Raw genomic sequence first — 72,089 nt, forward strand, 5'->3', positions numbered from 1 at the left:
GTTAATGCCCTTTCCCTTACAAGGAAACAAACTTTTAAGCAAGACTTAATTATACTTTTATTTATCAATGACCATGGAAACAGCCATTTAGAGAAACCAGGAAAACATGGTGAGTGAAGTTTTTGTGGAAGTATATGGTGATTACATGGTGATCTCCTGTGCCATCATAAATTTGACTGGATGAAAAAAGTAATGTTATTCACATTAGAATAAATGTAGAATAAATACAATATAAATATATATATGTATATGTATATATTTATAAGGAAAATATTATCTGAATAGCTTTACTTACAAGGTGTTGTTCAGATATGCAGAAACTGATGTAATACAATTCTATTTCCTACTTTCTAAGTTTCTGTGATTCTGTGCTGCTCTTTCAGTTTTAACTAATTAGAGTGGGAATTCTCATTTGTCAGGATTTATTTTTGTTTTTGTAGAAATTTGATTTGGGTTTTAATTAAACCAAATCCAGTAGTTTTCAGCATTTCACTGAGCTGAAATTTTCAGGAAATTCTTATTTCTTGGGAAAAATTATTATTTGTTTGAAAATGTGAAATAAGATCTCTTCTCTGGGAAATAACATAGTTTTGCTGGAAAGTTTTTATGGGGTTTCATTTCCTTGCTAATTCTTTGCAGTCTGGACCTTGTAGACTTTAATTTGCTGGTTGAATGCATGCATAGTTAACCTGGAAGTTTTAAGGAATTGAATAAGGAAATATGAATCTTCTGAAAACTGAAGATGCTAAACACAGGTGCTAGCTGGATTACTTGGAACAGAAAGTTTAGTGGAGAGACTAAAACATAGATTTTTCCAGCACTATTCTTAAACATCTTTCAAATCTGCTCTAGTGTGCTTCAGTCTGAATGCAGTTTCTGAGGTCGTAGATAACCTTGAAGAGATTATGACTCAGTTCTTGAGTTACCCCATCACTGAACTCAGGATAGTCACTGAAACTCAGTACTGGCTGGCATCAGCTTGTTTTAGCCCCTAATTGGGATAGACCAAACTGCCTGCTTCTTTTAAATGCAAATATTTCCTCTCTGTGACTCACGTCTCCCACTGCAGGTTTAGTCCTCTCTTTTCATCTGTTTTAAATGGTTTGTCTTGAAAGTTCTGTAGGGGAAAAATATTACTCCCACCTGGAATCATGATAGGTACTGTCTGTAGGTGTGCTTAGTCTGGTGTCCAATGTGTTTCTTCAGAACACATTCAAAACTGTTTTCAGAACAATAGAACAAACAGAAAAAACATATTTCAAAACAGCAAATTCCTTTAATGAGAAATTTCTGGGAGTACTTTTCTCAGACCCACTAGGACCAGCCTGAGGCTCCCTTTCTCAGTGAATGCCATCTTGGGGCTAACTGTGTCTTTTTTAAACAAAATAACTTCCATTAAAAATATCTCTGGATGACATTAGGTTCTGTTTCATAACAGTCAATAAGTACCATCAGTGAAGTCTATGTGGATTATGATTGTTATTATACCAGCTCCAGGGGAGCATAGGTGGCCCTGCTGTGACTAGCCCAGATGCTTCTGAACCACAGAACTCTCTTTGAGACTACACCTGTACTTTTGAATAAAACAGAAGCAAGATCTGCTATTTGGCCCTGGGCCACATGGTGTAATCTGGACCTTTCAAAACACATGATGCTTATTTCTGGATCTTTCATAAGGCATTTGTAACAAATTAATTACATATTAATACCTGAAAGCTCCCTTTCTCTCATGCACATGTACACACACTGACACATCATCATGGAGAATGCTATTTAGTGATGGAGTGAGACAGGCAAGTGGCAGAGCTGTGGTGGAGCTTGCCTGGTTAATTAATCAGTATGGGCACAGACACACTGGTCACTCTGCAAAGGCAGCAGATATTGCAGTCCAGACTTCAGACAGAACTGGTGGCATCGGGATTTTGGTGTTCCCTTCTGTGGGGAGTTAATGGCACTTTGTTCCCCAGCCCCTGGGGCTGCTGCTGTGATTTAAAGAGATGGAAGAATAAGGGCAGCATGGCTGAGCACTGTGTCCAAATCAGGAGCCCTTTGCCAGGAAAGGGGCTCCTGTGTACTCAGAGGTGAATGGGTGCCTGCTCTGAAGGTGACCAGTCAAGGTGCTTCCCTGAGAGGCAGGAACCCTCAGATCTGCTCGGTCTGTACCAAGTCCTGGCCAGCAGTTCATTGATCTCAAAATATATTAAATTAAACATTTCAGGCTCTCTGAATCAGCAAATTCAGCTTTAATTGTATTTTGTTTAATTAAATCCTGTAAACAAATGCATTCTTTCTGCAATATATTACGATTGCAGTACATTTTAGATATTAATTGCTGTAACTACAGTACTGAGACAACTGTAATAATTCACAAACCTATGCTAGTTTAATAGAGATCTTTATTTTTAGGAGATTTTTCTAGTCTAGTTTGTGGTTGTTTGTGGGTTTTTAGTTTGACTTTGATTTTGTTTGTGGTTCAGGTTTTTCATAATTTTGGTTGTTTTTTTGGAGGAGGACCATATATGCTTTTTATTAGCAAAGAGCTCCTGTTTGTACATTTCCATTTCATCCAGAGGTTGGATAAGTGTCAACAGCAGTGTCTGCTTTTTCAAACCCTGCCAGTGTATATTTTTACACTTAGTATTAATCCCTTTGAAATGAACTGCTTCACTGAGACAATATATATATATATATGACTATCTGTAGGACAGTGACTATTAAAAAGTTTTGCCACCTTTTTGGAAAGTGGCAGAGTGTTTTCTTTCACTGACAGTTTTGGTCAATTTGGCAGTTTTGTTTTTTTAGTGTTGTTTTGTTTGTTTGTTTGTTTGTTTGTTTGGGGATTTGGGGGGTTTTATTTGTTTTTTGTTTTGTTTAGGTTTTGTTTGTTTTGTGTTCAAGCATTCTAAGATATTTAGATGCAAGGCAGAGATGGTCAAAGTATCCATGTCCACCACTTCAAAAGCAGCCTTCTGTGACTTTCTTGGCCTATTAATGGCTGGCAGGGAGACTGGGGCTGTGTAATGAGCTGTGTGAAGGGCAGGTAGCCCCTGGAATTACAGAAGAGAATTGTGACAGAATAAAGGCAAAGATGATGAAATTCCTGTGACCTCTTCTTATGAAGAAAAAGGCTGTGACACTTTCTCATTGTAGTCTACATTGAATAGATTGGATCTTGACCTTAATTTTAGTTTTCTTCAGTTTGAAGAAAAAAAAAAAAAGAAGAAAGAAAGAAAAGGTATTTTGGCTATGTTTAAATAGGAGAACAATGTTATTTCCAGGGATTCAATAAATGGGAATGTTCTTCATCAGCAGAAAAAAGGTTTTACCTGGGGTTGGCTCTGCAGTAACCCCTTTGTTGTCTGAAGTCACATTTATTCTCTTTCAAAAGGATGTAAAACTTTCATATTCAGAGTTTCAACACAGAAAAATGATGGGCAAAGTAGATAATACTAAGTGAAAATGCACCATAGGACACATATAAAGTGCAGGAAGGATCAAAATCTAATGGTCTAAGGAGGTCTCTAGATACTCTAGGAAAAAAAGTCATTAATCCCAATCCCTCTCCTTCTGCAAACCAGATTTTTTTCGCATGGTTAAGATAATCTGTGATAAAAAAGTGATCTTCTAATGTGTGATCTGTGACAAAAAGTGATCTTAATGTGTTTAGGTGCTGGAAGACTTTTATAGTATTGTCACAGCATGGAGAATGGTTGGGTTCTGTTTTTTTTCATCTTGCCACTGCCTTTTTTTCAATTAGATGTGTAAACACCTAATTTATTGCCAATCAAATCAGAGTAGGATAATGAGAAATAAAGCCAAATCTTAAAAATCTTTCCTTACTCTCTTGGGTCCCTTCTCTGCAGGCTGAACTGCACTCTCAATTTTCTCTCCCTCTTCCCTGCACAGTGCTGGAGGGGCATCAGAAATGGGGGCTCCTTCCAGTTCACCTCGTTGCCTCTGCTGCTCCTTCCTCCTCAGAGGCAGGACTCCTCACACTCTTCCCCTGCTCCAGAGAGGGTCTCTCCCACAGCAGACAGACCTCCACCAACTTCTCCAATGCAGGTCCTTTCCATGGGCTGCAGTTCTTCATGAACTGCTCCAGTGTGGGTCCCTTGTGATGTCCCAAGTCCTGCCAGAAATACTGCTCAAGCATGGGCTTCTCTTTCCATGGTGCCACAGGTCCTGCCAGGATCCTGTTCCAGCATGGGGTTCTTCACAGGCTGCTGGTGGATCTCTGCTCCTCTGTGCATCTCTGTGGGCTGCAGAGGCACAGCTGCCTCTCCATGGTTTGCACGACAGGCTGCAGGGAAATCTCTGCTCCAGCACCTGGAGCACCTCCTCCCCCTCTCTCTTCACTGACCTTGGTGTCTGCAGGGCTCTTTTTGTCGTGTTTTCTTCACTCCTGTCTCTGACTGCAGTTGCTGTTGCACAGGGCTTTTTCCCCCTTCTTTAATATATTATCCTAGAGGTGCTGCCACTGTCACTGATGTGCTTGGACTCGGGCAGTGGTGGATCTGTCTTGGAGCCATCTGACACTGGCTCTGTTCAACATGAGAGAAGCTTCTGTCAGCTTCTCAGAGAAGTCCTCCCCATACCAAGAGCCTTGACATGCAAACTCAATAGAGTTTGCTCTGAATGCTCAGTAGCATTCACAATTAATGCTACAAACAAATGCTTCACAGATAAATGAAATAGGCTTCAGGTCTTGTATCACATACATTACTTTTATATGCTAAGCATTTCTTGACATGGACTTTGAATCCTAGCAGCATTGACTTCCAGTTATGGGCTGTCCTTGAGGATCAGCTCTCTTTTAAGGCCAATTAGTATTTAAATAGTTAATAGTTAATAGTAAATAGTTGATGCTTTAAAACAACAGGGATCTCTCCAAATCTGAGAGAACACAACAGGAGTTTTGGGACCACCTTTTCTCTTCAAATTAGTCTTCTCCCTGTTGATTCAAGCATGCTATATCCTGTGATGGAAGGAGAGGTGAGAGCTGAATCCAGTTTTCTGCTACTTTGGCAAACATTTTGAGCAAGCCTTATGTTTCTTTCTCTTTTTGTTCCATATTAAAATTAAAAAAAGCTTTCACTGAAATTCAGAGGATAAAGGGAAGAGGCATTTCATTCACCCAAGAACTTCTGCAGGATTCCTTATGAATGCACTTCCTCTATTACCTACCTACAGCCCAACATTCATTTCCAAGACTACTCGTCATATCTGGCTCTGGGTTGTGCAAGGGCAATAGATTCTTCTTTCCTTCCAGTTGGAACTGAGTGATTTCATATAAAAGAGATTCTTTGAAATATACTGGAAAAGAGCAGCCATCTGTGTTCAGAGAAAAAATGGAAGGTTTTTTATTCTAGGAAGAGGTTTTGTACTCTTTTGCACGCTCACAGAATTCTTTTGCTTTAACTTTCCCAAGTATACTCTAGGTGCAGAAGCAGTATAAGGATAACATTTTCTACAATCTATGTAGTCAGGAAACTAAAATATTAATATTGAACATTTAACTCTCTTCATCCATGTTGTGAGATAATTCAAGTATCTAATCAGGTATTGTAAATTCTAATGTGAAGGTGTTCTTATGTATTACTGCACACAGAGCCCTTCTTAGATTATTCTGAAATTCACGGAGATGGCGAACAAGCTGTGGCAACACCTATAGTGTCTCATTTATGGTTTATGAAAATCTGTGTCACATATTGTTTAATATCCAAATAACGTACTGTTAACATCAGTGAACTATCTCAAGTCCTGTAAAAGACAACCAAATAATTAAGTTGAGGAGTAAGGTGGGTTTGAGAGCAGTATTCTTGGGTCCAACAGCAGAGAGCCTTTCCTCAGTATTTTTAGTTCCTCTGAGTCTTATCTCATGGGTTGTGTCGTGAGCTCACAGGGTGACTTGTATCAGCTCTCCTTCTAAACATCATGCAGAACACAACTGAATATTTTAGGTGCATTTGTAGAATGTTGCTGCTACTCTGATCATTGGATGATTTATCCAAAATCTAGAAAGGACCACTCAGTATGCTCAGTCACAGAATGTCAACCAAGATTCTCAAACATCTGATGTGCATCAAAATTCTGTGTGTACATAACCAGAAACCTCTTATCATTAAAAAATAAAAAAATAAAAACCAAATCCCTTTCTGAGGAGATCAGATACATTGTGTTAAGGAATCTGTATGAAAGACTGAGCTGCTTGATAGCACTTTGTGTATAATAATAGTCTCTTGGGAGTGGACTACCAGCAGTTCCAAAGCATAGAGCTCCTCCCTTAACCTGCATGGAACCTCCCCTCCAGACGACTCTGGTTTAGAATTGGGTTATTTCTTGTCAGCCAAATGTCTTCTTACTGGAGCCATTACAACCAGAAGCATCACCAGTTTTCCTCATTGGCATGGAAGCCTAAGTAGGTGAACATTTAAGTTAAAACAGACAAAATTGTTGCAAGGTTGATGTGGATTTCTGCACTTGGAGAAAACAGCTGGCAGCATTTTTAGAAAAGTATCTTCAGTTTATTTTATATTAATTCTATAAAATTACAGTTAGCAGTTTTGTAGTATCTTTTTCACTTAAGTTTTCATATGTTTGCATTTAGAAAGAAATGGAAGCATTTCAATATTTGAAACATAGTAGAAAGAAAGATGCTGTTAATTTGCCCAGATGAAAATAATAAACTAAATGCTTGCCACTAACACATTCAGCAAATCACTTTTCCAAACCCATTTAGACAATATATATTGAAAAAGCAGCGTAGTTCAATCATATAATTGATTATAATGGTATTTAGTTTATTTCCAGATACTCTGTCCAACTCTTGTTTTCCATTCATGTTTATATTTCACTGAGGATGATAAATATTTATAAATACAAGCTGTCTCTGTTAAAGAACTATCAATAAACAATTTTCAAGTGATCCTTTTGTTCATTCTGTCACTTATCATATTCAAGACATAAAATATTTTTAGATACAAGCTGTCTCTGTCAGAAATTACTTTCATCTGATGCTCTCACTGTTGCATTCATCAGGGAATCAGAGAAGTGGAGAATGCTTAGAAGAGGTTTAAATAATAAAGAGCTGTGCATTGCAGCAAAGAGACTTATTTTTTCCTACCCCAAGCCTTGGAACTGTTATCTGATCAGGATGTTCCTTTTAAATTTCTTGGATTTACATTTCCACAATGGAGATTTGAACCTATTATGCCACATTAACACACAAAGTCTCCACACAGTAAATAAATCTTCTTTCTGTCTGTAAGCTATTTATTATTCCTGGAGAGGGATTCCTGCAAAGGAATATTAGTGAGCAGTGCTCCACCCTGCCCTGCTTCCAGAGACTACAATCCTTTTAATTTACCCAGGCTAGAGGTCAAATGGATTAATACTGATCCACTCATGATCCGGAGTTGGGAGCATTTTCCAGCCACAGTGGAACCTGTAATGAGATCTTGTCCTTCCTTTCTCTCTGTGTAGCTCTGACACTGGCCTACACTCTAAAAGAACAAAAACTTAATTATGATTATGTGATTCTTTCTAATGATGAAAATTAAGACTAATCATGAAGGATGACACATTACAACTTTAATACAATTACCAATGTAATTCTGACTGGAATCTCTCTGCAGCGCAGTTTGACACACAAATGTACTAGAATAAAAAGATTCTCAATCACAATTTCTACTATAAAGGGTATCTACTCTGGGTTTTGAGCATGTTTCATATCCAGTTTGATTTCTATCAGTAGCAGAGAAGCGAAGAAGAAAGAAGAGTTCTGACACCATAGCAAAGGCTTACAAGCATGCGAAAGAGTATTGCAATGAAATGTATTTCTAAATAGTGACTAGTTAGGAGCATGAAAAAACACCTTCAAAAGAGTATCACAGGTGAAATAAAGACAAGTAAATTGAGAATTAAATCACTAATTTATTAAATACTTATATATTATTTTTTCTTGCTGCTATCTGTGCTGCTACCACATACCAAGTGATACAATATGAAAAATAAATATTTTTCTGATATTGCTGATCTTTATATGCCCCCAGATTTTCTCAAAAGGCATTGAGCATGTCAGAATAAGAAGAGAAGACTTTGGCAAGATTAGTAATTACAGAATTAAAGGATGGATGAGGCTGGAGAGCACCTCTCCTGTTCCAGCCTCTCTGGTCAAACAGGGCTATCTGGATCCTGCTACCCAGGGTCAAGTCCACATGACTTTTGAATGTCTCAAAGGATGGAGACTTCACAACTTCTCTCTGTAACCTGCTAGAGGTATAGACCCAGCTCTCGTCCTGGAAGCAAGATCCTTGAGAGTATATTAAAATGCACAGGTCAGTAGGATTTATTTTCAGAATTTTTCCTCAAGGAACATGAATTAAAATCTCGGGGGGGGGGGCCAGAAAAAGGAGGAGAAGGGATAGAAATTGACATAAAAATAAATCAATAAGTATGTCTATAAAAATAAAATATCCATTGGGTGCAATTTTAAATTATCTAGCTGGGTCGACCCATATCTAGCTGGGACCAGTGTATTCCCTACTATGCATGCAGACACGCGCACACGCACACACACACACACACGTATACATACATATGTATGTCTCTGCATATTACACAAGGTTTGTTAAAGGAATTCACCTGGCTATTTCTCCCTGGCATTCCACAGGCATTTGTGAATGCATTGTAACCATCTGCAGAGCTGAAAAAACAGCGACGACTGTAACAGTATCCAGAGGGTCTTGGGCATAAAGACAAATCACACTCAGAAGCAGGGGGATCAAATCCTGTCAGAAGTTGCAACATCTGGAGCTATGAATAACTTTATATATATATATATATATATATATATATATATATATATATATATATATATATATATATAAAATTTAGCATTGAATTGATTTTATGACATATATGTTTCTAAAACTGTCATTTTTTGTTAGTGCCATAAAAAATAAAGTCCACAGTCAGTTTTCAGATTATGCTGGATTTTACATTGTATTATGCTGCTTAGGGTTTTATAGTATTCGACTACCTCTTTTCAGGTTCCAAGCTCTCATGGGATTTTATTATAGTTCTTTCCAGACTGACAATTGGAAATATATATTCATATAATATATGTTCATGCATATGTGTGTGTAATTCTTAAATTCTTATGTTGCTTGAAGGCTGCTCTTGTCTAGGGGAGAACTCTGCAGAGTAGCCAACATGTAAACATCTCATTTATCTGGCAGAGACTTCCTCATATTCATCAAAACAAAATGCTGGAGAGTGCTTTATAAACTCTTCAGTTTAATGCTGAGTTACCAAAGCTGTTCTTTTCTTCAGTCTTTTGCATTTCATTGGATGCATCTAAGATATGAGAGTCCTCATTTCAGGTTTCTTCTGCTTATTAAATTCAAAATCACATAATCTGCCTTTTAATAGTTACTTTAACTAAAACAGCATCTATTTATATGATGTATGTAAGGAGTTACCACATTAAAAATGCAGTTCTGTAGGTGTTGGTCTGATATTTGCCCCATGCTGCTTATGCAATTTTTGCCTGCTAATGTTATATATTTATGTAGTAAAGGGATTGGTGGTGTGTTTACACTGTAAATGTTCACACCATATCAAGTGCTTCTGGAACATAAGGGCCTAGGGAGTGACCTAAAATATAGATGCTGCTAAACTTAAAGATCCACATTTTTCATTTAAGTCTTGTTTTTACATTTGGAAACTTGCTGCTAGGATCTGAGATCTCAGTGATTCAAGTGCTCACAGGCTTCTAATTTCTTCATTACAATATAATAGTTAAAAGGAAACTTGGAGAATCACATCTTGGATTTAGGAAAATGCAGGATTTCTCTGTCACTTTTAATCTGGTATTTTATATATTAGTGCTTCAGAGTTGAATGACAGCTATTCAAGGTAGCTCCTCAGACTTTAAATGTAACTGTTTAGTTTTAATTAACCTATAGAAGTTGGAGATTCTCTATGGACTGAGCAGTGGAAATTGCCCACCTGGATTTCTCCAAGGATTTCAGTACAATACTACAAGACTTTCAGGATTTACATGGCCTGATATAGAGAAACTGATGTGTGATAGTATAGACAAGTGGTCTATGCATTGGCTGGAGAATTGGGATCCACCCATCTGGGGAGCAGCCCAGTTGTAAGGGTGCTGCAGCTCCCAGTGGACAAGTTCAGTGTTAGTGAACAGGGTTCTTCTGCAACAACAAAAAAAAGCCAACAGGGTACTGCATTTTATTTGCAGTTGTGGTAAGGGTGAGGGATACCTTAGTATGGCATTTAGGTGCTTTAGTCACATTTTGGTAGTGCCTAAACTGTCATTCCTATTATAACTCAATCATGGAAGAGAAGAGGTACTGAAATGGGAACAAATGTCCTCCTCAACTGGTACTACCATCAAAAGCAGATGCATAGAAAAGACTATAATAACAGGGGAAACAAGATTAGTACCTCCTTTGAATAATCTGTGAGCCTGCAAGCATTTGTGGTTAAATAAATCCCAGAACTTCCCTTAAACTTCTCATGTACCTCACCGTTTTGTGGGAGAGATTGTACATCTTTTTCATCTACTTTACCATCAAATCTCTAAGGCCTTGGATAAAAATTATCTGCTTCTGGTCTCTCATTACTGTCTTTATTTTTTTTTTTTTGAGACTTCCCCTAGGGGAGCTCAAGTTGAAACACATCTTCTGAAATCTTTTCCCAATTAAAAAAAAAAAAAAAGAAAAGAAAAAGGAAAAAAAGAGTGGGTGGGTGTTCTGGTGGGAAAATTTGTACATGTTCTTCAACAGTGAACACAGTCACAAAGTGTCTCTTCAGCTTTCTTCTGTGACTTGATTTTTCCTGAAGGCTCCTTTTATAGCTCCATAATCTGTGGGATTTGAAGTCTCTCAGAGTTCTTCCTCCTGAAGTGTTTGAAGAAAGATTTATTAATTTTTATGAATTTTGCTTGTTCTACCTCAAGCTCTTCTTTCACCCAGGTTTATGGAGTTTTTTAACTTTCCAGATATTACTTTTCTTCTATTTTCTTCATTTCAACATGATTCCAGTTCTTTGAAGACTGCTTTCAAAAAACCCTCCTTTCCTCTGCCTTTTAACCAGTCTTGCTTCTTTTCTCAGGACTTTTATGAGTAGTATAGATTTGTTCTGTGCTTCTAATACAGATTCCCTAAGAAGTCTCCAAGATACATGTAACATTCTAAGGCTTTAATTCCCTTAACAGCACTTTTAAATCCTTTTTTTTCTTTTTTTTCCTTTTTTTTTTTTTTGTTATAACAGCCTTTCAGATTCCTAAGATTACATGGAATTAACTTACGGAGGCACAGAAGCAGAACTTGGTTTTTTTTAAGAATTCCTGTGTTTTAAGTGAGAATTTATTTCTTTTCCTTATCTCTTAGGATTTGATCTTGTTAAGGGTAAATGTTACATTGTTATTACTAAATTTTAGCGATGCTAGGGAAGGAGGATGCTCCCAGTTTCTGCTAGGGCTGTTGCTTCCCCTGGCAGCTTACCAGGACCAGTTATGGTGCATTTACTAGTCAGCCGTGACTGACAGTGTACCTGCAGCGGTTCTTGGTGTACAAAAGATGATGACTGTCAGTGTCTCTGTGAGCTGTCTATCTGCTCAACTTTCAAAACACAACGTGTGCTTTTTAATGCTTTGCTTCAAAATTGGATTGTGGATGGTGGATTTTTTTTTTCAAAAGATTTAAACATCTTTAGTGAAATGTTCAGGAGGAATCCTAATACTAAGAATGTTTCCAAATGACACAAGTTTTGTTTCCAAAGTTCATTTTTCATAAAGTAGCACTGAAATTCATTAAACTTCTTATTTCTAACGTGTCTTTGGCTCAAATAACTGTTTCCTAATTTTCTTTCTGAATTACTCACATGTGGCAAAATGGTAGGGTTTTTTTTTTCCTGAGTTTCTCTAATTATGACATCAGCAATGTTTTCCTTGGTAGCAATTGGTGATGGAAGTAGGACTTTCTCCTATAATGCTGGCCTAAGAAAAAGATTCAAGGTCCATGTGGTGATTGGGAATTTAGAATTATTATGGTTTTAGTCCCTGTGTTTTAAAGACTTTTTTTTTTTCACTTTCTGTTTTCTTCACAGACAGGCATAACACTGGGGGAGCCTTAGGGCAGTTTCTGTAAAATGATTATTCAAAAATACCAAAATAAATGTAAATAATTTCACATTAAAAGAATTCCTCCTCCTTTCCACAACTGTTAAACGTTTCAACATCCTTGACTCAAAACTGGATGAATATGGACTTGGTAGGTTGACATCTGGGTGGACAAAGAACCAGCTGGTTTGTCACACACAAAGAACTGTGATCAGCAGCTCAATATCCAAGTGGAGATCAGTGATGAGTGGTGCTCCTTGGGAGTCAGTATTGGGGCCAGCATTGCTTAAAATGTTTGTTGGTGACATTAACAGTGGGATTCAGTGCACCCTCAGCAAGTTTGACATGGCACCATGATGTGCTGTGCAATTTACACTCTGGAGGAAAGGGAAGCCATCCAGACAGACCTCAACAAGTTTGAAAAGTGAGTCTGTGCGAACTTCATGAAGTTCAACAAGGCCAAGTGTACTGTGCTGCAGCTGTACTTGCTTTAAAAATCCTTTTATTTATCTTGGGTCTGCTGGCATTATTTCAAGGCTCGGGTTTTTTACTCTAAAAATAGTATGCTATTGAATTCTCCAGACTCTTGCCACCAGCAAAACCTTCAGGAATTATTTGAAAAAGTTAAATAACTGGTGGGTGAAACTAACGTTTCTTACTACCTTTAACTCTTTTACCTTTAATTTTCATTCAGATATGTTAACCTCAATAATCTTAATAGGGCTTAATTTTCAGAAAAAATATTATAATCTAGTCCATTCTAGAACAGTTCACATTGAAAAGCTCTGGAAAATTGGAAAAAAAAATCATCGGACTTTCTGTCTAGTCTTGGATAACTAAATATGTTGACATTTGATCCCACTCATTCTTGAAGTTTTTTTATAGTTATATCAATAAGTAAAATAAACTTATCTTGATAAAACCATGAACGTCTAATTAAAATCTTGCTCTTGTTCAGGGACAGGTCAATAATCTATATTGACCTTTGGCCAAGACACTACTTAAACATAGTTATCAGCAGCTGATGACAGAGTTTGTCACAGGTAATCAAGTAGTTTTCTATTAGTAGATCTCATTGATGATTAATGAGAGATTTATTCATTTATTCAACAAATGCACTGAAGGAAAAAATAAGGATCTGAATACTATTCCAAAGGTCTTGCTTCAGTTTCAGAACTAACAGCTTCACTGCAGTTCCTTGCCTGGCACAAGGCAACAGGGTTCAGTTATTATGTTCTCAGTATTTTACTTACATGTAAGAGAGTACATTAAACCATATAATCAAATTTTGCCATACTTTTAATACAAAGGAAATAGCATGTTCCCTATCAGAACTAGGCTAAATAGTTATTTGACATTTTAATCATGGTATATTTTCTATTACTTCTTATGCTTGAATCTTAGATATTTTTGTCAAAAGTGTTTCAGTGTGTCCTTCTGAATGACATCTCTTCTATTATGCTTAAACTGTCTTAATTCATCCTTACACTGCAATACTCTAATACTGTTTTATGGTGGTAATTTCATGAGCCATGTCTCTTGTTTCCTTAGAAATTTTTACTAAAAAGCATTAATAAAGTTAATAAGCAATAATATTTAGTTTTAACTATGAATTAATTTCAAAAGTACTGAAGAACCAAATGTTTGTTTGTTTGTGTTTTTTAACACAGAGCTAAGTAAAGAAAATAATTTCCAAATTTTTATGAAAACCACTGAGAGCCTTGTTTTCTTCTCTCGCGCATCTTTTGTATTCTCAGTCAGTCAGCTTTCTGAAGAATTTCTAACGTATTGCAGAGAAACAACTGTCAGCTTTATTGCTTTGTACTATTCTGGATCAAACAGAAGAAAACTGAGTCTAGGTGAATGAAAAATATTATTTAACCAATTAAATCAAGCTCTTTCATAAACAGAAGTCATCACACGTGAAGCGCTATACAGCTGTATGCAATGTACTTTAGAACAATAAACTTGTTCTTTTCAAAAGTGTTGACAGAATGAAAGGGCTCCAGAACTCAGCAAAACAGTTATAATAACTTCCACACATTGAATAATTTCATCCTTTTTAAGAAAATATTAAACTTTGAAGTGGAAAGCTGGTGGTCAGTATGCCATATTGTATTTAGAGGGCATTTACTAAAACACTTTCAAAAGTCTTCCGTGAATGTCTGCAGCATTTTAAACTACTTAAATTTCTTTTAACATTTTGAGGACTTTTTTTTTTTCATCAGACCCTTACTTTCTCAGAACCAAAGCTGTTCTATTTTAACAGCTTTATCCTTTAAAAAAATTTTCCTCTTCTTGATATGACCATAACTCATACAATATTTTAATATGATGAAAATTGTAACATTTTAATGCATTTAAAACTACAAACATAACTATAAATATTTTGTTTTGGATATTTAACTTTTTTTTTTGTGCTCTCCTATAAAAATACAAAAAGCACCCATATGCTTTGTGACTCACTGAGAATGCTAAATAATGCTTTCTCTAACGTAGTGGCTTGTTTATCCAACTAAACATCCTGATGCAGGTGAATTTGCATACAGTATAAAGAAAAGTTTTAGAAGAAAGTATGAAAAGTATTGTTGAACATTAGTGAGTATTGTACTAAAAACCTATTACCATTTTAGTTATTGAATCAAATAAACTATGCCTGCCAACACTCCAAGCTTCATTTTAATATTCTATATAAACTCATAGGACCATTTGTCATTCTAAAAGATGAGGTTACCTTGCAATAAATTTAAATGTAGTCTGTGAATTATTTATGTATAAGGCAGCATATCTGGATAATTCTATTTTTCTCTGAAGGATTTTCTCACTTTAATGGAAGTTTATAGATATATGAACTATCTTTCCGTGCCTAGGATTCCAGACGTGTTTTGGTCATATGTGTGATGAGAATCAAATCAAGTAATGTGGTGATATGGTCAATACGCAGTAATATGTGTGATGTGGTCAAAACGCAGCAATTCCAATTTGGCTGTTCACTAAAATCTGGATTTAAAAAAATAATATTTAAAAAAACCACCGCACCCCAAAAAATCCAAATCCAAAATGAAAACAAAAAAAACCACAAAAAAACCCCCACAAACCAAAAAACAACAACAAAATCCAAACAAACAAATAAAAACACCAAACCCACAAAACCAAACAAACACACCAACCGCAACAAAACAAACAGAAAAAGCCAAAACCAACAAAACTACAAGAACAACACAAAAAATATTCTCAGTAAATCCATATGTGAGTGATTCATGATTACTTCCCATAGGCCCATTTCTGGGAGCTCACTGAATTACTATTACAAAGAATCCTTTATTACTGACCTTTCATTCTGATGGGATGTTTCCTTTTATACAGATTCCACACAACAGCAGAGTTTGTGTGAAAGAAGAGATGTGGGAAAATTTTCATTATTATATTTCCTGCAGACTTGGGACAGACTTTTATTTGGCTTTTAGGAAAGTGTGGCTACTAACAAGCCAGTATTGGCTTTCTCAAGTCTATGAATGGGCAAAGTAGCTCGTGACTCTTAAAGCACTTGGTCTGTCTTCCAATAATTCTCACTGTCAAATAAAGCTGCTAGAGCAGAACAATCAGGTACAGAGTTATTATGTGGAACTTGAGAACTTATTATGTCTGACACAGTCTCTAATAATCTGCATGCTTGTTCTTTAACATCCATACACCTAGGGCTCCCCCTCCTCCTCACAGTACTAGCAATGATTATCATTTCCAGTATCAAAACATGCCTTTGGCAAGTTATACCCTTTGTTATAATCACGGACAATGTTGATTGCAAATTAATTTGTTTCTAATAATCAAAGGTGTAGATATTACAGCCTGACATTATTATTAAAAGATAGAGCTAATAATATTGTTTCTACAAGTGGCTTGGTACTTAAAGGGCTAATCCATTTTTATCATACATCAAAGCACAGTTGTTCTGTTTGTTATCACTTTTTCCCCTCCTCTTTGTCCTTTTAAAAATTATTTTATTAAATTCATAATTGCTCTTTTTGTTTGAATTTTGATCCCTTATTTGCATATAATTTGTCTCAATTTGAAATCCAATTTCCTAGTGTATGTTATCATGAATTTTTCATCTCTGTGCCTTATTATGCATAAAAGAAAATGACAGTGAACATTAAGTACGTTTCAAAGTATTAATGATTTATTTAATACTGGGTCCTTGAGAAAACATGTTAAGGAAAAAAAAACCCAAGTATTTTAAAATAGGAGAAAGGGGAGTGCAAATTTAAATCTACATAAATATCATTATAATTTCTATTGGATTATGACTGTTTCAAAGTGTTACAGTATCAAACTGTATAAAACAACATCTTGAAAAAAACCCACTGCTGTTTCTTTGTAGCCTTTTTCTTAAATGTATTTCTGCATGCATGTAGGGGGCATAAGTGTACGTATGGGCAGTTTATGCCCAAATAATATATTATTATTTCACAAGTTCATAAATATTTTACATAAGGATGTACATTTTTATTCTAGGAAATCATACAAGTGAAATAGTAATTGTTGTTTATTTTATCATTGTATATAGCAATAGAGAATATTTCATAAAACAGAGTTTGAAATCCAGCTGAGCTACTCTATTCTTTGGCTACAGGCTGAGTACCCTAGTCTTTGAAATCTAGGAGAGATTACATCTCCTCAGGCATGCTGCTGCAGTGTTTTCCATTCATATAATTAGAAAGCTTTTCTCAGCCTTCACTGTAAGATTTGTTGTAATGAAGACTGCTGGTAACGCCTTGTTGTCATTGGTGGACTCAGGAAAATAATGTAAAAATGGTACTTTTACCACAACACTTAACATATCATACTGTTACCCTTCTATCCCAGTCTCTTTTGCTCTAGATAAACCTCTTGCCCAAATAATATTGCTTTTGAGATGGTTTAAAACTGTCTTCCTCCTGAACCCCAAATTTATTAATTTGGTCTTGATTTATATTCACAGTGAGTAGAAGTATTATTTCCTGTGTTTTCCATCTGACAGTCTTACTAGCATAACCCAAAAGACCGTTTTTCTCATTTATAGGACATAAGGTGGTTTACTTCTATGAAGCTTGCAAGCATCTGCCAGATATTCCTTATTTTATGTTTGTTCTCTTTAACGAGTGGAACTATGCACTTGTTTTTATTGGATATAATCTTGTTGATCTCAGAACTTCTCCCACTCTATCAAAACTATTTTCATCCTCTCCAGAAGAGTGTTTGCTCTTCTACCTATCTGTTTACCATCTGTAAATGGTCTAAGTGTGGTTTTTTGTTCATCAATCTGCCTGCTAACAAAAATGTTTCCAAGGATTGAGCTAGAGGCCCTCTCAGAATATAAAATATAGCATCTCTTTCTGTAGAAATGTTTTAACCTATAACATATATTCTTTCATTAATGAATGTGCATAGGGGGTTGTTATTAACATTTCTGTGGAAGGATGGCATGTCAAAAGTTTTATGTGGCATTTTCACTTTTGCTGCTTGTGGTCTTAAAATACTACTTTAGCTACCCTATGAAAGGAGTAAATTGGATTTTACTAGATTTTTTTGGTTTGGTTTCTCTTGCATTTTCTTTCACATTGCTTTTAAATCTTCCTTAATATTCCCTCAACTCTTTTAAATGTATATTTGATGTGTAGCTCCCATTTTCTATCTCATTACATGCTAAGAGTAACCGCTTTATAATGCCTTGCTATTTTGCTGCCCTTACATCTTTTGAAAGACACTTTATAGCCTTCCCTTTCCTGGATCTTAGAGACTGAAACTAGAGCCACTTGATAGAAAAATATTATTTTCTCTACCTTTTGATTTCACCTCAGATGGAATCACTTTGCTCAACAGATGGTGTCAGAGTTGCTACTTTTTCATTGAATATCTCTGTCTTCCTCAAATATACCAATCAGAGTATTTATCCTAAAACACTTACAGGTCAGTTAAAAGCATTTTCTTGCACTGCTCCATGAAAAGTTAAATATCCATTGATTTATTCTTTATATCATACAACACACCAATTTATGCTTTTTAACCATACAAAGACAACAGTTTATCCACTATTAAAACCCTTTCTACCTAAATAAATATCTTCCAAGAATTTCTAAATAGTTAACTTGTCTAGTGTCTGTCAGAACATTTTCATGAACTCCTGTTAGAGCTCTACCAACTAGGCAGCTGTCTTGTCTTGGTTTTATTAACACTAGACTGTTTACAGATAATAAACCGACAGGTAGAGGTGCAAACAATCCTCATGACAGCATAATTACATGGCAAAATTATTCTGCAACTTCAGATTCAGCAATATTACTTCTCTGCTTCAAATGGTATCATTAAGGCAAAGACTTTTCAGTACCTTGTCAAGGATTACCTTAACAGACCAGCAGCAGTGCAAGGATTTACGGCCTTTATATTCTGAGTTTTCTTCTTCCATTAAAACTAGAAACTTACTCAAATCAACAGAGTCAGTGTATTTTTATATCTGGAGATCTAATGTTGCGGGTGCTGTGGGAATCTCAATTTTAAAAACAGTAAATCCACAGAAATCTATAGAAATAGAATTAGAAACAGGCAAAAGAATGACAGGAAGATGGTTTCATTCAGAAAGTATTATGACAATATCTACAGTGGTTTTTATACTTTTAAAAACTTACTGTATTGTTTAATGTTTAGCATTGAGGACATGAACCTCTGTCTCTTTTTATCAACTTAGGTCTTATCCTGTGTTGACGGTAGATTGGAAGCTCTATTTGAATAAATCATGACTATGACAGGAAGAAAGTTTTAATGATTTATTGTATAATTTTTTTATCATTATTTTACAGACTAACTATGCTAGCTAAAAGTTGGTGAGGTTTTTCAGAGTTTTCTAAAGTCATTATGCAACTACTTAAAGTTGTTCCTTTCCACTCATCCCTTTTTGGGAGGCATTATTTGCCATCAGTATTTAAAAAGTTATCAAATGCAAGTTTTTAATAATGCTGGATTTATAACCTCTATATTTCAGCTGAAAACCTTCCTTCCTACTTGAGAATACAGCACACTTTGTTCAGTAACAATGTTTAGACTATTAACAAAGTAAAGGATCAATCACTCTTTAAATTCCTCTCAGTAACTGTCATGGATATCCATTACTGATTCCAGCAGCATTAAAAATTATGCTCATCAGACAGGTTGATCTATATATAGCAGAAAAAATCTTTCTTTTTTAACACAGAATCTCAGAATAGATCAGGTTGGAAGGGACCACAGTGGGTAATCCAGTCCAACCTCTCTGCTCAAGCAGGGTCATCCTAGAGCACATGGCACAGGATTGTGTCCAGACAATTCTTGAATATCCCCAAGTAAGGGATTCTCTTTGGACAACCTGTTCCGGTTCATGGTCACCTGAACAGTAAAGAAATTCTTCCTCGCATTTGGGTAGAACTTCCTGTGCATCCAAGTCTGCCTGTTGCCTCTTGTCCTACTGCTTGGCACCACCAAGAAGGGCCTGGCTCCATCCCCCTGACATCCTCCCTTCAGATTCTTACAGACATTGAGTCCCCAAGAGTCCCCTTGCTGTGTTTCTTCTGGAGGCTGAACAGGGCGGGTTCCCTCAGCCTGTCCTTATCAGAGGGATGCTCCAGTCCATTGATAAACTCAGTAGCTCTCTGCTGGAGCTGCTCCAGGAGCTCCATGTCTCTCATGCACTGTATCCCACAACTGTACACAGCACCCCAGATGTGGCCTCACCAAGGTTAAGTAGAGGGGAAGGATCACGTCCCTCAACTCATTGGCAGGGTTTTTCCCAAAGAACTCCAGGATACCATTGGCCCTTGGCCATAAGGCACCACTGGCTCATGGATAGCCTGTTGTCCCCCGTGATGCTCAGTTTTTTCTCTGCTGCTTTCTTCTGTTTTTCTACGACTATTATCTTTATTTAAATTATCCTTCTGGGGTCTAAAAATTGACTTCAAATTACAGAAATATTATAAATGTATATTCCTATTATTTGTCTTCTTCAAATTAGGTCTTAAGTGAAAGCATAGCCAGAGCTGGATAAGCCAGTTTCAGAAATATATCCCTGGGTTTTTCATTCTCTTAATATTTCTGCAGTATTTTCAAGTTAGTCTACAGATAGATCTTCTCTAATGTGCAATTGAAACAGTAGGAGAACAATGCAATTAGTTGTACTTCCCCTACAACTGTGCAGAATTGAGAAAAAGGTTCATTCCTAGCTTTAGAAACTGTACATTGCTAATCAACACAGGAAAATTAAGGAAACACAGGTATGCTTTTGGGAGTTATATGAGACGTGCTGAGAAGTCAACCCTGAGGAAGAGAAAAACTGTAAACACTATAAACTAATTTCACAGATATATTAATGAAAAAATTCATTAATCCCCAATTGGCTTAAGGTGTGAACACCTGTGGAAGGACAAGCAAGGTAGTGTTAATGAAAACATTAAAAATAAATCATACTGATGTCTTTTGCTCACCGTCCTGTGATAGAATAATATATCCATTTCATTGACAAGGTTTTTTCATCTCCAGTATTTTTAGAATCAATTGGCCGAATTCCTGTGGACTTCAATCTGTACCATCTTTGCAAAACTTTAGAAAAAAAGAATAAAATAAAAAAATAAAGCTATAAAGCTACTATAAAAATAAAGCTATAAAGCTACTACATCTAGAGAAAGCAGACTTTAGGCTGCTCAAAGTACTAGTTAGTAAATTTCCATGGAAATCTGAGTTTTGAGTGAAATGGAGTGCACACATGTTAGTCAGTTTTTAAGAAACATCTTTTAAGAGTGCAGGAGTAGGCAATCCCAATGCATTGAAAGTCAAGCAGGAGAGGCAGTAGGCTGGCTTGTCTGAACAGTGATATCCTTTAGAACCTAGGCAGGAAAAGAAGGTATATGGATTCTGGAAGCAAGATCAGGCTATACGATAGGACTGTAGATATGCTGTTAACCACTATAGGAAGAGAATTCATATTCTAAGCTCAGTAGGAGTTAAAGCTGGCCAATATATTGGTGGACAACAAATGGAGGTTTTAGGTAGCAAAAGGAAGTCTAAAGAAACATTGATTTGTTACTTGATGGGGTTGATCACTTTAGGAATATGGGTGAAGATAAATCACAAATATTTATTACCTTCCTCATTTCTGTCTTTAACACCAGTCATGGGCCTTGGGGCTCTGGGAGCCCTGAGATGGAACACCATGATTGACCACAAATGATAAGCTCTCAGATGACTTTGAATTGGTACAGTTTCCTGCTGTAACTGAGTGCAAATAAGTCTGTGGGACCTGGTTGGATTTACCCCAGGGTAATGAAATAGTGTAATGATGTTATTGCAAGACCTACTGTAGTTATATATCAACAGTCTTGGGAGTCCAGAGGAGTTCCAGGTGATTGGAAGAAGGCAAACATTTTTCCAGTTTTCAAAAAAGGAAACGAAGTAGACCCTGCTAATTATAGGCCTGACAATCTTGTTTTTGGGTTTGTAGAATTATAAAAAAGATTATCCTGGGAGGTAATGGCAAACCCTTGAAAGATCATGCAATGATTGGTCAAAGCCAACATGGATTTATGAAGCGAAAACTTATTAACTTATTACAAGGATATTTCTCTAGTGAATGAAGAGAAGGCAGTGGGCATTTTTTTTTTATTTTAGCAAATGTTTGATGCCGTTTCTCACAACATATTTATGGAAAAGGTGTCCAGCATATAGCTGAAGTTGCCCACTATTATGGAAGGTGAACAGCTGGCTGAAAGGAAGGGCTCAAAGTGATGCAGTAATGGAGGCAGCATCTAAATGGCAGGCAGCCACAAGTGGTGTTCCCTCGGGGCTCAATTTGAGAGAAAATTCTCTTCAATATTTTTGCTAATGACCTGGACACAGGAGATAGGTCACACAGAGTTTGCTGAAGATAACAAATTAGGAGGAGTCACTGAATCCCTTGAGAGCAGAGAGGTCTTAGAGAATGATATTGATAATTAAAATAATGGGTAAATACCTATCACATGAAACTGAGGAACAACCAATACTGAATTCTATACTTGGGACAGTATAATGCTTTGTGCCTGGGTGCATGTATAGACTGGGGGACAAGAGGCTGAAATGAAGCTCTGTAGAAAGGGATCTGAGAGGTTTGTTTCCTGTGAAGTTCAATATGAACTAATGATGTCCCTGGCAGCCAAGAGGACCAAAAGTATCCTGAGGTGCTTTAAGCAAAGCACAGCTGACTGGTCAAAAGGATTGGCTGTCCCACTCTATCTCAGCATTGATGCTGCCTCACCTCAAGTTCTGAGCATGGTGTTGGGCTGTGTCAGACACCACAGTCTGATTAAGAGGTAAAACTGAAGAACAGTGAACAAATTTCCTAAATATTTATGCTACAGGAGCTCAGTTTGACTCCCGCTTCTGATATTTATCCATTAAATTGCCTATAAGGAAGTACAAGCTGCATACATCTGACAGACATTTTGAATTAGTTGCAAAGGTATCTGAACTAGCAGCTGTCTTCTGGAGGAATTAGTATGTAAACTTAATGACATACTGCTGTGCTCTGAGCTGTGGTTCAGGGTGTTTCAATGTGCCAAGAAAAGAAATATAGCTAAGGGGAAAAGAGGGTCATTGTTTTCCCAAATCATTGTATTCATCACTCTGGCTTATAGGAAGACAGAACTCTTAACTATCAGACATAGAAGATCTTTTTAAAAGTCATTGAGGCAAAAGCTTAATTCTATTTTCAAGGCATTACACAAGAGTAGTTTTCATTCTCTGTGTTTTGTGTTTTCTTCCCATCCTTTTTGTTTTCAGCACAGGACTGCAGGCTTTCTTGCAATCCAATATTTGTTGATATACATTTTCACCCATCAGTAATACAGATTTTAAAATCAGTGTTACCCATCAATTTTGTTGATGATGCACAAGGCAGAATAGAGCACAGCTTGTGGTTTTACAGGTTTTTGTCAGCAGTATTGACAGCGGTAAAACCCTGAAGCAGAACCTACACAGAAAGCAGATATGTGCACTAACAAGATGTTATTTTTAGAGTTTATTTTCTAGCTCATAGCTTTTTACTGGCAATATTTTAATTGGTCCAATGCCAACATAAAAAATATAACATTTTACAGCTGTAATCAAAGTACACTTGGGAACTATTTGACCCAGTAATATAATTCCCCTTCTGTCCCAATACAAGTACACTTAATTAAATATACTCCAGTCTTTTCCTAATAAAAGATATATTTCACTTCTGACCAGTCCATAGGTTGTACATTAAGCTCAGGCTTCCGACTATACAGCAAAAAAACATAATGAGAGAAGGAGAAAGGGGGAGGTTTAAATTTCTTTTTTCTCAAATTATATTTTTAAAAAAGTGAAGGTGTAGAAGAAAAAAACACCTCTTGAACATTTTTCTCCCCTTCCTATAAAATAACAACTGCGACTTTCTTAACTTTTAACAAAATTACAGACAGGTAATATCATTAAATTCTCATTACTGGAAACAGCAATTTTTAAGAATGAATGATGATGGTATTAGTTTTCACATACTCAATACCTTAATAGAAAAAGTTTAAAAATAAGGTCTTTTGTGAATCATTAACAAATCTAACCTAGAAATTTCACTTTATTCCTTGTGTCTGTCAAGCATTTGATCATACCTTGTTTAGCCAACATAAGAATTAAAAAATACTTTATGATCTTGTCTATAACTCTGCTTTTCTCAAGGAGAAGGATCAGAGCCATGACAAGTGCTGCATGTTTTCACGTTGTAGTTCTAGGATTGCTTATGTGGGTGTGATAAGTTCTCAGATTTTTTAGTCAGTGCTGCTGAGACCTAGTTCTGAGCTCTTCAGTACAAGAGAGGCATGGACATAGTGGAGAGAGTCCAAAGAAGGGCTGCAGAGATGATTAAGGGCATCTCTCCCATGAGGAAAGCCAGAGAGACCTGGGATTGTTCAGCCTGGAGAAGGGAATGGTCAGGAGGTTTGTAAATACCTGAAAGGGAGAGTGTGAAGAGAATGGAGCCAAGTTCCATTCAGGATTTCCCAGTAGCAAGGCAGAGACAACAGCCACAAAATGTTATGCAGAAAGTTCTCTCTGAACATTGGGAAGCACTGCTTTATCGTGAGTGATTGAGCTCTGGCACAGCTTGCTCAGGGAGCTTGTAGAGATACTCAAAAGGACCTGGATGTGCTCCTGGGAAATGGGGTCTAGGAGATTTTGTTTGAGCAGGTGGGCTGGACAAGATGAAGTCCAGAGCTCCCTTCTTCTGCAGTTCTTTCCTCAACCATGGTGTGATTCTGATGTTATTCCGTTTCTCAATATCTTCCATTATAACTTCAATACCTTTTTCAATATTCAAGTATCAAGTGAAATTTTCCCTGTTGGGATATCTGTTCCTGAATAATTGTAATAATTTGAAATTGTAAGAATAGTAAAATGATGAAATAATGAAATTGTAATAATAGTGAAAACAATAACAACAACAAAAACAATTTATAATCTCAGCAGAAAAGTTAAAAATAAAATACTTACAGGGAGGGGAGAATAAGTGGGAAGTAAGGAGAGAGGGAGAAAAGGAGGGAAAGAAGGGGGGAAGGAGGGAGGAAGGACTAATAATATGATAATAATAAATCAGACAGAAAACCCCTACTTTTGCTCAGATCTGTTCAACCAGAGCCCTACAGACTAGAGAGATAAGTAACTTTAGAGAAGCCCCAAGGGTTGCATGGATGGCACAGAACAGGATGTAGCACTGTTTGATTTGTTAAGCACACAGATGGTGGCTGTTGAGAGCACACTCCAGAACAACTTGTACAGCACAGTAGCAAGGCAAGCCACTAATCATATATTGCTCAGTTAATCAATCACTCACCTAAGAAAGAACAGATGGCACAATTCATAAAGAGTCAACTGCAAGTGTACAAAAGGGCTCATCGGTATTTCTGTCCTACCCTTGTAATCTATGAAATAGACTTGTTTGGTTTCTAGATTGACTAGATGTGCACTGTCAAATTGAATTCACTGGCATGCTTATCTCTTCTGAAAGATAATTTTAAATGAATGTATCACTAATAAATGCATTATCCATAAGCTCAGATAAGAATGAGAGTCAATAATAAACAATGTCGAGATAAATTAAATAAACTTTGGGAATCACTGGAAGAAATTAATAGAGTGATGATTCCAGCAGTTCTTACAGTGATGGCACAAAGTCAGTGATGGCCTTAACTTGATGTTGCTGCCAGAGAGACAGCAAGGTGTAGTGCCTTGTGTGTGGTCCATCAAAGCCCTAGAGAAAGAATCAGGAGACTCTGGAATTCATGTTGGTACCTAACTCCTAGTGCACTCTCATGAAACCTATCCAGACTCCTAAAATTCAGGTTCCAAACATGTCCATAGTCAATTCAGTTATGCAGAGTAACCTATTACCAGTTTTTCCCTTATTATTATCATGTTTTTCACTTTGCTTGTAGGTCTTGGTAAAGCAAACAGGTTCCATGAAGTAAATAAAGTGGTGCAAAGGCTGTGACGACAAGAAATGTTTGCCTTTAGTGTGACAAAGTGGTTGCCACTTCCCCATGGGGAATTTTCCATTAAATAAACATTGGTTGAAACTTCTGAAATGAACAGGGACTCAACCACAAAGAGCAAAACCTCAATATTAATTAGGAAATTGTTCATTCTTTTTCCTCTTCTTTATCTGGGAGAAGGAAACCAGGATTAAGTTTTTCTCCAAGGATTAATGAGATTTCACCATGCAGAGAGAAATAACAATCTTAGATTTCTTTGTTAAGGCAATGAATCTGTACATCTCCTATTATTTTGTTCTATTGACTTATGAAGAAGTATGAGTGGCTCCAGTTACAAGGTAGATCAAGATTTTCTGTTTAGAAAGAAATATCCTCTGACCTTCAGGAGAGCATACAGGCTTTACATCCTGCCTGGATGTCATAGCATTCCTAAACAATTAGGGTAAAATCTGCCACTGATGGTCAGATTAGATTTAACCAGCTTCACTGTTTCATCTTGAATAACAGCACAATAGCAAAATTTGGTGGGTTTTTTGTTTCTTTTTTGTTTGCTTTGGTTAGTTTTCTTGTTTTCTGTTTTAAAGGCAGAGTTAATTAAATTGTCATGCTTCCCCTAGACTCTGAGACATGCTCTTTCAGCCCTGTGGTCCTATTAAGTCAATATGTCTTTCTCTGGACTCCAACGTATAATAACCTGAAATCTCTACAAGTAACGTGGAAGGAGAGATTGAAACTTGAGCCATATAGTGTAATCCTTCTTCAGTACATGTTAGAACAATTGCTCAACCATATTACCTTCATTTTGGAAAAAATTACTTGCAAAGGACTTAATCTAAAACCTGTGTCAAGAAGAACACAGGTGTCATTTGGCTTATATGTGGTTCATTTTTCAACATATCTGCTTTTGTAAGAAGGCTGGATTCAGAATCACTGGGACCTGAATGCACCCATATTTAGGAACTTAGTCATTCCAGATAACATTTGGAAACTACTAAGATGTGCCCTCCAGCTGTATATATTAAGGCTAAAAGAGGGTTGGAATATGTTAATACAATTTTTTTTTAATCCATACACTGTAATGTATTTTCTTCATTAATTCATATTCTCCTCCAAACAATTACCCCTAATTTGGGGATGCAAATAAATACAGTAGAGGAAAAAAGATGTTAACATTAACCCATAATGTAACATCATGTGTCAAGTTACACTTAGATCAGGAATCTTTTGGTACGTCATGTCTGAAAATATCTTTTCCAGAACTTAACATTGCTCAGAAGTAATTATATCAACTAAAAAAAAATAAAAAGAAAAAATAGAAAAAGTTTTTTAATTAATAATAATCACTGTAGTCAGCAGAAAAAAAAGTGGTTACCTGTTCTGGTGAATAGGTATTTCATTAAAAACTAGTATGAACTCACAATTAATATTATTCAAACTAATGATTCAACCAGGTAAAATTTCGTTTGTATTAATAACTAATTTTGCAATATTTTCTATTTCGTGTAGCTCATTCACCTTAATGATCACTATTTTTAATGATAATGACATTTTTTCAGTAAAAAAAAGGATATTGTTGACATATCTCTGAGCGTATTTTAGCTGTGAGCACATAAAAATAGAGACTGGATTTTTAGAGTATTTTCCTTTCCTCATTTTTTATACTTCATTCTTCTTGTAGATGCAAGTACCTTCAGTAGCAGATTTCCTCTAATTGCCTAAATGTATTTTGCAAATCACTCTTAATGAAAGCACATTTTTCATTGGTTCTCTTACCAACTAAAATAGCAATAGTCACTGAAGCAATTGATCAATAGTATTATTTCCTTCTGCCACACCAGTTCTGCTCACCAGGGTCTCTGCTCCAGAAAACTTATGTGCTATGTTATTGCCCTAGTCCGAGATCTATACTGGCTAGAGTAGAATAAATGGGCAATCACTCATGTTAAAGAGAAACAGATTTCTCATTCAATTTTAAGCACTTGAACACTGGCCTAACTACAGTGTTTTATTATGGCTTCTGGATTTAGGAAGACCAATTTCTGTTAACTTGACTTCACAACCAAGAAGTTTTTAGGACTTGGTCTGAACTGGTTAGACTAAACATCCACAGCTCTAAATTTTTTAATACTTTGTGATGCATGAGTATGTGTTACTGTCCCTATGTCTGCTGCCATAAAGTCACTTAAATATATTGTTAATTTAAAAAAAATATTAAAAGAAAAAAAGAGCTTACAATAAAAATAAGTTCAGCATAAAGTTTTATTCTGGAATAAGATACTATTTTTTAACATTGATATTCAATTCAGGTTTTGCCTTGCCAGAATGGCCGCTTGTGCTCTCTTTCTTCTGCATAGAGATGAATGAGAGCCACAAAATGCTTGTAGGGAGTTTATTCAACCTTGCTAAGATGAGTGTCTCTCTTTTCCATTAAGGATGCAAGAAATGCTATCTCTTGTGTTTCCAGCTGTGTTATAATATAAAACATATTTCAAAGAATTCTCTGGCCATGTTGCCACTTTTTACCTCTCCTGCTCTAGGATGAGGGGCTGTACAGGCAGGAATATGGGTTTACTTTTTCTAAACCATTTCAGGAATGCAGTTTAGCAATCATGCTAGAGCTGCTATATTCTTTTTCATTTCACATATCTATCTCTTTTTTTCCCTGTACCTCTTCCCCCATTTTCATCTGCCCAACACAATTCCAAGATCAATTGAATTCATGACATGCACTTTGATACAGCCATGAATGTATTGTATTTCTGTCTTGTACCTCTGCTTGTACTATACCTGAGTACAAACCTGGAAACCTGGAAAAAAAGCAGTCTGGATTAACCATCTGGGACACAGAAAGTGTTAAGCTTGTAAGTGTAGTCTCAATTTGAGCAGACTGTATTTTACTCTCTAGGAGAGGTCATGAAGACATTTCCCATAGGAAGTTATGTGGGAAAGATGCAGTGCATCATTCTGTCTCTTTATGGAACTGTTAATTACTGTCACTTCTACATGAGATGAGACAATCTATTTACTCCACATTTACACAGTCCTTCTTTAGCTCCAAAGTAGAAGTTAATGCACTCTAGCCATCATCCTGTAACTCCTAATGGTCTTTTCAAGAAACACCTGTGTATTTTTTATTTGATTTTCCTAATATGAAGACCGGTTCAACTGATGGCAAAAACCTTTTATAAGGCTCCAGGAAGTATCACATCTCTATCATGTATCATGTGTCACTTTTTGTATTAAAACTTAATAAAGTGTATATTTGAAAAATGTACATGATTGCTCATACATATCCTTTTTATTAAATGTGTTAATTTACATATAAGATACTGTAATATGTTAATTAACCTTTTTATAGATACTTACAATAAAAAGGGTAGCCAGTAATTCCTTGTTTTATAGGTCCTCTGGTCCCTCTTTTACCTTGCAACTGGATGAATGAGAAGAATTCCTATTATATTAATTCAGATTTTGTGCATCAGTTATCTGATGCATCAGCTACCCTGAAGCAGAGAATCCAAGTATACTAGACTGCTTCCTGCTGTCTAGCACCCCAGGATCTCCAGGACCATTTATGATGATATTTTCCACATAATTTTTGTCTTAAAGATAAAAAGATTGTGTTTAATAAACATATAATAAAATTAAACACTGACATTATCTCTATTTGATGCAATACTGGTTTTGTCTATGTAGATATATTTGCTCTGGATATCATTTTTTTCTGTTAATTTTGCTGTTCTTTGAACTTTTTTAGTGATTTTTCAGCTTCTACAGGTTGAGTATCAACATCTACCACCCAATAAATGTAGCACCAGCATTTGGCTAAACCACACTAGAAATACTCTCTATGTGAAGGTGTTTCACTTTAGACTTAATTAAGAACGGATAATATATTCTGATGTTGTTAAACTTATTTTCTATTCTGACTAATGCATATCCAGAAGGATAAGAACATTATTCCTCCTCCAGTGTACCATAATAGAAGAGCCCTTTGCATGTTTAGTAGTGATAGACTAAAGTGCATAAGATTCTTGCTTAAAGGCTGTTTAGGTGAGGGGAAAAGTATCCTTAACACTAAGATAATCTGTGTTTTCTTTTCGCTGGCTATTAACTAGTGGGTTTTTTTCCCTAGCATTTCTGTAGGCATAGTCACCATACTCAGTACAACATTCATATAAATCATGCAGAGTATTAATGTGAAGATTTTGGAAGGGATGTCACAATTCCCCGCTTTTCAAGTTACTTTTCGGTAAGCATATTTATAAGGAGGTAGAACTTTGATTTCCTAAAAGTCATGCATAAAGCAGAGTATAAAATTAATGTGATCTTACCCAGAAATGCACTTTAATAAAGAGCGCTACTAGAATTCTAATTTATTTGCGATTTAATCAAATAATACTCATTATATAGTTATTCATTATGTTGAAGCCACAATCCTGTCATTATCTTTGTTTTCTTCGGACTTTAGAAATTGTTTTAAAAATAATTCCCATACTGTAAATTTTGGGATGTTTATTTCTAAATTATTCCTTTTCTTAAATAGCTACCTTAGCGGAAGTTTTTGTTTATTTGGTTGGTTTTTGTTGGTTTTTTTTAATTCTGAATGTGAAAGTTGCTTATTAAGTACTAGTTAAGAAATCATAGATGTTGAAACCTTGTTACACAAGTCAGTCCATCCTTGCAAATGTAGCTGTGCCTGAAGATATTTGACTTTGACTTATGTTCCCAGTTCAAGAGATATATATGCTGAAGGTTGCCTTTCTAACCACTGAATTATTCTGTAACCATAGAAACAGCTGAACTGACCACTAACTGGGATATTCATCCTGATAAAATCTCACCAATTCTGCAGAGGCCTGACTGTTTCAGGTTCAGCATTTCAAACCCACAGAAAATGTAACTGATACTCAATATTATTAAGTAAGTATTAAGGGAAGTATAAGTACTAAGGGAAAGAAAATGTATGCATCACCACACATTCTCACAAGATACACTCCTCCCATCGCTAAGTTAAATACGATTTCTGCCTTTTCACTTTCCTCAAATGTTCTTAAAGTACAACAATGCAAGTTTTGATTATGAGAATTTATAACATGGGTTATATTCCAGATTACTTAAATTTGTGCTCGAAACTGTAAATGAGTACTTAATTAATGAATTTCTATCAAGACAGACACATTTCCATTTATTTTTTTAGGTCTTTTGCTGTTACCTAAGTCTCCTGGATACAATGTATGAATATATACCCATTTATATATTCAGAACAAGTAATTTCTGTATGTTCCACCATTTAGTGAGAGTTAAACATCTAAATTTCTCCCCAAGTTTATAAAATTAAATTTGAACTTTTATTCAACTCAAAAACTCAGGGCGCAAAACTAGGGCAAAAAAACCCAAACCAAACAATTTAAATTGCTGATATGGTTTCAGCTTCATACTGGGTTATCAAAAAAGGACTAAATCTTGCCATATGGTTTTACCCAGTGTCTTTTATTTTTTACTGCAAGGTAAAAGTCATGAACCTGATTAAGAATAAAAAGATGAAGGATTCATTTGAGCATGAACAAAAGCTTAGGAAAAGCATTAAGCTGTCAATAAGACATAAGTTCATAAAGAACTGGTCCTCTGAAGCCCAGACTTCTGTATATGTATATGTGTGTGTCTATCTACGTGTGTCAGCAAATCTATACAAAATATTAACTTCTAAAAGTAGGAATTTTTTGCAAAATTTATTTGTTAAACAGGAAGGATCAGTAGGGTTGAAGTATCCTAAGCTATCTGTGGTTTGCAGGAAACTAACCAGTAGTTCTTCCCTATGTGTGTGTTTTTGGATACGGTTATGGGCACTTCTACAAATTCAGTACTATTTAAAAAAAAGAAGTTTCCATAAATAATTGAAAAAAAAATACCAATGATATTTGACAATAAACTTGGTTTTGTCCTGGACCTTTAAGATCCCAAGAGTTATCTTGGTTACTACTATGACATACAGAAGTTGTGGGAAACTTCACTTTTGACATGAAGCTTTAAAAAAAAAAAAAATTACTAGGAGGCATTTTTTTTATCCATGTGGGAGATAGAAACCATCACTGAATGACGGGCCTTAATTTAAATTTGCCAGTATTAAAGAACAGTCTCTAATACCAGAACACATTCTTGAAATTTCTCACTCCCTTGAGTTCATTTGAAGGGAATTTAATGAGATGCAGAGCATGAGACTGGTTCTCTAAATCTGATCTTTAATTTGATGCTTTCAGTTTTTCTTATTCTCGTGGTTTGCATCATCTTCGTGATGCAAAATGAAGCTCCATGCAGGTCCTTCCATATGCATCACACCCTAATTATCAGTCATAAGATGCTGGAGTTTGAGATTACTTTTCTTTGGATTTTGGTTTGTTCTATTTTGTTTGATTGTTTTGTTTCTCTGTTTCTTTGCTTTGGTTTGTTTATTTCTTCAGTAGAATCAAGTGAAAAATTTCTGCGTAAAAGAATGACTTAGAAAATATTTACTTAATGGTTTTATAACTGGAGTTATTAACCAAAGAAACAAACAGGAATTTTTGGTTTTCATGAAGTTAACAGATCTAAAATGTACATAAACATAGAGCATAGGGTCAAAGATTAAATTAAGTTCACCAATTTTATATTGTATGACAGCCAGTCATAAAATCAATCAGAAGACTGCCAAGGTTAAAGAGAGAAAAAAAAATGAGAGCAATGAAATTCAGAGAAGTGGAGTTGTTGTATAGCTGCCTAACAACCACTGTACTGAAGATAAATATTGTTTGGCTTATTGTGGTTTTATGAACTTTCAGAATGCAGAGTGTGCAAAGAGCTCATTCTGGTGAAGGAATGGAAATCCCACAGAATATATCCACACAAATAATGAGCAGCACAGCAGCTTACTCAGCTTTCCATGTCCAAGAAAAAATCCTGATTATCCCAAGGACTTTGTTAATATGAAAAATATTTAAATTATGGTTCTTATGGAATATATATTAAATGGAAAGACTAACTTTTCAGAGTGAAAAGAGAGGGTTTGTTCCAGAATTACTTCCAATAGGGAGTGTGCAGGAGCAAAGAGTAATCACAAAAAGAAAGAACAACTCGCTGTTAAATGTCATACATAGGGTGAAATCCTTCAAGCTTCACAAACACAGGCACGATTAAAAATTAGCCATAAGCATCTCATTTTGTCTAAAAAGTTTGAAATTCTTAGGGACAACATATAAATTCAGAGTTAAGGCTTCAGTGAACCAGGAATTGTAACCTGTTACCTGACCATGCTTTGATATGCATTTAACTTTCAATATTTCTCAGCAGATCAGAAATACTCCATAGTTCACTGATTTGGCAGCATTTCAGACCTATATGAATGTCTGAAGTGTCTCTACTATTATATCTTCATAGATGTAATATGAATTATCTGCACTCTGCACCTTTTGTTTTGCTAGTTCTCTTAAATATTTCAAAGTAGATAGGCTGTAATTCAAATAACAAATTTTTAAGACAAGTCATAAAAGTGTTCTTGTATAGCCTCTGGTTGTAGTGAGATTATTTGTTCCTGAGCCCTTCTTCATTTGATACATCGATTAACAGGGAACATGCTCACACAATCACAGAATATTCATGACCACTCTCTCCTTGCTCAAGAGGTATTCCTGGTCTTTACTTTCACAGAACTGTTTGGCTTTAGTTTTGTTCAGTTTGCTTTGTTTTTATGTTACAATATTGTTACCATACTCCTGACTAATAGTTACTAACTTTCATTCAGAGTATATTTCCCCTTTTTTACAAGTATGAAATTGCAGGAATAGAGAGCCACAGGATAGCAGTCTTCATTTTTCAATAGATTTGCTATCAGGAAATAAGGAATATAGATTCTCATCCTGTATCCACTACATCACTCAAAGAATAAAATAGTCATTAAAAATCTACAGCATCATCCACAAAATTTGAAATTGATATAGAAGCAGTTTATCAGAACATAATTCTGTGGCTTTAGCTATGAAAATTCCTCATCTATTCTTAGGTGCAGATCTTACAATCTGGGCAAATAATTAGCTGGAAATTCTACAGGGAGCAATAGCCCTTGCTATACAATAATCCTTCTGCTTTGTGCACTTAATGAAACTTGGTTCCTCCTGCAAAAAATAGCATTGCTGAACTTGCTTAAATTTTCTAGAACTTCTTTCTACCTCTCTAGATACCATCTTTGAGACTGTTACATATGTGCAGCTCCTTCATCCTCTTTTGCCTACTACTAGGTGGTTAAAGGCTGGGCAGGTTCTGAAGCTTTTTTCTCACTCAAGCTTTTGACTTTGCAGTATGAATAAAGTATTTTATCATAAATCTTTCTTTCTTTTGCATGTTTTGAGAAAAAACAAAATCAGAAACAAGCATATCATGTGATTTTTCAGTAGTGTCATCACAATTAAGGTTGCAGCTACTTGATCTGGTGATAAAAACAGTTGCCTTTTCATGAATAAACTGTCAACATTGAAGAAGCTACTGTCCCCACAGGTTAGATCCTTCTATCTACATTCATGTGCCTGTGTCTGAGTTGTATGTATCAGCTCTATGACACAGCTTGAATTCATATCAATGTCAAGTCAATCACAATACATTTATCTGTCTTAATTGTAGTTTCAGCTACTTGTGCACAGAAGCAAAAATGTAAAGGCTTCAGTCATGGGACAGTAACAAATGACCCTGGGACAGTAATAGTTTCTGCAGACATTTTAAAATTATCACAAATATGTGTCCTAATTTTGTGAATGAGAGATGAATAGCAAGGTATCTTTCAGAATGAGTTTTCTGGACTGTGCTTATAAAGTTTTTTGCAGTAAGTCTAATTCATTCTGCCTGTGCTCCAAGCCAATGATCAGCCACACAGAGCAAGAAGTGCAAAAGGGTACACAGACAAACCTTTCTCTCTAGGTCCTGCTCCTCAACGCTGCTTCTAGGTCAGACACATTGCCACACAGCGAAATGATTTCCAGGTGTTTGAAAGTATCAGCAGATTGACTTCAGATCTTCTTGGGCATGAGTGACTCCATCGCACCTGCTTGAAAAAACAGGAGTCTATCCTTAGATACCGCTGCTGTCCTCTCATGTCCATTCCCTGCTGCTGAGGCTTCCTGTTCTGGTATAACTTGCATTCTCCAGCTCTGTCTCTGGCCTCTGCACACTCTGGTCATTGTTCCAGATCCTAACTGCTATCGATTTGCCTTTTATTACCTCCATATTTCAATTGGTGCAGGACCAATGCTGGCAAAGGTTTTTACTGAACTACTTCTCCAGCTCTGTGTTATTTTAGTATGACTTCAGGTCTCCATCTGTGTCTGATTTTTCCTCCTCCCCATTTCAGAAGTTAGGAGAGTAAAACATGCTCTCATTTCAGAGATACTTGAAAATACTCTTTTCAAAACCTAGTGGATCTCTTTGCACTTGTGGTAGCTGATATTATGATATGGTATTTAAATTCAAATATTTGGGTTTTTTAATCTAGAAGTTTTCTTTTCATCCCTGTTTCATGGCATAATGATGCTAAAACTATTTAAAACCCTCTATACTGATGCTTTATATATATGGCAGACAACTGGTTTTATTCAGCCTTGCTTTTTTTCTTAATATGCCTGAGTTATTTTTTGTTTAAATGCTCTGAATTTTTATGAAGCATGAATATTCCAAAATTTTAAATATGTTTTAAAAAGTTAAACTGTGGCAAAACAGAGCAGAGATTTTTAATATTGAAATATGCAATAAATTGGGGAGGGAGTTGCTGTTATCATGGAGAATATCTCTATAATCTTATTTGCTCAAATAATGTGCTTTAAGCAAAAAAATGGTAGCAAAAAAATGCTAAATTTATGGTAGAATGAGAAATTTACATTTGATGCATATTTTCATATATGCATATAACCATGCATATACAAATTTATCAACGTTCACAGAGAAAAAAAAAGTACCTCCCAACTTCTCATATAGAACTGTGGAGCAACAAATGAGCTCCTATTTTTAAGAATTCATTACTTTTCTAAGACATATTAACCTAACTTTGAACTATCCTCAGAATTAATGCTGAAAGTTCATTTGTCAGGTAAATGAGGAAAGTACATGTTAGATGTATTAGTTTTAACCCTCCTCTCTCCTCAGAATGTGAGTGATCTCATTTGCAAAATTTAATAATTTTTGTTCATATCTAACAAGATTCCCAAAGTATCCTTGGATAAGAGCAGCAGAGTGATAAAAAAGGGTTATTTTAACACAACCCCTGTTGAATTCAAAATACTTTTTATGTAGAAATTGCTTTTCTTCTCCTATTTGCATCATTATGAATATATTTTCCTCATGTTTCTGTTGTAATTTTCAGAGGTCAATGGCAAAAATATGCAAATTCCAGAAAACTGTGTTATTACCTCATCAAGAGTGAAATCCTGAGCTTTATTTCAGTAACTTTCATATGCAATTAAAGCTCAACTTTCCCAAAAGGGTTATAGTATATTTAATTAAAAATGAAGTTCATGATAGTCTAATACAACACACGAAGTCAAATGAAAACACCCCTACCTTGTAGCCTTGCCTTCTAAAATTACTGACAAAACATGGAAAGGAATTTTGACTTCTCACTTTTTGTTCTTCAAACCAAGCAATTTGTTAACTTCAGGAAGATTGGTTTCAGACTTAAAAAGCAAATATCTGTATTATGCAAATAATACTTTATGAGTTTTGATGTTCTGTTTTTTCCAACAAGTGATCAAAGAAAACTAAAAATGTGATCAATGGTCCATCATCACAGCAATTAAGTATTAAACTAATCAATATTTGTTGCCTTATGGCTGTGCTGATATTCACAGGTGTTGTGGGTTCATCACAGAAGGCAGCTAAGCATCACCCAGCCACTCTCACTCCCCCAGCAGAATGGGGAGGAAAAGCAAAAAAGCAAAAGCAAGAAATTAACTCATGGACCAATATCAAGACAGTTTAAGACAGGAAGAAAATCTGCACATACAAGCAGAGAAAGAAAGGAATTCATTCACAGTTCCCTTTGTCAGGCAGATGTTCAGCCATTTCCAGAGAAGCAGGGTTTCATAAGTTAACAGCTACGTGGGGAGAGAGAAGCCCTAGCCACAAACAATCCCTGCTTCCTACTGTCCCACATTTGCTGCTGCAATGTATCCTCTGAGCCAAAGTAATGCTTATGTGTGTATTATATATACAAGCAGATCACAGCTGCCTTCACTGTTCCGCCAGGATGTGGGGTACTTGGATTTTGCTTTGCTCTAACTCGCTGTGAGAGGAGCTGAATGGCCCATGGGTAAATGGTAACTGGTGCTGCTCACCTGGCACAGAGTGACTTGTGGAACTGTGGGAGATGCACTGCACATCTTAGCTCTAAGGTCCCAGACCCTCCAAAAAAAACCCCAAAGACAATGTCAGGGGGCAATTTAGGAAATAAGAAACTAGAGTATATATGCATAGTACCAACCCCTAAACCAATCTTCTACATTTGAGGTTGGCTCACACTGCCATTTTAAAAGTTCTTATTATAGTTATATTTAACATGTTCTAACATGAATATATTCTTTGAATGTTTTATGATATTATCTGCTCACATGGTCTCTCAGGTAGTGTACTTGGTGTCAACTACAGTTTTAAATCCAAAGAATAATGATAAATACTGCACATTTCTGGTCTGCAAAACAATAAATGTCAACTGTGCTCAGACTGTAACTCAAGACAATTAACTGGAAGACAAAAAATTGCTTTTTCTTTCCCCTGCTGCCAGAGCTGTAAACTCTTTGCCAAATTGCCTTTATAAGAATTTAACTTCCCTACTGATTAGTTTGACTCACATTAATTTAAAAAATACCTCAGCTGCAACTTACTAAGCTATAAAACTGTCGCTTTTCCTAGCATGAAGACATCCTGGTTGTTATTTTATTTTAGTTCAAATATTTTAAAAATAAGTAAATGGATTAATTAATAATTCTGAAATCCCAATAGAAAGATGATTTCTGTTTTATTATCTTTTCATTAAAATATACCTGTAGTATCTTAGGGTAGTTTTTAAGAGCAAGATTTTTTTCATTCCTCAAAACCTGTTTAGCTACAAAACTTATGCTTACAAAGGAAGAAAATGTTCCACTTTACATTCCAAATTTGAGTGACATTTTCTATTTCATTTTAAGAATAAATTAGTCCCTTCTAACAATATGTATGTTTCCTGCCTCATCTTTTTTTATTTGTTTCTTTTTTTTTTCCCTAATTTTTAAAATTAGTCATTGACAAATTCAAACAGGCAATTGAAAAAATGTTCTGTGTGCACCTTTGTGTAATATTAATAATCAGTACTTTGCAATAACCAGAGGAAGGACAGTGGAGAAAATTCAAACCATAGCTCCTGACAAAGGACTACAGGACAGAATTAAATGATTTGATGATTTATAAATGATTTAGCTTTGTCATTCAAAGAGGCACATATGTATGGAAACTACAATTTTGGACTGGCATGTTAAAATCTTTGGAAATTGAAGAGCTAGGTAAACTCAAAGGAGTGCTGGGCTCATTAGTTTGGCCTGTAGGCTTGAAGGTAAACTGGTGGCCTCAGCTGGAACTACACTGCTGAGTAGAACTATATTGCCAAGCAGAAGGCAGAGGAGGGAAAAGGGTATGAATGTGTTGGGGGACCACTGGAGGGCTGATAAGGCCAATGGTTAGTTCAGGAGTTGACCATGTAATATCTTTTTTAGTGATGTGTTAAACAAGGCAATCTTTTCTTTATGCTGAAGATGGTGTGGTATTAGCACAGCTGTTATTATTTTTTTAGGATTATTTCTTTTCCTCTAGAAATGATACAGATTCTCTTTTTTCTTAAGATACAATGCAGTTGTTTTGTAATGTCAAGCTAAGGTGTTTCTATGAATAAAGCACAACAGATTTTGTTGTCCTTTAAGCATATTTTGTCTGGTTTCATTATCCTGCATTTACTACTTATCCAACCTGACTTGCAAGAAGCAGTGTACTTCATCACCAGCAAAGCTTGCATAAATAAAAAACTTATGAGACTAAAATGATAATTACCACAATCTAATGAATCACATAAATCATTTATAATGAAGGGAAATAAACAATGACTCAGAAATGAACACATTAATAACTCGGGGTGTGTTTTTTTCCAGAAGCAATGAGTAGTTTAATTTATATAGTGTGTCCATAGACAGTATAACTGGAATCCTATCATTGAAATAATTAGTAGTTAATCTAAGGGGATAAACATATCTAGCAGAGTCCAAATTGAAAAATGGCTATTAAAATTATCATTAAACTAGGAACATTACTATAAAATTATAGTAAATGGCCAACATGATTATAAAGAAAATGCAAAATCTTCAAGAGATCATTTACCAAACATCTCTCCATCCCTCATCAAGCACCCTCCCCACCAATATTATTTTTAAAAAGTTCCTAAACAGAAAATGGACCTTATTTAAATAAAAATGTACATGTTTACAAGACAGAAATAATAATACATTTAACAAAATCTCTGGGATTCTCTTTGCCTAAATTTTTCGCTTGGGTATGTTGGATGGGTATGGCCTGGGTCTGACCACAGATGTTGGAGGTTTTGGCTCAGGACCATTATCATGGTGCTTCAGAGCAGCACCTATCTTCCTCAGTGACATAAAGAGATGAAAACCAAATGCCTACAACTATAGTAGTGATATGGATAACTTGGTGGATTGCATTTCAAATATTTTTTTAATGCATGTAGAGAAACTAATTTTAGAGTATATGAAGTGGTGACTGGATTTCCACAGACACTTGTGAATATTCTCAATGCAAAAATAAATAGTAGAAACATTTAAGTGTATCAAAAGATTCTAGTACACTATACTAGAATCTCTAAACTAAGAATACTACAAGATTGCTACATTAGTTGCAATAATTTAGCATACTATTTTAATTTATAATAAATTATAGAGCTATTGTATATTTAGAACACTGAAAATATCTATCTTCTGATTCACTTGCTTTTTTAATATTTATGAATATTTATTATTATATGTATTGTCTTCTATTTTAGTATAAACGTTATTAACTTTCTATGTATTCTGCATGTTACCGTTTACTTGAAACCATAAGTGGATTTCTGGTTTTCCAGTTCAAAATAGATGATCATAATTACATTGTAATTAAGTTGATCTGTTAGGAAAAAAGCCACTCATATATTTTATGTGTATATGTTCTTACAGGTTAAGACATTTCAAGGGTCCTGGAGAGCATGAGCTAGTGCATCAGTGTAAATCTGACCTTTCTGTCACTTCAGTCAAGACTGCAGGGCCTAAGTAAGAAAATGTAGGCATCACTAAGAAGCCTATAAATTCTGGAGATTTGGAGTAACTAAGAAAATCCCAGAGAAATGCATTATTGCACTACAAGAAGTCCAGTTTGGACAAGGTTGATTTTGAGCTTACACTGCAGTAATGTGTGCCTCATTGTCTCTGCTTTCCAGTTTCCAACACCCAGCCACCACCTGGCAGCCTTCTGACTTGCTCAGGACAAAGTACATCAAGTTTTTTCACTGGGTATAGAGTGTTCTTGGCACCTTATTTTGCTTTTTCTACACAAAAGAGTTTGGCTCTTTTCTCAGAAAAAAACACCAAAAAAACCCAAACAATATTCTTAGTTATTTAAAATTAAGTGATTAGGTTATTTTAAGATAAAGCATACAAAACATTGAATCACTTTTATTTTTACCTTTTTCTTTGAAGGTAATTAAATACTGGGTCCACAGTGTTAACATAAAAACATAATGTATTTGTATTATGTACATTATGTATACAATATGTATAGTGTTAATATAAAAATATAATATAGGAGATGCTTTTCTTTTTCCTTCCAGCACTGGAGGAATCTTTTTTGCAATAAAGAGGAGTTCAGAAATCTAGAATAAGAGTCTCAGCTTATGGGATAACTGAGGCTCAATGTTTCAGCACCCAGTAAATGTCAACTGATTAAAACTGGCAGAGAAGAATGACTGCCAACATGTTCAAACAATTCATGAAATACAACAAGGCATGTCATTGTTTGTGAAATTTTTGTGAGTGCTAGATACCATTCAGTTTTACACTTGATCACTCATAGAAACCATTTCTTTTTTCTGTTCAGTAAGAAAATATAAAATTGTCTCTACACTCACAACTGCCAACATTAAAAGCAATAAGGATCTTTGAATTCTATCTGAATGATTTTTGATATCAAGTAGCCTAATGAAAGCTGATTGTCTAATCAGCTAACGCACACCATTCCTGATAATAAATGTAACCATGATAGTGAAAATTTAATTAAGATAAATACGCATCATGTATTCAGTTATATCAGTATAAAAATTTTCAAAATAAAATTAACATCTATTCAACACACCTCAAAATGGCTTAATTATAAAATAGACTTTCTGTGAAACTTCCAAGGACACAGTTTATTTTCACCTTGATGAATAAGTTATTATATTTATATATGAATAGGTAATATATTATATTATTGCTACCATCTGTATATTCTATTACTATTATCATCTGTCAACAGCTTACTTTAGAGATCTGTCCTTATTCCTACTTTTTTGGATAAATTAATATTGTATTTAAATCATGAGTCGTGATCAAACAAGAGCACAATGATTCAGTCATACTTTTTCTTATGGAGTTCTGTTACACCATCCCATAGATGAAATATTCTTAAAAAAAGTTCTTTCCTTAACTGGTGACATGCCACTAAAAACTAAATAAATTGTATGGTACCAAAAGCTTGGTGTCTGATGTAGCCATGTAGATGCCGTGTTACTATAAATATATATTCATTATTTTATTAATCTCTTTTAAAGATTTCTGTGCTTTTAAGAACACACACATTAGTTCTGTACTAAATACTGTGGGGAGAGACAGAGTCACAAACCAAACTGTTCATAGGAATAAGAGGTATGACAGTAGCTTATTTTTGAACTATGGATCTCTTTAGAAATTACAGACATCTCAGAGTTACTTTCTGTTATGTGAGAGCCAGATGGCTCTGCTTTGGGATAGCAAGAAACACAATCCCAAGGCAGCATTCAGCAGATGTCTAGGCAGCAGCTCCAGCTGACCAGACAAGTTTGCTCTTTCTTCACACAGACAAAGCCAGGGATGATGCAAGACAAGGAAATAAGCCACAAACACTATGGTTATTGATTATAGAGAAAATAATGTAAAAACATAAAGCAAACAAATAAACACGTAAAATTTAAACCTCAAATCCATCATACTTGTGATTTTTTTTTGGAGTGGGGAGAAATGGAAAGGGTAGAAAGGTGGCCTAGGGGAAGAAGCAATTGGATTTTCTTGCTCCATAAGCAGCATACTTTTGTTCTGATGAAGGTGCTTATTTCCTTATCAACTACAATAACTGAATTTGATAACTACAACTGTTGTTTTGACTAGAAGTATATTGTTTATGTCCGCAGAGTGTTCTGACTAGATCTCCAGAATCAACCCATGCCTACTGAACCAAATAGTGCTTGTGGGTTTTAAACTATGTGGGGATCACATGACACTAATTATAATTTTTTTCTTCAATATAAGCAATGAAAAAAAAAAAAGACTGCACTTTTATATATGTGACTGATTTTCTGATAGAAATTAGAACCTAATAACACAGCACCTGGAGTACTGTACAGGCATTAAAGAAAAAAAAGCAAACCCAAACAACTAAAAGGAGGATTTTGCCATAAAACAAGAATAAAACACAAAGGGATTTGCTTTTACTCACAATCTTCTTACTTTTTTTTTTTTCATCTCTAAGCGAGGTGCTTCCTTCCTCACTATTTTAGTTTTCTGCTGGATATTTATGGCATAGAATGAGAGCAAAATTAATTTCAGTTGGATCTACATCTGCTTCTCCCTTACCAAGTCCAGATATTTCTAACTAAAGCCTTGGATACTCACCAAGCTGCTGTTGCTCTGCTTTCTATCATGATTTGTGTGGAAAGACAACAGAAGAGCATCTTCCAAAGGAAACTCACAAAATACTAGTCTAAGTAAGCAGAGAAACTGTGGCTTTGAGATTGCCTACATGAAGATGAAAATGCTTTGAGAATGTTGATTGGAAATATGGGAGGGATAATATTTCAAATATGCCTCATATATTCAAAATGCAAGTGTTTGGGGTTTTTTTTGATGTAGAGTGTAAGATTGTTTTTTTCTTTTTCTCCATGGTAAATAACATGACAAAGTATCTCTGGGGCAGACCTTCTTTGTTGGCAATCCTACTGAAAAGCCTGGTGGTGAAAAAATAATGGGTGATAAACCATTTTCTTACTCATATTGGTGCTCCTTCCAGAAGAGTCTGATTTTTTTTTTTCTTTGCAATACTTCCACAATAATATGCAATTTCTCTTGCCATCTTTGAGCTTCAGTTTTCTTTGTAAAAGTTTAACGTCATTTGTTAGCAATAAACTCTTATTTTTTTCACACCTTTTTATTTTTAAGAAAATTAAATCACTCTTGAGTTTAAGATTTTATTGCCAAATTTCTTTATAGGGAGGTGTAATTGCAGTCACACTGGTTTCAGACTTCTAAGCCATCTTTTTTTTTTGGCATTGCACACACAGGATTTGATCTTCATCTCTCATGTGTAGACATGTATTACATCAGCATGGTAAGTTCCTAAATTTGAAGCTAACAACCCATCCTGACAGTTTACATGAGTGGATTAGGAAGCTTTTAGATACTGTAATTGGAATGATGGAACCATGTGAGTCAATCCAGAGAAAAAGTGAGATTTTGAATTGATGGCACTCTTACCAAGTACATTTATTAATAATGTCTTACACAGAATTGATTACTATCTACATTCAGAGTGCATTTCATAGTCGCAAGCTCCTGTAATCTATGTATGTGCATTCTGATGTAGTTATCATCTTCTGATTTCAGATGTTTAAAGACTCCTGTGGACCTCAAGGAACCTTTGAGCCATATATAAACAGTAAGGCCTAAGATGACAAATGTGACAGGATTGTAATAAGAATAATTATGTATGCATGTAAAACATTGAACCAACAATCTTTGTAATGCATTTTCAAGGCCTGTGAGATCAAATTTGCATGGACAGAGGTCAAGCATCATAGATCTCTTACACTCACCATGTGCAGTTGGGCTTTTCACTTTTCTGGTAAATATATAACTTTACTGTCACCTGTCTTTTTGCTCTTGATAATTCCTTCTGTCCTAGGGTGACTTTATGACGCTTTTTTCCCCAGTCATCTGTTCTGTTTATGCTGGATATTAAGTTTTGCACCTTTAAGACTGGCTCCAACAGTGAAGGGGGAGAGAAGAAGCACAGAGTTTTGTGGGAATCCACAAAATCAGAGGGTATTGGGAAAGCTGCAAAAGGCAGGCCTCAGAGACAGCAGAACTGTGATTAGAGCTAAGCAGCAGCCATGATATAGGTCAGCATTATTTAAAAAGTAGAAAAGCAAGGACAAATAGAACAATGGTCTGTCTATTAATGCTTGTCTAGAATAACTACCTAAGCTACAGAAAAGTTTATCTAGCAAGATATTAGGAAGTTTGAAGCTTAATAATGGAGGTCTGTGCATTTTGTTTTAAGGCTTACAAGTAGGTATTATATTCAGAAGAAACAAGCATTGTTTTAACCAAAGGTACATGTGCTTATAGTGGTTGGATAGAGCTACTGTCAATATGCTTTTGCTTTGTGTGATTGATTGGTCAAAAAGCTTATAAAGTAACTTGTAACATTAAGTTCTTGGTCTGCTGCCTGGGATGTGAGCTGGTGGCATCTTCCCATTGTCCTAACCATGTAATGAGACTGATGCTGAAAAATAAAACAGCTCAAGGCACGTTCCACAGCAGTCCTGTCCTGTTTGTGATTTGTACATATACCCCCGGACGGAGATAAGTTTGTTATCAGAAACTTGATTGCACTTGCTGCCTGCATCTTCTGAACTGTGTTGTCTACACACAGACAGCAGTAGAGAGCTCTCCTTTGCTTTTTAGTTTGTTTTTTTTTTTCAGCTAGCTGAGGCAGAGAAGTTCCTTGGAATGTGGCTTTTCTTTTTCTTGGAACTGTTCAAACCTGCTCTGGTCTGAAAACCCAGAGAAACACCAGGAGCTCACACCTGTGGCCCACCAGGGCCTAGGATGTGGCATTTCCAGTACAGGAGGGACTGATAAGAGACTGAGTGAGCCGAGCTACACCCCATGACAAAGAATTTTTGATTTTGTCATCTCTTTGGAGCAGTGGGAATTTTTTTAATATTATTCATTTTTAATGCTTGTGAATATTTTGCTTGTTAAATAAACAATTTTTTCCACTTTTCTCCAAGGAAATTTTTCCCAACCAGCTGGGGGAGGGGCTGCTTGAATCTGCTTTCTAGAGGGACCCCTTTGGAAGTTTCTTCCCAAATTTGCCTTAACCCAGGACTCCTTCCCTCCTTCCTTCCTTCCTTCCTTCCTTCCTTCCTTCCTTCCTTCCTTCCTTCCTTCCTTCCTGCCTTCCTGCCTTCCTGCCTTCCTTCCTTCCTTCCTTCCTTCCTTCCTTCCTTCCTGCCTTCCTCCTTCCCTCCCTCCCTCCCTCCATTACTAGCATCCGTCAAAGTAGATGACTGGAAAAACCCTAAAAGAAAATTGCAAATTTTAGACAATTTTAAAAATTAAGCATTATTGGTACAAAAAGAAAAGAAAAAAAAAAGATCAAGGTACTAGTTTATTCACAGAAATTTGTATTCTGGTATTCACCAGAGAAGGTATGATAAATGGAAGCTTGCTCAATAGTCCTTCTTCTTTTTTTCCGACAGCAAAACTGAGGCAAAAATAAGCACATAAAGAAATCAGTGTGATTTAGCCTTGTGTTCCCTTAAGGAGTCTAAGATTGGAAGGTAGATAAACAGTAAAATAGGACAAGATCATATCTCAAATTATCTCCTGCCTTTCAAATAATGTTTCTACTTATTTTCTCACTTTTATAACCAATTTTATCTTTGTTATTATCCCTGTCTTCTCATATTTCATACGAACTGGGAAAATCAGCAGTGAATTAATAAAAGCAAAGGAAAAGTTTCCAAGTAGGAAACAGTCATGCAATTTAAATCCTAGGGTAGTGGGTTGCAGAACCACTGATAATCACAGATTTTGTTAGAACAATTTATTCTACATTATCTCCCAAAAGAATTACCTAAACTATCATTCAGGTTTATATGTAATATTGAGGATATATTAGAGACTTAATGTACTCTTTTCAATAATAAACTTCTGATCAATCAAATTAAAGTTCCTCCCTTGTGTAGAGGATCCCTAGAGGAGCATATAAAGAGCAATTTAGACATCACTGGATTTTGATCCTCTCTTTACAAAATTTTTGCATTACTGTGCAGTACCTCTGTGTGATTGGAATCATCTGTAGGAGGAGAGGCAAGGTCAGGTTCCGGATCCACCAACATGGGAGAGAGTCTGGTCACACCACAGCTTCAGCACATTCAGAGCTCCTAAAGAGCAGGCAGGGCATCGTGACAAGGAGGTCAGAGAGCTGCTGGGAAAGGTGGGGTTACCTCTGTGTTGGGAACACATCGGGGGCCAGGAGTAGATGCTGCAGCTGAGACACTGAGAGCATGGTGCCAAAGCAGTGACACTGCTGTGCTGAAGTTGCACTGGCCTCCCAACCATTTAGGGTTACATGAACTCCATTTTAATGATCTGGAGTTGAAATTAATCAGGAAGAAATAAGTTAATTACTATCACTGCTAGTAACTAATCGTGTGTTTAAAGACATGTGCCACTTAGCTCAATGGTTTTGTTCCAGCACCAGGTGGCTTTGAAGCAGTCAAAAGAGACAAGATTAAATCTTGCTGGCAGCCAGGTAATCTTACAAATATTATTTAAATAATCAATAACTGTTTGTGCATTAATTTATTGAATATTAAGTAATATGATTTCTTAACAAATATCTTTTCGGACATGACCTTCTTTCAGTCACTAGGGCTTTTCATATTTTATTACTTTTTCTTCTTTGTAGGATGTAATTTGACGGATCTTTACAATAAATTCAAGTCTCATTGACAGAATTCTGAGATAGGCTTCCAAAGGCATTTTAAAATGTTTATCAGCTTTTCAGACCCCTCCAGTAAGATTCCTCCAGATGCAGACAGGATATATTTTAATTTGTTTTAAATGCAGCCCTGATGCAAAAAAAGATCTGTAAAGGAAGAAAAGAGTTTTTTGTCTCAACTTCAAGGAGAGTTATGGCAGAATTTTGAAGTCTAAGAGCTCTTTGGCAATTCAGCAAGAAGCACTAACTCATTTTAGTAAGATTTGCCTGTTATAAATTGCAGCTAGTTGCCAGCTTTTGATTGGACTAGATAATCTCCAGAGGGCTTTTCCAACTATAACGCTTCTGTGATTCTGTGATTTTGTGACCTTGAGGTGTAAATAATGTGAGATGTCAATAAACTGCATGTATCACTTGCCCTTTTGCCAGATAACGCTGCAAGAGTAATTCATACTGTACCAGAATGGGAAATGCTTCCCAAGCCCTGCTGAGCAGTGGGATCTTTTTCTGGATAGGGTGATATTCTTCACAAACACATTTCCTGGAAGGCTCAGCAAAGATCCATGTAGAGGCCAACTGTTAACACACATTTTAAAACTTTATTGTTCACTGGAGCATGAAAGATCTAACAGGATGCAAGTGGTCATCCCTGTAGATAAGAATTGATCAGAAAATTCACAACTGGAGAAGCTGCTGGTGGGAAATTATTGTACAATGTCATTGAAACCAAGTGAGTTTTGCTATAAATGAGCAAGAGAAGAAATATTGGACTTTTGTGAGAGCTAAATTGCATTGCATGGTAGTTGTCAGCCTGTCAGTGAATGAGATTAAAGCAATTCCTATAGTATAGATCTGTCCAGAAACATAATCTAGGAGAAAATGCTTAGATGAAAACTATAAAAACTGCAGTTAGACTGTAAAATCTAATCAGCATTGATTGGTTGAAGGGTTAGGTTTTCAACACTAATTTTTTTTTATTCTTTTTTGGTTTAATAGATCTTACAGTAGAATTTGAAAGGAGTAAAACCACAATCATTGATTTTTTTAAATCTAGGGCCTGCAAATACTTACAGAATTATGATTCTTTTATTTTTTTACTTGTTTAAAATAGTTTCCTTTCAAGAACTTCTTAAGTGTCAGTATACACACACACACTAGGCCTTTATAGTCTTCCTAATACTAATATTGTCAGATTTCTGATTTAATTACAGGTACAGGCCAACACTTTTGTCTTAAAATAATTCTTTTTTAGAAATATTAATCACAACATTGAAATTTGACATTAATAACAGATCGTATAGACATTGCTTTAACTGAATGATTTATACTCACCTGTGGACGTTTTTCTGCAGAATAACACTGAGGCTCTAAAAGGCTTTCAGCAGTAGGAAAGCATTGCACTTTATGGATTTTAAAATAATTCTGAGTTTGTCTTCTTTGTTATATTACACGATTGATCCTTTATACCAGTATTTTATACGGAGGTTGAAAATTCAGTATACAAAAATCAGGAATTATCCCAAATTAGCAATGGAACAGTTAGACAGCTTCCCAGCAAAAGTCACTTACACAGACTTTTCATTGACTCCCAAGGTTTTAAAGGTCAGGCTTTTGCAACCAGGCCAACCAAGTCTTGGGGCATGGGAATAAGCTAGTTGTCTTCACCATGGCTGTCACATGTTTAAACAAAAATAAATACATAGGTACTCTATTGTGTTAGGAATGTTAGCTGTACAGAGCTTTGGATAAATCTTTCCCTAGTCTCCTTCACTGAAGAAGATATTTGCCAAAATGTCAATGCAGTAAGTGAGGATTCAGGGGAGTTCCTCTCTATGAGGAGAGGATCAACACTAAATTTTGATCTGGTCACCATTTTACCAATTTAAAATGTGACAATTAATAATGTTGACAAATTTCTAAAAACATTTTTCATATTTAATTCAAATTATTGATTAAATCTGTCCACATATAATAAAATAGGTGAAATGAAAAAATAATAATTATTGGTGTACCCTGTAACTTTTTTCCTGAAGTCCTTCAATCAGTCCAGCTAAATATATAACAGAAAATACTCACTCTATCGATTTTTTTTTTAATAAATGATGAGGCAATCTGCTGGAAGTAGGGAAATAATTTTCTGCCCATATTATTACTTTTCTGTATGCATTTTCAATTTATTATATTCCTGCTGTTTCAACATTAAGCCATGCATGGAGAATCAGAAAAATCTGAGGGAATCTGACTTTTCATCCACACATTGTTGTTAATAAGGATTACTCATTAAAGTGCAGTTCCCAAATTTGGGAGTAATCCTAATGAAATACTTAGGCCCTTTACTGAAATGAAAAAAGTTAAAATTGAGAAGTTAAATTTATTCAAAATTATTAGAAATGGAGAGACATTGAAAACTAACAGACACAGTAGTAAAGATGAGAAATTCTCAGAAACACTCTTTTTAATGTGGTTTTCTAGCCTAAGTTTGCAAGCATTCACAAGAAGGTCTTCCAACCGAGAAGAAATATTCAAAGCCATTTGTAGTCATCACAAAGCAGAAAAGTGAACGCTCAAACCAGGTAAAATGTCTCTTTCTACTTGAGAACAGATTCTTCAACTAGAACAGTCAGACACCAACTAAACATTTATCATACGCCTGAGCACTAGCACTAGGAGATCAAAATTAATCTCCACCACAACTTGATATTTTTAAAATATTTTTATAAACCCTATTAATGAAAGACTTTTCCAACAGAGATGAAAAAAATTACTGCCAAATAATAATTATAGATGCCAAATACAGTAAAGTTTCTATCCATTTTCCATTTTATCTCAACACTATCTTCCTTAGCAATTGATCAGAATTACCCTTCAACAGAAAAGCAGATATGGAGGGGAAAACAAAAACTTGCTGGGACTAGTCTGGGGTCTTTTTCTATTTGTAACAACCAAAACAAAAACAAGATATTTTGTGAGCTATTCTTCAGTACCAAAATATAGTAGAGGACTTCAGATAAGAAGACATTGAGCCCCTGAAGTGCCCACCAGTAGTTACTGTGAGTTTCTCAGCTGAGTTCTGCCCATACATTGTTAACACTTTCTGTATTGCTAGGGTAGTGTCAGACCTCACAATGTTCTTTGTCCTGAATTCCATCACCAGAGAACTATTTTAAGAGCAGGCTAACTGCTGAAGTGCTCTAGAGAAAAATGTAGTTCAGTTTTCTGGTTTGGCAGAAATTTTCATCCATTTCTCTCAATGTTTGTAAGATACATGCTTTGAACAGCCTGTCTCATAAAAGGAAAAGAACTTATGCTTATCTGACTCTTTTAATTTCTGGTGTAGTCCTCAGATATCCATGGCTGGCAAATTACCATTTGGATGTTTGTCACTTGGAAGAGCTACATGAAGTTGTATGATGCACATAAAAGTAACATGTTGTATTCAGGAAACTATAATATTTGGGAATTTATTCAGATCTCATTTGAGTTTAGAGCTAGATACAGATAATTAATTATATTCATTAAAATAGTCTGTTGATTTAAGTTTTCCTTTACATAAAGCACAAAACATGGTGCTACTTACTAATTTTAATTTAGCAAATTTTCAGCAGCAATATGAAATCGGTAAAGTGAGGAAGAGGTCTGTACTACTTCTTTCACTTAATTGCATGGACTTAGAAATATTCTTTCATTGACACTACTAGATTCAGACAAAGTGGTGCAAAGTTTCTGCCACAGCAGATTAAGCAACAGCATTCTTAGTTGATGAGATCTACTAATCACAGAATCTTTTTTTTTTTTTTGATCATTCTGACTTCACTGGTGAGTGCTGGGTACACTAGTTTGGTGGTTTATGTATTCCATTGGCTGATTAAACAAAATAAATGATAAATGAGCTATGATTAAAAGTAGGAATATTAATTCTTCCTCTGAAAAGTGAAGAAAAACTAAGAGGTGAAGCAATAAGCAGCACTAAATACATTTTTGACCCACAATTGGTCCTTGCATACTTCTGATTATCTTCATTAGGCCCTCCCACTATAAAAAACAGTGTAGTTTTAGAAAGGAACAAGGTGTACAAGTTTAAAAAGTGGTAGTGGATGACAAAAGTATAACTGTTTTTAAAATGCCATATAAAAAAAGAATATATTAAAAAATTGACAGGACACACTTGCTAGTCTAAATAGAAAAAGAAATTGTGAGGTAAAGAAAATACCCATCAGAGATTAAAAATTTCTGAAGGAAGGAAAGAGCAAAGAATCATTCCACTGAGATTTGAAGCCATCAGGGAAATGTGTGAGATATTAGCTTGCTAGATACAAAGGTTGTAGAAAGGACAAACAGTGGCAGGAAGAATGAAAATCTCTCTCAAGAAAGAAATGATGAATTCACCAACCAGACTGAACCCCGGTTGTTGGTATTCCTCAGAGCCCTATTCCTGGAAAAATAGTGTTTGCTGTTCACAATAATTTCTCAGTTTAAACTTGATTCCACAGCTTTGCTTAAGTATTTTTCATCAGTTGATTAACATCTCCCAGTCTCAGACACTTTTTATTTGAATAACTAGTCAACATGATCCATGAAGTAGGTTAGAATCCTGAAAGCATTTTATGTACACAATAAAATGCATATTTCAATGGAATAATATGAAAGAAATTAAGATTGGAGAAACTAGAGGGAAAGATCTTTGACTTTGATTGTAATATCTTCTAAACAAGTACTTGCATTAAACTAACTTAAATCCTTGACTATTCCAAGAGCTGTTTTAATAACAATTTGATACTGCAGTGACATGGAGAATCACAACAATTTGTGAGCCATATTGAAAGGTCAGACCTTGTTTTCTTAAAGTTCAGGAGTAAAAAATGCATATGTAGAAATGTGATATCTTTTAGGTACAGAGGATGGTTTTTCACCAAGCTCATGGCTGTTCAAAATTCAAGCAGCTTGACAGTCTTAGGTCCCAATTACCAAAGGGAGCAAATGCTTCCAGCACAGTAATGAAACTTCAGGCAGTATGGATCTTTTTACAAGGGTAATATCCATACTCCCTGAAATGGGGCTTTCTCAGGGATGCATCTGAAACCATGGAACTCTTGCTCCTGACAGCAAGTCAATCACAAAATATGAAGTACAATGTGCTCTGTCTTCCCCACGGTAAACAATCAGTGTGAGCACTTTGCTTGTTCTCTCCTCCTTCTCCTCATCGTCCCCCAAATACCAGAAAAAAGAGAAAAAGTAAGTAACATCTGGTATGAAAACACAAAGAATAAGAATGTATGTATGGAGAAGTGTTTTAGTCTTCCATTCATCTTGAAAAATTAAGAACACTAAAGGGACATGAAGGAGGGACGATAGCTACAAATGCTCTCAAATGTGTCTCTTTCAAGCATGATTATTGTGAGTTCATTAGTGTCACTGATAGATTCTCCAAGAAATGAATTTTTCTTACTGTAATTAAATTCAGAATAGTAAGCCATTTGTTAGAGCATAAACAGAGAGTCAATATAGCAGAAATAAAGCTGATAACCATCTTCATGTCCACACATAGTGCTTTGTAGGGTGAAAACACAAAATATGCAGTGGATCTGCTAGACTTCTAGAAAAGACACAGTGTAAGAGACATTCACAGTATGAGCACAGCATCTAATGCTTATTTACTTACCCTATAATGAGAAAGTTCCCAAGCAGATGGTGTGACCAAGCCTCAGGAGACTTCAGTGAGATGTCTGGAAATTGATGGGGCTTTTTCTAGCTGGAAATAGAAAAACTAAACAAACAGAAATAAAACAACAGTCCAAAATTAGTAGAATGGATAATTTTCTTCAATTCCATCTTGCATGCCAGATGAAAATACAGAGCACCCCAAAAAACATAACATGACTTCATTTTTAAATAGAAGTCATAAAAAAGTGTATTGATTTTTTTTCAGACATTTATAAAGAGAAAAAAAAATCTTTATTTGTACATATGCATGTACTGCATTTCTACTGTCTGTAATATCCTACTATTTCTAACTATGGGGAAAGCTGCAGCTTCATTAAAACAAAAGTTGAAGTACAAGTAGAATTTCCCAGGATTTTTTAGAACTTGTGGATGTGTTTGCTTGCTGTGAATTATTCTGGTTTTAATTTTGCAAAGACACAAAATGAAAATATACAATGATTTTACTTTAACTGCTCTGGCACTCAGCTTAAGCATAATCTTTTTCAGCATCCATAGATCACATATTTAATACAATAATCCACCTCTGGCCTTTTCCATTCCTATGTTTAGGAACAGAGATATGCCCACTACTCTTTTTTAGTCCCTATATTTCAAAGTCATTTAAAGCTTCTCTGAATCACTTTCTACAATGCATTAATCCCACTTGTACTTGTAGGCAAAGGTTACTTACATGTGTACACCTTTCAGTCCTGAGACTGTTCCTTCCTAAGCCATTTAGAGACAAAATGTGGTGTTGACATTTAAGTCTCATTTAACCTCTCTCTCAGTTATAAGTCTCTCACAGTGGTGTGACTGCACATAATTTTTGTCTAACTGGAAATAAAACCTTATGGTTCCATAGCTGATGAAAACACAGATGATGTCTCTGATAGGACTGTTATCAACCAGAAATGCACACTTGTTTATCTGACTGTAGCTGCCTCAGGCTTCAGTGCAGGAAGTGGCTTTGTCCTGAGGGACTAAGTGATTTGAGAAAGGCAGACTATACTTTTAATTAGCCCTATTGATTCCTTACAGGAAGAACTTTAAGGTTTGTTTTGTTACAGTTCAGAAGGGAGTACAGCTACTCTCTGGAGTCCAGCTAACCTGTGGCAGCTTGACCTGAAGACTTTGGTGCTTTGTTAATAGCAGTTAACTTCTCTAAAGAGTACACAGAGTTACAGAAGGCTTCTTGGAAAAATCCAAAGGACAAGACACAAGGTGCAGAGACACATTGAGAGAGGAAAACAAAACCAGGGATAGGTATAGCAAAAGTTATCAGATGATTTATAAAGGGAAAAGGGCCTGATGAATCCCAGATTTTATGTAGAACAGAGAGAGAAACGGCAAAACAAAGGCTGAGTTATTTGATTCAGAGCTCCTCCACCTTCAGACAAATAACCACAAACCAAACTAAAAAAATCCCACAACATGGCTCTTTTTTTTTCCACTCTGCACAAATACTCTGTCTGGAACAATGACCTATTCTGTCACAGTAAAAGGCTGACAGGTGATTACTTTCATATCCAAGTCTTTCATCTCTGAAGAAAGCACATTTCAATATCCATGGCTGTCTATTAACTGATTCATGGCTTATGTACACAGTCTTTCCACTGTTACAATTGAATCATTTTATTCAACAGAGCAGAATTACGCCCTGACTGTATGAAATGCTTCTTATTTCTTTTCACATTGGAAGGAAAGCAAAGTTGATTCCATAATTCTTTGCTTTACTTTTTGCTTTTTCTCCCTTCCCTTCCCTTCCCTTACCTTGATATGTCCTAGCCTCCAAATCTTTTCATCTTTTGACTTTAGTTTTGTCAGCTTTTCCATCTGGAGTGAAATATTCTCTCTCAAAAGATGGAAAAGACATAGGACACTCTATTTTCTTAAATACCAATGCATTATTACTTTTTTGTTCAAATAAAGCTGTTTTTTTAAAAGCAAATCTCAGCACCAGAAGGTTTTGAAAAATATGCAAACATCTTAGGCAGAGAAAATACAAATGCTATAGTGGTTAAGAGCCTGTTGCCATCTTTTTACAGTGGTTTCAAATCCTTTGCAAAACCCAATCTGAACATGTATTTAGTGAGTCTAATTATCATAATATATCAGCATAAGTATCTTTTGTATCATTTGTAGTTTTTTTTTATGGTAGGTTGTTTTTTTTCTTTAAATCCAGACTTTGTAGAATTCACATACATCTATAAATATCAAAATACCTTTGGTTTTGGAATGTAACATCTAAAATTTGCAGTGGAATTTCACAAGGAGAGCTTATGCCTCTGCTACTCTGACTCTCTCCAGCTTTAGATTGTAGTAGACCACTTTTATCTCTAAAGGTGAAATATTCTATTGCCGGCACATTATTTTCACATAAATCTTGCATTTCTGTACTAATAAGATGATATTCAAGCAAAGGGCAATTGCAAATAAGTCAATATAGGTTGTGCATTAACAATTTAGAACTTAACATTCTGAATTTATGTATAAGGCATTTTCAAACTCAGTTATCAGAGTTTAAGCACATGTTTTGTTATTTCATCAAAAGATCTGAGATTCTGTAATGGATTGACCTTGACTGGATGCCAGGTGTCCACCAAGCTGCTCTATCAACTTTCTTCCTTATCAAGACAGGATGGGAAATGTGATAAAATGCTTGTGGGTTGAGAAAAGGACAGGGAACTCACTCACCAATTTCTATCATGAGTAAAACAGACTTGGCTTGGGGATACTCATTTAATTGGTTTCCAATCAAAAGTCAGAGTAGGTTAACAAGAAATAAAAACAGGTATTGCACACTTTTGCTGTACCCTTCCCTTCTTCCCAGACTCAACTTCACCCTAGCATGACGTTCTTCCACAGAGTGCAGTCCTTCAGGCACAGATGGGATCCCTGTGGGATCACTGGTCCAACCAGCAAACCCACTCCAGTGTGGGTCCATCTCTCCATGGTGCCACAGGTCCTGCCACGAGCCTGCCTCCAGTACAGGCTTCCAGTGGAGACACAGCCTGCTCCAAGCACCCACCAAAACAACTTGAGTTGTAGGAAAAACCTTGCTTTGTCAGTCAATGGCAATACCATATTGTTATTTGGATAAACAATACTGCTGAAGAGTAAATAAGCCACTTACCCTCCTTTACTGCAGCATGGTGCCTTTTACCTCTTTGCCACTCTCAAAAGTCATAAAAATGTGGTTAAAATTTTCCCAACAGAGCATTATATTGAAAGTCCTCCTTCACAGTTCCTCTCATTAGGGAACTAGGTAACACCATTATCCTGTTGGTGAAAATAAGCAAGTAAAATTATGACATGGAGACAAATTTCCAAAGAAAATAAACAGAGGCTATATGGAATTTTCAGCAGTGATGCTGTCTTGAAAAGAAGGAAGAAATCTGCTTGAGACAGGCAAAGTAATTTACCCAGGTTCTTCATCTGAATGGTCATAGTTTTGAGGAACTGTCTTCGCAGAAGACAAGGGAGTTGTCCTTGATTTTTTCAAAGTCAAAATTCCCCATCAGAAAATCTTGCTAGAATAAAGACCATGTATATTTGTGTGCTTCTCTTCTTTGCTTAACTTTTATGATCTGAACAAACCAGATGATTGAAATGTAAAAATCCTGTGGGTTTTTTGTTGTTTTTGGGTTGTTTTTTTTTTTCTCCTTTTTTTTTGTTTGTTTGGTTGGTTGGTTGGTTTGTTTTGTTTTTGTTTCTGTTTTGTTTCTTTTTTTCTTTTTTGTGGTTTTTTTAAGATGAAATTGAAGAACTTCAGTGCTACTGGAAGCACTGCTTTTGGGGATCTGAAAGGAAAAAGGCCTTATGTCTCTAGGCCATAAAGGCCATTGAAGTCTGATAATCTGATTTATTAGGTCTCAGGCTACAAAGTCTGTTAATGCTCTATTTTCAGTGTTGATAGAGACAGTGGTTAAAATATAATTATGAGACTTCAAGGAAATTCTGTCAAAGTAAGTGACACTTTGGTGTACTTGATTCACGCAGAAATTGTACAAATACAACACTAAACTGAAAATCAGCAGATACAGGTTGAACTTTGCTTTGCTCCACTGGAATATGGCTCTTTTAGTGAAATTGAACAAGGTTAATGTGGTGTTCCACAAGATCTACATTTTCTCAGATTTTGCTAAGAATCATTTGGACACTGCTAATAACTAATATACTTTTCCTTAATTCAGCATGTACTTGAACATACCTTACTCAGAGTAAAGCATGCTGCATTAGACTGGGACTTTATCTGGAGATTATTCCTTCCTGAAAACTGAAAAGAAAGGATGATTTATTTAAAAATGAAATATTCATAAAGCGATTGCATCTAGAAATCTATGTTACATTGTTTTTTGAATTAAAACCACCTTTTTTATTGTTTAAATGAAAAGTTAAAAATATTGTGACATTTCATGGCAAGTTTGAGTTGGATGCACATGTATATTGTGGGAGTTTGAACTACTTCTTTAAGGTGAAAAAAATTGACTTAACCTTTAAATTGGCAACCTTGCTGTTGATTTCAGGCTGAGAAAAATTAAAATAAGAATATTTATTTTTCCAGGGTGGAATACCTTGCCAATGCAGTCATAATATGCATGCTAATTTATTGCCCCTGAGTAATTCAGCTATTCTTTGTATATGTGCTCTTTATGCCAAATTTCTTTGTTGTTGGCAAAATAAAAGACAGAAATAGCTGTGATCTTTATAGTTTCTATTCATACTGTGTCAACAGATTAAAACTCCTATTGGGCTTTTAATGAGGGGAGAGCTTAGAAGAGATAGAGATCCTAAAGCTTATTTTCTGGTTTTGTATTAGCGTTTCTCATGCATTAAAAAAATGAGACAGAGTGTTTTCTTGTCATGCTTCTCAGTTGAAAAGTATCCCACAAAGTATTACCACTCAGGCCTTTTTGTCTAAGGAGCTTAGATCTTGTTTGTCCTCTCATTATCCCCCTGCAATTTCACATTTTATTTTTCATGCTTTAATTATCTCAAGACAGAATTGGTAGGGCATAGCAATTAATAATATTATTCTTCTACTCATTATCTCTTTATAAAGATACTGTTGTATATTGTGTCCTTCTTTAAGCACCAGATTTAAAATACAACTATGTGCCTGAAAATAGTCTTCTATTATACTGTTTAGATGTGCATTTAAGTAGGTTAGACATCTAAAACCTGCTCACCTCATTTGTACCAGGTCCTTAGGATGCTTCAGAAATAATTTCAGTGTTATCTAATACAGTGCAATATTACCAGCTTTCAGCATTCACAGCAAACTGCAAGAGTTGGTGGAAAACAGTTCTATAATAGATGTGCATAGGAATATTGCGTATCAATATATATACCAAGAATATACATATAGGGTTTTTTTTGTTAAAATTAACAGTGGTAGTTTAGGTCAGTTAGAAAACTCTTCTTCAAAGCACAATAAACTGGTATAGATTTAGATGTTTTTATCCATTTCCATGAGTATTTAACATTTTTACACTAGTATTTTAAATATTCCTCAACAAAATTGTCTTCTGATAAACAGAATCACAGATTTTTTAGGATTGGAAGGGACCTCTGGAGATCATCTAGTCCTCCCCTCCTGCCAAGTTGTTGTCACCTGGAACATTTATGCAGTAATATATCCAGATGAGTTTTGCATATCTCCAGAGACAGAGACTCCATGACCTCCCTGGCAACCTGTGCCAGTGCTCTGCCACTCTCAACATAAAGTTCTTCCTCATGTTGATTTGGAAGTCCTTTTGTTTTAATTTATGGCCATTGCTTCTCATCTTGTTGATGGGCACCACTGAAAAGGGTCTGGAACCCTCCTCTTGATGCCCAACTTTGAGATGTTTATATGTATTGATGAGATCCCTTCTCAGACCCCAGATTATCTCTGTGACCTCTTCTGGACCCTTTCCAGTAGCTCCTTGTCTTTCCTGTACTGAGCAGCCCAGAACTGGTCACAGCACTCCAGATGTGGCCTGGCTAGGGCTGAGCAGGGCGGGAGGATCAACTCCCTCAGCCTGCTGGCCACGCTCTTCCCAAAGCACCCCAGGATCCCATTGGCCCTCCTGGCCACAAGGGCACTGCTTGGCTCATGGCCAGCTTGTCACCCAGCAGGACTCCCAGGCCCTTCTCTGCAGAGCTGCTCTCCAGCAGGTCAGCCCCAGCCGGCGCTGGTACTTGGGGTTATTCCTCCCCAGGTGCAGGACCCTGCACTTGCCCTTGTGGAACCTCATTTGGTTTCTCTCCACCCAGCTCTCCAGCCTATCAAGGTCCCACTTAATGGCAGCAGAGCCTCCAGCTGTATCAGCCACTCCCCCAGTTTTGTATCATCATCATCATCAAAGGGTACATCCTGAGGGTACATTCTTTCCATTCGTCCAGGTCATTGATAAACAAGCTGAATTAGGCCAGTCCCAGTATTGATCCCTGGGCAATGCCACTGACTGCAGGCCTCCAGCTGGGTTCTACTCCTCTGATCATGACCTCTGAGCTCTGCCATGCAGCCAGAGGCCTTGATTCACTGTTCATTCAACCCACATTATCTGAGCTTACCTAGGAGGATGTTATGTACAGTGTCAAAAGCCAAGGTAGGCAACATCCATTGCTCTCCCCATCTCAACACATCCTGCCATGACATCAACACCATAAAACCAGAAAATTATTTTGGGCTGGTTTTCTTGGATAAGTGGTACAAAAAAATTTTGCTTTACAAATTAGATGTTAAACAACTTTGTTTGTATCATACTTACACTTCATTTAAGAAAAAACAGCAGAGGAAATGCAACTCAGTTGTAGTATTCACAGGTATCTATAAATACCAAAATACCTTTGATAATACACTTCAAAATATTCACAATATGGGAATATTTTCAGAATAATTGCATCTGTAGGACAGAAAATATTTCAAATGTGAATTGTAGCATTCTACAGATATTGGTGCACACAAGTGCTAATAAATCACATGCAATAATTTTATAAAATTAAATTTTGACAAATCTCTAAACTGCACAGTCAATTCAGTCAAATGTTTGTATTGAACACTTTCAATACAGCTGCTGAATGGTTACAAAAACAACCAAGATGTTTAATTTTAAACAAGAAAGAGCCCCATATTGATGCCTTTAGTTAAATCATGAAAATTAAGTAAAACAGTATAAAATGGAGTGGGTTTCTTTGGGTTTTATTTGGGGGCAGGGGTTTTTTAGGTTTTTTTTTCTTTGTTTTTTGTTTGTTTTCTGTCATTATTGTTCTGTCTTTTTGTCTGGAATTTTTCATGTTCATTGACCTGGATCCTTTTCTATACCTCCATGGATGTGTAAGGTACCCAATTGCAGCACTTAATTTCCTAAGAGGTTATTCACTGGTAAGTTGGAAATATGAACAGGAATTAAAAAAGGGAGAGGTGGTCCCAGTCTTCTGCCTAATATGACTAAAACTTTTCTCTAAAGAAGATTAATCCTAACACTGGCAATTTTAAACTTGCCTCTCTTTCGAATGTAACTCCCTAACATAAGTTGTTTCACTTCAATACACCAATGTTCATTTTTTATCAAGGAAAATACAGACTCTACTAAAAAATGAAAGTATACATGTAATCTCAATACAGTTCTTTTACAGTCTTCAAGTTATACTAAGTTATACAGAAGAAATTTCCCTGCAAACAATTGTCAAACATTATATATTTTTGATCTAAAACACAGCCACATATTAATAATTCTTCCCAGAAACAGGCATATCTAAGTTTATAGGACTTTCAAGAGATTCTGTAATCTACGGTATGAAAAGAATATACAGGAAGATGAAAGAATATAAAGAACTGGATGATTAAAAACAAGGAGTCCAGAGTTAAATTGGTGCCTGGAATTCACCCGTGCCAAAAAGGAAAAGAAAAAAAGAAAGAAAGAAAAAGAAAACTAAATCCAAAAAGCAGCAAGAGAATCATTGCATGGGAGACACTAGTGAAAGGGCTTTCCTGGGAGCCCCAGGGGAGAGGGAGAAAGAGAGCCTTGTGCATTCTTACAAAGTCACCTCTAAACCAACTGGTTGAGCACTGCCATCAGATCTCATGGCACAAACCTCAATCTGTCATTTCTGAGCATGTACTCTGTGTGGAGACAAAGCTGAAAGTCTGTTTGTATGAAGTAAGAGCAGCCTCTATGGAAAGTCATATGAACCAGTGAACATCCCCTGCTGAGCTGATGCTGTTCAATGTCTAAATCACCATAAGTTTTCAGGTCTTCAGAATTAATTCCACAACGCTTACTATTTTTATAGTTGTTTTTATATTATGATTTGGCAACCAATATTATTCTTCTTAAAATACTAATGTGAAGTAAGTTCTATCATTACTATTTTGGTCTAATGTACAATGAAGTGTCACTCTTTAATTTTGGTCCCTAAAAAGAAATAACTCCTCCTTGCTTGTTCCCAAAACTTTCTCACACTAAATATTTTGTCAAAAGAATAAAATTGAAAAATGAAAAAGGATGTCACAAGGAAAAAAAATATAGCTTCCAAATTCAAGAGTCATTGTAAAACATGTTTTATGTTTCTCTCACATTCTATTGGTCAAACTCACAGGCTCCCCAGGATGACAGCTAATAACTTCTGAGCAATTACCTGGAAGGATCAAATTAGATTGCAGTTATTTCTATCCGGCTGCTGCTCCACCACCTTGGTGTGTATTCATTCCATTAAGAATCTTAAGTATGTAAATCACCCATAGCTCCTTATGACCTTTTCCAGTTGCCTTATTTCAAAATTCTCTATTCCTTAAAGCATCTTCATTCATGCTTTCTTTGTGACTTATGTTGCTCTCCACATTTTTCTTGTTGTCTTTTCTTTCTCCAGCTTCTATATTTCAGTTGTGTTAATCCAGTTTTTTTAACTTTGTCTATTCTTTAGTTAGTCTTAATTTTTTTGTATCATTTTGAAGTGTTAGTTGATCAATAACGAAGTGCAGTGTATTTTAGAGAAGGGAAAGAAAAACATACTTCAGTGCAAGTGGGGAAAACAGAAAGATTACGAAAGGTATTTTTTTTCTGGAAAACTCAGTTTTCCTCTGTGGGTAGAGATGAATAAAGTTAGAAATGAAACTTTAGGAAAAGAAAAAAAGCAAGAGTAGATATTCAAATGCCTTTTGCCTTTTTGCAGTTCACAGAATCCTTATTAATTCAATAACATAAGAAATTTTGCAATGATGCTTCTGAAAAGAGAAGAAAAATCTAAGTAATATGTTTCATGTTAAGAAAAATTTGGAAATAATTTCTCCAAGAGGTATTCTATTTAATGGTGATATGTCTTAATATTATCTATTTTGCAATGATTGGCTACACTGTTAAGATAAGCAACTGAACTCTTTTTCTTATTTTCAATGAAAGAAGCTAACAAGGTGATTGTGTTCCTTACAAGCAGAGAAAAGTCACCACAAGCAAGGCATTGCCAATCAGATTGCAGATTACGTTGTCTGTCTATCCATCTTGTCAGAGAGGAAAGGAATATCAAGTTTGGGTGCTTTGAAAAACCTGTCTACCAGAAATTATGAAATCTGAAAAGAGCAGTTGTGAGAAACTGAAATGTTAATGGTTAATGACTCAAACAATTGTCTGTTTGCAAAATCAGCAGGTGTATTGATGACAGGGTGTGAGGGAACAGCCCAGCAAACCTCTGGAGTCTGCAAACTGAGGTTTGAGCCAGATAAGGAAACAGGCCTTTAAATGTGGATCCTGTGAGGTGGGGTAGTGCTTTTTATAGTGGCAATGTCCTCCCTTACACAACTTGCTCAGGTCTGAAAACTCCCCAGGAAAGGTATCCAAACACCGACACATAGGCCTGAAGGCATTCATCCCTTCTGATAGTGCCTCATTGGCTCAAATATGATGATGTGAGAGGCAGCTGTCATTTCTTAGAAGGGGCCATGAACCATCAAAGACCTCTCTTCAAAGTGCCCCAGAATAATTCCTGGGGCCTTCCACCAGAGGACTGTGCATGATCCACAGTGTTGCAACAGATCCATAATGTTGCAAACCCCTACCCACCACAGGAGAGGAACCTGGGTATTCCACCTGAACCTAACCTACTAAAATTTGTGATTCATGGGCTTTTCCCCACCCCAATGGATCAAGAGAACAACCACCAGTTCAACCAAAGGACTCAAAATTGCAGCTATCAGGTCTTGTCTCTGGATCCATAAGTGGTGATGGCTTTCTACTCTAAACCTTTCTTTCTCTTTTTTTCACAAACATTTTCTTAAGTGTTATTTTTATACTTTTATATTGCTGTGTTTCTACAGATAAAAACATAATGAGAGTGAAGGGATTTTTTTCAATTGTGAATGAAAAATATTTTTAAATGCTTGCAGAAGAATTATATATCTACTAAATCCAATGATCTATTCAAATTTTCCCTTTTTTATTTAGTTTCTAGAGTAATTCTGTTGTCAGCGTGATCTCATGAAAAAAAGAGCAATATTTTGCATCTCAGTTAGTCATCTCGTCTTATATAAGCCACAAAATACATAAGGAAAATTCTGGAATAATAATACTTAAAGCTTCTGAAAAACAGAGCCCTTTTTAAAGTGTGAACCAAGCTGGAAATGATGGGACTCATTTGTGTAGTTGCTTGTTTTAAGGGTGAGGAAGAGAGTTGTGGAGAGTACATAGAATGATTTTGCAATAAAAATGCCTGAGTGGTCACTGTCTCGTGTTTTTATCTGGGAAAAAATTAATTCTGCACCTCTCAGTAATACATGGGATTCTGTTTAGGTTTTACGATCCCATGCAAAGATGATTTCATGTTCTCCCATGGCAGTTTTTTCTAGTACTTAAATGTCCAAACAGTCACAGAGGCTGTCTCCCTTGTTAATCACTGTGTGTGCTCCTTAGTATATCTTAGTCTATAATTCCTTTTAAAGATTTTGTAGACTCATGAAGTCTCTTTAGACTTTTTCAGTTTAGAACATCCTCTTCTATTTAAATAAGACTTTTCTAAGTAGTTAGAAAATGACATTTTCTCAGTGTGGGCCATTCTCTTACTCTAATTTCATGTTTTACCATTGAATTTCTCTGATTTCTTCATGTTCACCAGTAACTTCATCCATATCCGCACCATGGTACAAGTTATACTGTTAAACTTATGCAGTTTTGCCCAAAATTTCACATATTTTGCATGTATATGTAAAATTGTATAAAACAGATTATTTTATTACATATCTACACTGTCTTTCTGATTTTATGTTTGGGAACTATTTTTTTATATGGTGTTTCAATAGAACAGTAATTTTGGGTATGCTTTCTTGATGTGAGACTGACCAAGCACTGGAATGTCCTGAGAGTTTATGGAGTGTCCCACTTTGAATACATTCAAAAGAAATCTGGAAATGTATCTGGGCAACTGATTGTAAAGGTCCTTCTTGAGCATAGGTATTGGATCAGGGGATTTTCAGAGGTCCCTTCTAATATCAACCATTAAGTTATTCTGTGATAAACCATTCGTACCTGTACTTAGGAGTAACTGTTCTGCTAGATTTAGAATGTAAATATAGAGATTACTTCTGCCTTTTTGTAGTGACTACACATGGCACATTAGGAATAATAATGGCAGACTTGGTATTTCAAGTGTTTTGTCCAAACCACTTTGTCTTTTTTGTCACTTTAAGGAACTGAACTTGTCACAGATTATTGGTTTGATTTGCTTCATTGCTTTATTCTTCTACCTCAAATTTCTGTTAACAATCTGTACAACGATTTTAGCTTACTGCTCATTAAGTTAATGTCTAACTGAATAAATTATTCCTGAATGAATATTAAAGTATCCTTTGGATACCTGAATAACCAAGCATGTAAAATTAAGCTTAGTGCTTGCAGTGGATGACTTGATTTACGGCTTATCTGTGTATTTCTACTTTATAAATGAACTCCATTTTTTGTTTGAAATCTTTTATAAAGGTATACAAAATACTGAACAGTGGTAACACTTTTTAGAATTACTTGAAATAATAACCCACTTATTAAAACAATAACCTCTAATATTTTCTGCATTACTTTGACACATATCTTCAGTTATCTTCTAATACAGATTTTAAAAGAAAAGTAATTTGTTAGAATGCTGACAATCAAGAACTCAAAAGAAAAAATTCAACATAATTCCATGTATTTGTTTGCATATATTTTCACAATAGTGATATATTTTTATGATCAATTCAATAATAATATTATTCTATCATTCACAGAGAAATTATTTTTTAGAACGTCTGCTTATTCCCTTCATGTCCTTTTCACATATCACTTTGTTTTATATAAACAATCTCAAAATATAACATAACTGAGTCTGGGATTTTGTGATGTTTGGCTTGGTTTCTTTTGTAACAACTCCTCCTCAAGTGCTTCAACATCAATGCTCCTATTCCTTTCCAGAACTCATCTTCAGAACACCCACATAAGGTGAAGAATTATTATTCATGTTTTCTATGACAGAGGAATTATATCAAAGCAAGTTGAAAGTTCAAATTGTTAAAATTTCCTAATGATTTTGAACACAAAAGATCCATAGTAACATTATTCAGTACTTTGTGTTTAGAGCACAGCTTTCTGTGACCAACATCAAAGTGAAGAATACAGTGTATATCTGCAAGTTATCCTGCAGGAATCTCAAATTAAATAGCGGCCATCTGTCAAAACCTTTTACATGTGTTCTTATATCACAGAGGAGTCCCACAGAAGATACACTATTTTTCCAGAATTATATGTTTGTGTAACACAGTCCTTTCACACAGAGGCTCCAGTTTCCATAAGAAAATAAATGAAAATATCTCAATGGAAAACAATTTTTTTCTCAACCCAAATGAGCTGGGAAAATTGACCCTCCTAAGAGAAAACAGGTATTCTCCTGAGTGATGTGCAGAGTCAGAGAGGTGCTCTATATCCTCAGGGATCTCTGCTGGTCATGATGACCCCAAGATGTGTTAGAGAGTCTCTTTTCCCAGCCTGGCAGCTGAAGAAGGAGTCAGGATTATTTTGTTCTCATTCTCAAGGTTGCTTATTATTTCTTATCTATTACATTCTTTCTCCGAGGTCTGTCTGACAGGTTGGGTTGAGGCACTCTGATCGCCTTCAGAGGTGGTGTTATCTTTTATACTAAAAGATACATGTACATTATTTACAATTATTTTCCAATACCAATCACCTATGTTAGACACTGTGTTCCTACTCTAAACCAATCCAAAAGTGCCACCATCACCCAGAAGATGGAAGCTAGGAAGGACAAAGAAGGATAAGGTACGCCCAAATTCCTCTATCTTGGGATCCCAAGTCCCCATTCTAAAAAACCCCAAAATTCTACTTTTCACCATGTGATAAAATAACTATCATTCTATTTAAACTTTTGTGGCTTGTAATTCCTCATATAAGGTTGTTAATTTTTTCCATGGGCCAAAATCAAAGGCACAGGGGTCTTGGGCTCTGTGCCAAGGTCTCTGAACCCCTTGACAGGAGCTCGAGTCATCCAGGACACCCAGAGAGATGTCCTGGGTTCCAACACTATATAATTTCTGGGCAACACAGAGGAACGGAGAGGGGAATGAAGCAGGAAAATTTTCTGCAATCTACTGGTCTTAAACATATTTTTGATTGAAAATAACAGAGAAACGATTAGCTATGAGCGCTGAATTTCTACTAAGTCCAAGGATTATTCCTCCCCTGCTTTTTGAACTTCACCAAATGCCCATGCTATTAGCTAATGAAAAAACTTATATGCAGAAAAATGTCAGACATTTCCATTTTGTATGAGTTTTCATGCATCTGTAGCTCTTCTGGATGCCCACACAATGGTGGCACTTTTGGCATCCTCTTTAGAGATTTATTCCACACTTCTCAGATCTACTCAGCCTTCATGGCTTTTCTTTTTCTCATACTCATACTATCACAGGCATACAATGAAATGACATTGTTCAAAACATGAATTTTTGTATGATCATTGCAATTGATTTGCCTCCCCTGACTGGAGCAGCTTGACATTTTTTATCAGATCCTGCTTGTTTCAGGCCAACCAGGTTAATAGCAGTGAGCTCTCATTCTTGGAGAGCTTTTCTTTGTCACAGCTCTCAAATCTGAAGAGCAAGTTGCTTACTGCAGCTCTGCTAGTGAAACAGTTTTCTTCTCTCTGATCAGAAGGCAGCTGGTACCTATCTTCTTATTTAGTTTTGTCACTGATGAATTACCGACATCTTAATTCTTGGGGTCTCAGCCCAATATTAAAAGTCTGACATGGTGTGAAACTGTCCAGTCAATACTATTCTCATGTGCTTAATAATTTCTTAGCTCTGTGTCTTTTCTTACAACAGTTTGAAATTAAATTTGTGCTATAATTTGGCATTATAAATTCAATTAATTTGGAAAATATGCAGGACACATCAAATGCTTGGAAATCAGTGTTAAAATGCTGTTACTGCCTTATAAACACCAAATTATTTTCCCCATCAATGAAAAGCTATTACTTGAACTCTCATGGTTTTAAAATTATTCTCATGGCTGTCATTCTCTGACCTATAACTGTTACACAAAATCTCATTATATTCATGTAATCGACTTGTTCAATGGGCTTATGCTGCTTGAAGCTTGGTTTAATCTCCTAAGTTATTTATCAGTGGTTAAAATTCTATTGTTCCATCCATGTGAAATCTGTTTTACAGAGAGTGTGGCACCTATTCACTGTCATTAATGAAGCAAGAAGGAATACAGAGAGTAGGCAAAACAGTGTAATTTCTGAGCTGCACATGGGACAGCTGTAGGAGTGTCTACAGGAAACCTTGCCTATTCTGTTATCCACCACTATATTTTCTTGTGCATTTGACCATCCGAGAAGAAGCCAGAAACTTTGGTTAGGTCAAAGGAGGAAAAACAAAGTGGTCTGGAATTAACTGTCTTAGTACATTAATGATGTTTAGCTTTGATACATTGATCAAGTGTAAAGCCAGTGAATGGAATAAACTCTTCAAGGGCATTGACAAAATAGAACAGATAGAAGAGTCTTTGTTACTTGTATTTTTCATATCTTTTCAGACTTTTTTTGCAGCAAACATTTCTTTTTTTATTTTGTTACAACTGTGTAAAAAAAGACATTGATTTTTTTTTGTTTTAATCTTGTGTTGTAGTTCATGAGAAGAAAATTTAGGGGGAATTAAACTTAAATTTTGAGATGTATTTTAAAAAAATCTTTTAGAATTTTACCAAAAATTACAACACAGGCAGAAATAAATCTTCTTATAAGAAAAAAAGTAAAGCTGTAGCTGAAATCCAATTTTTTACACAGTGCATAAAAACAAACATGCAAGCAAAAACAAGCTTTAGTTGGAAAAACCCCAATTGACTAAATCAAATATTCAGACTTTATTTTCCATATTTGTTATGCACTAAGTTCAGGGTAAATTGAAAGAGAAACAATTTTTTTTTTTCCTTTCAAGAAAGTAGAGGAATTCATAATTTCATTCATTTGCATAATCAAAAATTCTTGCATTACATTTGGGTTTAAAAAATTCTGTGAAAAATTTCAGTGATTTTTTTTAAGAGTGAAGGACCTCCCAAAGTGTGAATCCATCTGCTGCTCTCTAATGAAGCAAGTGACTAGTAAGATGTTTGTGGCACCAAAACCATAAGCATCTTTCAGGTTTATAAGTAAAACAATTGAATAATTTTATTTTGGTGTCCTCCTCAGTGCGCCAATGAGAGCTATGGGAAAGTCGTCTGTCATTTGCGTGGGAACCAAATAACTTTTAGTGCTATTATGATTTCTCTTTAAAAACAACCCCTTTAAGATATTTTTTTTTCTTGCTGAAGGACAAGAATGATGTCTGAATGATACTTTCTCTGAGATTCTTCCAAGGACTACAATGAGACTGATGAGACTCTTGTTTCCTGAATCACTATTGTACCATTTTGAGAATGGCTACAGGATTTACCTTTCTTCATTTGTTAGTGGTCTCTCCAGTCTTCAAAAACTTTTGAAGATAATAGATTGAGACCTTGTAAATCCACTGGCCGTATTTGGTGTTAACCATGGGTGTCTTGCATGGATTGAAATCTCTCCAATAACCCCTGATTCAATTCTCATCCACATCTGGTCATCCCCCTCCTTTAATTCTTTATCTGCTCACAGATACCTTTGAGACCTTGTCTGAAAAATCTCAGGCAAGGAAGACACTGTATACCTCAATCTAGTCCATATCCACAGCCACTAAATCACCATCCTCATTGAGCAATGGCTTCCATTTTCCTTAAATGTTTGAAATTATGCAATGGTAGAAGGCCTTCTTGTTGCCCACATTGTCACTTGCAAGTTTAAATTCCAACTGAATTTTGGCTTTCCTCATACCATCTCTTCATGACCTGCTTTTAACTTCCTCTTTTATACAGTGTCCCTGCTCCTATCACTTCTACAAAACGTCTTGTGTTGTAACTGAATCATGACATTCCTGTCTAGGCAAAGCTATGCAGGAGGAATGACCTACACTGACTGTTTTACAGAATGATATTTCCCAGATGTGAAATACAATGAAGTCATACTATCTTAAAATCTTTTTCCCAGTGTCTTGCCTTTCTTTCTTCACTTTCAAGGACAATTAAGTATATAACATGAATTAAATTCAAATTTCATGTCTTGGTTAACTAAAACTGAGAGAGTTATCATTGCCTGTTAAATTTTACAGCCCCTTTCTGTAGGAAATTACCCTAAATGAAATAGCAATTAAATGTATGGTAAAATGTTAGGATTAAAGTAGATTTTATAATGGCACACAGAATAGATACTTACCAACAGATTCTGCAGTCCCTAAATGAAATGGAAACACAGGCTCACTGCAATACTTCTGGATATCTAAATCTGTATAGCTCTTGTCCTTCTAAAATAAGACAAAGAGCATTGTCTACAGAAATTGCATTGTTCCAGTTGAAAGGTTGACAGGCATAGAACTAAATTTTCAAAGCAAATACTGTAATCCTATAAGTTTAATGTACATGTTATTAAGGATACATTTTCTACTGCTGATACTCTGCAGGACACTACATCATATACTGAAAGTCCATTTCACTGAAGTATTTTTAACTGTATGCAAGTATTAATTTACAGTATGCAAGTTAATGAAAATTTTTGAAAGATTAGTATAGTATGTTTTAAAATTTAAACACCCATGCAGTTTTGTAGTACCAATGCATAGATAAAATGCGGAAAGAAAATCAAAATTCTGGCATGCCAAGGCAAATTTACTTACTGTATAGTTTGAGTGGAGCAGCTTTAACTGTTTGCCAACATTTGCTAGCAAGCTGGCATTTCTGGAATGCTGCTACCATGATGTATGGAAATCTCAAACATGTGCACCACCAAACAGTATCATATTGTTTTTTGATTCCAGGGTTGCTGTTGTATCCCAAATCCCAATTTTTATTTTTTTTTCTGTGTGTTGGGATAATTCTTGCCCGTGTAATAGATATAAAAGAAAAAGAAAGAAAAGAGAAAGAGAAGGGAGAAGGCAGTATAATTTAATGAGAAGAAAAATAAGACATTTATTGCTTTCTAAATCAGGTCTTTCAATAGGTGGCTTTATGGTAAATACATATCCACATGACCTCTTAGAATCATAGGATCATAGAGTCCATCTCCTCGCCCTGCACAGGACACCCCAAGAGTCACACCATGTGCCTGCGAGGATTTTCCAAGCATTTATTGAACTCTGTTAGGCTTCGTGCTGTGAAGCTTCCCTGGGGAGCCTGTTCCAGTGTCCAATCACACTCCAGGTGAAAAAATTTGTCCTAATATCCAATCTAAATCTTCCCTGAGACAACTTCAGGCCATTCCCTTGGGTCCTGTCACTGGTTACCCCAGAAATCAGTGTCTGCCCCTCTTCTTCCCCTCACAAGCAAATTGTAGACTGCAGTGAGGTCTCTCCTCAGTCTCCTCCAGGCTGAAGAGAACAACTGACCTCAGCCCTCCTTGTATGGGTTCCCCTCAAGACCCTTCACCATCTTGGTAGCCCTACTATGGAGGCTATCTAAGAGCTTTATGTCCTTCCACTGTGGCACCCAAAACTCAAGATGAGGCTGCACCCACGTAGGTCAACTTGAACTACAGCAACCATACACGTGCCTCTTGATATATTCACATGAACAAATTCATACCATGAAAAACATGACACTTTACTATAACTTAGGAAGCATCTGGCCACCAAAAAGCAGGGAGGGGCATGTCAAGCTGCATATTAAGCAGATTGTAATACCTTAGTCACTTAAATCTGATTCCCGCCTATGAAGAAAAAGAACACTCCCCCTCCATTAAATAAATTATTTTCTCAGCTAAGTGTCTTATTTTGAGAAAAAAGGTTGCTAAATTTACCCCAAGGAAAGCCTCATAAATTTTAAAAGAAAAGACGAAACACTATTTCCCCAGCAGTGATCTCACTTGTTTTTTAAAGGGTAAACTGAAATGCCAAAAATAGGAGAAAACAAACTAGAGATGAAATTTGGTCTTGATTCTTTTAGTTGTCTTTTTTTTTTTTTTTTCAATTACACTGTTACAGACTCAGGGGAATAGTATCAAAAGAAAAGTTGCAGACAACTGCCCCCTGTAGCTGGGAATCTTATTTCTGTTTAAAAGTGATAACTCATGTTCATTTCTTAATTGCACCCTAATATTTTGCTACATTAGCTACTGAAACAGGACAGAATTACGTATTATAATTAAATATATAATAATAAAATTCAGTTTAAATGCCTTTGTGGTCTCTGATCTTCTGCTGTTTTTTAATTTTCACTCAAGAATTTCTGAAGTACTTTTCTGTATAAATTAACCGTACTGTTGAGAGAAAACATGATAACATCTTTATTAAAGAGGGCAAAGGACTGAATAGAACAGAACTTGGACCTGGATACTACTGCTTAGGTTAGGCAGTATAGCTGAAGGATTATTACGGTCAGGAGAGGGAATTAGATCAGTATTTGCTCTACACCTCTAAATTGTATGATTGATATATGGATAAATATGAAGATACCAAAACCATGGTTTCCAAAACCATAGTATTCTTCATTTACATGACTAGCTTTCACACAGAATTGCTCAAAATTTAGGCATAACTTTGAATATTTGTTTACTAGTTTGATTCTTCCCAGATGCAGTTGATAGTTGCCCATGGGGAAGTATACATGCATGGGTTTGGTTATGAACTTTTCACAAAATCATTTTGTGGTCTTCCTATGATGCTTCTGAACCAGCTCTTAGCAAACACTGGACTAAGCAAATTCTGAATACATTTGGGGGTTTTTTTCTCCATTTTTAATGGATACCCTATAATGAACTACAGAAATTTCTCTGGATCCACAATTTAAGGGTTTATCTGTATTAAAGTTGTACATGACCTCCCCTCTATTCCTAAAAGTCCACAAAAGCTGTATGTATGCACACTGTAGTACTTTATTCTAAAAGTTCAGTGGAATATTTCCCAAGCATGATATGAGGAAAGTGAAAATTTTAGAATCTTCCTTGCTTTTCTGTTCTCCTAGTCTTTTTGTCTTAAAAATACTGCCTCTCCATGAAAATATTTCCTTAAAATA

Source organism: Molothrus aeneus, chromosome 1 (assembly GCF_037042795.1).
Source record: "Molothrus aeneus isolate 106 chromosome 1, BPBGC_Maene_1.0, whole genome shotgun sequence".
Taxonomy (NCBI): Eukaryota; Metazoa; Chordata; class Aves; order Passeriformes; family Icteridae; genus Molothrus; species Molothrus aeneus.